The following is a 57841-nucleotide window of genomic DNA, read 5'->3' on the forward strand; positions in this document are numbered from 1 at the left end:
AAATATTACTTTTTATGTCAAATATATTAATTTTTATTGTAAATACGGACAGGAGTGATCCATCTCACGAATAAATATCCGTGAAACCGTCTTATGAAAGAGCTGATCTAAAAAAAATAGGAACCAAAGCGGAAATTTGTCACAATCAGAAAAATAAACAGTAACGAAATTGCAATTTGCCCAATAAAAAACTGTACCTAAGGCCACACTTCAATCTATCAAAAAATTATATAAAAAGTTTGAAAAAAAAAATCATTTGAAATATGCCGTACTACGGGCCAATAACATTAAATATTTAATTTCGTAAATTTAGTTTTCATTTGACTTTGAACAATGTGATGACATCATCAATATTTTTGGATAAGTTATTGAATAAGTTTATTTTTAAAAAACAGTTCAATGGTCGAACCGATATTTTTTTATATTATATAAAATAATAATATAATATAGTTGATACTCACGAAAAATTTATGGTCCGCTTTCTGCAAGTGTCATTAATCCAGACGCAGGCTTAAAAATTATCCAGTGCCTGAAATCACAAATAAGACAGTTAGAAGGAGGCCAAGAGGGTGTCCTGGCGTAGCCCCTCCGACGTTCAAGTCAGAGACTGAGGATATATGGGGAGAACAGCTAAAGGCGCTGCTAAAAACAATATCGTGAATGAATTATCATACGCTCAAACCTGATTTTATAGGAGAATATATGTGCCCTTGATGGGCTTGTCTTTCATTTGGACTAGGGATGTGCTAGGGGTAGTGGGCCCATCCATGGGGTATCACCAGTCTCCCCCTCTTGAGTCGAACTGAATCGTAGGTTCAAAGTTCGATTAATTGTGTTGTCCTCGGTTTACGGGGCGTGAGTTGTCCATTTTCTTCCTGTCGCTCGTCAGTCTCCAAAACTTTGAAAACAAATCAAATCGCAATCCTGATCTGCGAGGAAAGATTTGATCTGGGCTTCCTCCCTACTCTGGTCACCTCCTTACTTCATTCTCACTTCTTCCATACAGAATTTCCACTGCAATTCATTCACCAGCTCTCCATTGCCTGGTAACCGCACGCTCCCACAAACACTCGCCTCACCCTCGCCCAACCACCTAGCCCTCACGCCCTCGCTCAACCACTTAGCCATCTCGTATCTGCGCCACACCTTCGTCTCGCCCAACGCCCGCGCGCCTCCCCCTTCGAACGCTCGCCCCACGTCCCCGCCTCGCCCACAGCCTCTCGCCTAGCCGCCTCTCCCCCGCCGAGGGCTCGCCCAACGCGCATACCCCGTGCCTGCCAGCAGCTTCGCCCAGCGCCTGCCTCACCCTCGCCGACCGCGCCTTCGCCTAACGCGCAGGCTCGCCCATCTCATGCCAGCAGCATCGCTCTGCGCGCTGCTCGTCTCCAACCTTTGCCCTGCCTGCACGCTCGCACTCGTACCTCCTCGTCGCTCTCACCCTCGCCCGAGCGCCTACCCGCACGCTCGCTCTCGCCCCTCCTCGTTACTCTCTCCCTCGCTCGAGCGCCTGCCAGCGCGCTCGCCTAGCCTCGCCGCATCGCACACCCTCGCCCACGACAGCGCACGCTCGCCCCACCACCCTCGCCAATCTCGCCTTGCCCTCCGCCAGCTCGCCCCTCGCCCAGACGAGCGCCCCTGCCTCGCACACCTAGCCCGCACTCTCACCTAGCACAGCGCCTCGCACTGTCCCTTCGCCCGCATCCCCACGACCTGACCGGGCAGGTCGATTCCCGTAATTTTCGCAGCGGCAAACATCACTCGTTATCGACAAACCAAATAAATTTTTCTAACACGGTATGCCATTGTCGCCCCCATCCTCAAGGTCCTCTACTAAGCTTTTGAAGGAAAATAATTTACACTTCCCCGCGCCCTTGACTCCTCTGCTAAGCCGAGCCTTAGCAGAAAAAATAAAACTTCAACCTCCTCACCCTCTAACTCTTCTGCTATGCGATGCCTTAGAAGGAAAATAAAAATCTCTCCTCATCATCTCGTAACTCTTCTGCTAAGCCGGGCCTTAGCAGGAAAATAAAACTTCCATCTCCTCACCCTGTGACTCCTCAGTTAGGTGATGGCTTAGCAGAAAAAATTTTAATTTCCAACTCCTCACCCTCTGTCTCCTCTGCTGGGCGATGCCCAAGTAGGTAAAATTTAATTTAGCTTCATCAACTCTTCTCCTCTACTAGGTGATGCCTTAGCAGGAAAATTTAATTGTTCTCAACCCCAACTCTGCTCCTCTGCTAGGCGATGGCTTAGCAGGAAAATTTAATTTTTCTCCAGCACTTTGCTCCTCTACTAGGCGATGCCTTAGTAGAAAAATAAAAATTCTCCACCCTCACACTCTAACTCCTCTGCTAGGCGACACCTTAGCAGGAAAATAAAAATTATCCACCTTCACCCTCTAAATCCTCTGCTAGGCGTTGCCTTAGCAGGAAAATAAAAATTCTCTACCCTCAACATCTAACTCCTCTGTTATGCGACGCCATAGCAGGAAAATAAAATTTTTCACCTTCACCTTCTAAATCCTCTGCTAGGCGACGCCATAGCAAGAAAATAAAATGTTTCTCCTCCAAAACTCTGCTCCTCTGCTAGGCGATGCCTTAGCAGGAAAATGAAATTCTTCTCCTCCCCAACTCGGCTCCTCTGCTAGGCGGTGCCTTAGCAGGAAAATAAAATTTTTCTCCTCCCCACCTCTGCTCCTCTGTTAGGTGGTGCCTTAGAAGGAAAATAAATTTTTCTCCTCCCTAACTCTGCTCCTCTACTAGGCGATGCCTTAGCAGGAAAATAAAATTTTTCTCCTCGCCACCTCTGCTTCTCTGCTAGGCGATGGCTTAACAGGAAAATAAAATTTTTCTCATCCCCACCTCGGCTCCTCTGTTAGGCGATGCCTTAGCAGGAAAATAAAATTTTTCTCCTCCCCACTTCTGCTCCTCTGCTAGGCGATGCCTTAGTAAGAAAATAAATTTTTTCTCCTCGCCGCCTCTGCTCCTTTGCTAGGCGATGTCTTAGCAGGAAAATAAAATTTTTCTCTTCCCTAACTCTGCTCCTCTGCTAGGCTGTGCGTTAGAAGGAAAATAAAAGTTTTCTCCTCCCCATCTCTGCTCCTCTGGTAGATGGTGCCTTAGCAGGAAAATAAAATTTTCTCACTTTCATAATATACCAACATTCAAGAACTGAAAAAAAAGAACTTGATTTTATTGAATTCCAACTGATTACATGGGAAAATGCAAAGATGAAATACATCAACGATAAAATCTAGAATAATACTCCCTAAGGTGGTAAGCATTCCAGGGCCTCTTCAAAGCCTTTCCTCGAGCATTCTCCAAGTAATGAGCTCCAGAATTAAATTTCTCAATCACTCTGAAAAACCCTCCCCACGCTGGGCCAACTTTCTCCATTGCTCTTCTTGTACGTTCACCAGGAGCAAGTCACTCACTTCTTCCTTTCCTAATCATGTTAACCTCCACACGCGCTCTTTTTCCTTCCTTCCTCACTACCCCTTCATAACACCAACGCGCGACTTTTTGGTCGCCGCACAAGACTCCAACTTCTTTTCCCACAGGAAACTTAAGCTTCTGATGATAAGTGGAAGCTACGGCTCTCAAATCCTTCAGGGCTGGCTGTCCTAGAATTCCATTTTACGCTGACGAGATATCCACCACAGTTAAGGCTATCAATTTTGTTACCCGCCGAGGATAAGCCCCCAAGGATAGTGGAAGAACAATCTGACCTAAAGTTGGGATGGCGTGTCCTGCAAACCCATACAGCGGGGTGGAGACCGGCTCAAACTCAAATCATTTCACCTTCATTTGATCCAACGTGCTCTTGAACAAGACGTTTATGGAGCTTCCATTATCAATAAATATCCTCGCCACATCATAATTGACAATGGTGGTCGTCACCACCAAGGCATCGTTATGTGGAGTCACAACGTCTCGGAGATCTTCCGGCCCAAAGCTGATGATTAGGTCTTGTGGTAAGTTTGTACCCCTAGATATGTCAAAGTTCTCCAACCTTCTCCCATGTGCCTTCCGAGCTCGCACAGATTCTCCATCAGTAGCACCCCCCGAGATCATATGAATCATTCCTCTCGTAGGGTGGTTGTCCTCATTCATTCCCCTCCTCGGCTCGACGGGCTCCTGAGGGACATCTTGACCTCGACATTCCCCTCTCTGCTCCCCATCCCTCTCATTTATCCATGTAGGGCCTTGACCACGCCTAGGGGACGGGCGAGACCTCGGTCGACTCCCGGATGCAGATCCTTCTCGTATGTCCCCCGAAGTCAATCTAGCACTGCTCTCAACCCTTTGCGACTTCTCCCACCTCTCCTCAGGCTCCCTCACCTTGTCACGACTCCTATCCAGAGGAACATGGGACGAGAATTGTCCTCTGCCTCTAGTTTTATCATTTTCCCTCTCGCCCGCACCTCTCTTCCTACCTCCTCTTTCCGCTCCCTCAACTCTACTTCCCCCAGACCGCTGCTCCATCCTCTTATGCCGCTGGGCATCTTCTAGATTTACATATTTTTCCGCCCGAGATAACAGATCATCATAACTTGATGGAGGCTTCTTGACCAACGATTTAAAGAACTCCCCTCCCCTCAGTCCCTGGGTAAAGGCACTTATTATGATGTCAGGGGAAGCATCTGGTATATCCAGCGCTGCATCATTGAAACGCCGGATAAATTCTCGCAGAGTTTCAGTTTCTTGCTGCTTCATCACAAACAGACTCAAATAATTTCTTTGGTGCCTCTTGCTGCTAGCGAATCTGTGTAATAAAGCAGCGGAAAAATCCTCGAAAGATCGTAGAGAGTTGGGCTGCAAGGTGTTAAACCATTGTTGGGCTGACCTCACCAACGTGTCCAAAAACACCTTACACTTAACTTCATCTGAATACTGATGCAACAGAGCTGTGTTATCAAACCTTTCCAAATGTTCTTCTGGGTCAGTGCATTCATCGTATTCTCCCACATTTGATTTTCGGAAACTTTGAGGAAGCCCTTCTTCCAAAATTGCAAGTGAAAAGGACTTCTTCTCTTGGGTGCCCGTGCTCTCCTTCCCAACTGCTGCCTCAACATCCGTATTTTCTTCCACATCTCTCCCATCTCCATATTCCCCTCGTTTGGGAGGGGCTGTGTCTCTTCAATCCTGCTCTGGTGGCCCTCAGCATTTTCCTCTCGCTACTGGCGAGTGGCCTGTTTCTCAGCAAACATAGATTTTTGGTTCCTATTTATGGTCTCGTTCACTGTCTGGGTAATAAATTTGCCCAACTGTTCCAAGGTCAAGTTCCCCACATTCTCACTGGGACGAGGTTGCTCGACCCTTGTCTCGTGACGGGGCTGCCCAGCTCTAGTCTCCTGACGAGGTTGTTCCTGCCTCGTCCCAACATGCGATTGCTCAGGTCCCATCTGAGGACGCGACGATGCTGAGTTAGCTCTTCTGCTCCCTCTCCTACCGGTCATCTCTACGTCTCAGCTCAAATTTCCCACAGACGGCGCCAAGTGATACTCACGGAAAATTTAGGGTCCGATTTCAGCAAGTGTCACTAGTCCAGACGCAGGTTTCGAAATTGCCCTGAGTCTAAAATCACGAATAAGACCGTTAGAAGGGGGCCGAGAGATTGTCCCGACGTAACCCCTCCGACGCTCAAGTTAGAGACTGAGGATATATGGGGGAGCAGCTAAGGGTACTGCCGAAAATGATATAGCGAATATATGAGTTAGAAACCTGAATCTGGTATTTATAGGAGAATACATGGGCTTGTCATGGGCCTGTCTTCCATTTGGGCTAAAGATGTGCAAAGGGTAGTGGGCCCATCATGGGGTATCAAAATACATTTTTATTTAATCTACTATACTAATAAAACAATATATAAACTAATATTTCTTTCTTATCACATTCATAACACCAAACGGTACATAAACAAAACAATGGTATCATTATTTTTATTTGGTTCGACCACATGTGGCTGAGATTCATTAACCAAAAATGTTGCACCCGTTGACGCTACATTGAATCATGGGTGCCTTGGTGCCACCTCGAGGATAAACGGCGTATGATTTGATTGGAGAGACATGTATTGTGATAAAGTAAGGAGAAATGGTGAGTCGAACACATTATTAAATGAGGCTAATGAAGATTAGCATGACATAAAAGAGGCAACGATTATGCTATACACGGAGTTTTACTTGGGTTTTTTTCTCACTATCACAACACTATTTAGTGTGGTTTAACACAAGAAAAACACGACCGACAAATCAGTCTATACTTGTTCTCTACCGTAAAATAGAGACCAATTAGCGATCGATTTGGTTGGTATCAATAACCCTGGTCGCTAATTATGAGAGACTGGTACCATTAATCGGTCTCTAAATTAGCGACCACATTTAGGTCATCGGTCTCTAAAATAGAGACCAACATTTTATATGTGGTTTCTACTTTCGATACCAAATGATTAAAATCAGTCTCTAATGTTGAGATCGATTCATAATTCGGTCGCTATATGAGAGACTGATGTCATACAATCAATCACTAAGTTAGAGACCGAATTTATGAAATCAGTCTCTAAATTAGATATTGTTTATCCAACTTCAGTCTCTGTTATTTATACTAATCCAATCAATCACAAGACAAAATACATAATCAATCAATATAACAATCCAAAAAACACAACACAGTATTAACATCAATACCACTGCTCCAAGCCACAACTTATCACACCAAAATCAATATAAATATTTATACCAACTATTCAAATGTGAAATATCCCAAAACAAATATCAATTCATTCTACAAAATGTTCAACAACTTCCAAACATTTCCAAGTCAATCGAAATCGAAACTCAAACTTTAACTACTGGGATGGTGTCTAAGGGGCTTGAGTCTCATAAGAATATATAATGAGTGAAGAAAAGTCTGGAAAAGCAGAAGGACAGTCTAGTGTTTGAGAAAACACCATACGAGCCATAAATTCACGCATTTTTTCCTTCAATTCAGTAACTCGAGTCTTCAAATACGCGTTCTCTGCCCTCAACTCTTGTATCTCAACACATGAGCTACTTGGAAGAACCCTTCCTGTAGAATCAAACATCGCATGAAGAAAGGCAACTCTTGCTTGGAGCCAAGTCCATATATGCATCTTTTCTTCATCCCTCCAACAACCTCGTAATATATGTCGTTTATGACATCTTGTGATCACTACAAGAAAAATGATTTTCCGCAGCACGTTGTTATGCACGCTGTGAATATTACTTTTAACGTTGTGCACCCATATATGCTCTATTAATATTGTTGCACTTGACAGAAATAACGACGTGCATTGAAAGCACGCTGCGGATATCCGCAGCATGCATTTATGTGTACTGTTAATAAATTATATAAACAACAACGTGCAGTTATAAGTGAGCTGTTAATAACCTATGCAATTTTTGCAGCGCACAATAAAAGCACGCAGTTAATAGTATTATTAACAGCGTGCATGTTTATGTGCGCTGTTAATAGTAAAAAAAATGTTTGAAAAAAATCGTGTCTATACTAATAACGACGTACATTAATCGCACGCCGTCAATATAATAATTTACGGCATGAAAATTGGCACGCTTCAAAATAAATTAGTGACGGTTTTGTGTAAACTGTCGCTAAATAGCGTTTAAATAAAACCGTCGCTGATCTAGATTTAGCGACAGTTTTAAATTACAGTCGCTAATAGCAACGGTTAAAAACTAACCGTCGCTAATTGCGATGGAATTTTATAATCGTCGCTAATAGTAACGGTTATACCAAAAAATCGTCGTCAAATGTCTATAAATATCCAGTTTTTCGATCTATTCTTCCACACCATTTCACAATACTTATACTTTTTCTCTCGTTTTTGTTTCTATTTAGAGTACGTTTTTTTTTTGTTTCAATTTTTTGTTAATCTTTAAGTGTTAGTTAAAATCATTTAGCATAGTTAGTAAGTTTTTTTTATAAATTTATTAAATTGTAAAAGTAATTTTTTTTTAATTTTAACGCAAAAATTAGCGACGGATTATGTACAATGTCGCTAATTTTTTAGCGACGGTTCCGCAGCGCACATTGTACGCTGCACAATTGCAAGCGTTTGAAAGTTCAAGATTATGCGCGGTATACATGTGCACGTTGTTAATACTATTATATGCGGCGTGCATATGTACGTCGTTAATACAATTATCCGCGGCGAAAAGCCGTTTTTGTTGTAGTGGATGGAGTATGTTGCTCCTCCCCCTCTGTAGTAGCTTGAGATATATCGGAAATTCTTGTGGTCATATTATGCTATGTAAAAGAAAAATATTTTAGCATGTAAAATTAAATCCAACAGAAAGGATGAGTTTTTAGCACTCAAGCATTGAAAATAGTGGAACTATATTATTTAATAATAACTTTTTAATACTTACATCTATAACCTGAGATTGAGCATCGACAAATGTTCCATCTTTGTGACGATGTGTAATTCGAAACACCTCCCAACAATCTGTTTTTCGCTTTAAATCCGCTTCCTGCACAAACAAATTCAAATATGGTAGGTTTGTAATATTAACGAATGAAATATATTACTTGAAACTCACCAATTTCAAAGTATGCTCAATTATAGAACGTGATCCAGTCGTGTGTTTAGTAACTCCAGTGCCTGTGCCAGCCACTTCACTATTTCTATTATTTTTAGCTATCTCTGATTTTTTTTTTCATTTTACCCCGTTACAAACAATCTGCCATGCAACCCATACATTAATAAGAACTTGTGTTGACGGTATGAATCTTTTTCTCCATTTGTGCAACAATTTTTTTGTATAGTTCTTGACAATACAAATTTCACATTGACTTAAATTGTTCCTCTTTCCCAGGTTGCCATGTATATATCTTCTACAATATTTAAACCATCAGAAACAAAAAAATTATTATTGTTTCTACTATTATTAGTATTTAACTTCTAACAAAAAACTCTTTGTAGTAAAAATTTTTTCCGTCTGCATCTAAATGTCCCCATTGTGGATCCACATGAAATAATGTGAAGTTTAGTATTACAACCCTGGTTGAGGAGAGTTATAGATCAACGCGATTGAAATTAAATATATTGGAATTAGCAATCGAGCGAAAGTAATTGATTTGATTGTTTATTTTCCAAAATGAGGTATTATTTTTAAAAGTTTAATTTAATTTTATTTATTTTTTACGAATTGAAAAAAGTTTGTCTTTATGTTTTCCATTCGATTATTTTATGTTATTTATTTTTAAATCGATTGATTCAATTTTATGTATACTTCATTTATTATCTAAAGTTTTGATTTATATTAGCTTAAGTTCTTAACTTTAACACGGCATAGTTTTTTCTTTTAAAAATGTAAAACAATTTAACTAAGACATAGTTGTCACTTGAAATTAAGTATATACTTTGGGTTTATGCTTTAAATTGCAGAATTTTTAAAATTTAATATTAATATATAAATCTCTTTAATTAAACAATTATTTTTATATGGATTTTCCAAAAGAAAAATGAAAGATCTATCCTATAAAGTGTAAACTTTTATTTGGCACATGAACTATTGATTAAATGTCAAATTGATACATAAATTTTTGTAAATGACTTAATTGATAAATGAAATATTTATAAATTGTTAAATTGGTACATGATCAAACTTTAACGTCAATTTTAACTTTAGCCTAAATTACATTTTAAGTTCAATTACCATTAATAAATTCAATTAAGGACACATTTTTATTTTCAAGATTATTTAATTTTTTTTTATTTCTTTTTTTTTAAAAAAAACTATATTTATTTTTAAAAATTATATTATGATTATCAACTCGAATATACACTTAAATTTTTTTTTATCATATTATTAAAAATATAATAAATATTTATCATCACTATAGCCTTTTTCGGATAGCAAAATAAAAATAAACATATCTTTAGTTTTGTCAAATTCCGGTATTGCTCTGTTGAAATTCGAAAAAATGTTCAACTCATTAAAATACAAATCTTTTTGGGAAAAAATGATGTGTGACGACCGAAACATCGATACGAGAGCGAATGAAAATATCACTCATTTCCGATTTTCGTAACCTTAATGACCAAAACTTTCTGCACTTATCCGAAATGTCTAAATCAAGTGCGGAAAATTTGTCCTTTTTAATTACGTAAATTGGGTACCAGATTTTGACAAAACTAAAATTGTGATTATTTTTATTTCGTTCGTTCGAAAACAATTCCTACATTTTCTGGTGACGATATTTATTTATTTTACTTTTTATCAATATGACAAAAAACAAATTAGTTGTGTATTTGATTTGGGTAAAATTAACTTTAAAATTTGATCATGTGCTATTTTGACAATTTATAAATATTTTATATATTAATTATATTATTTATAATAATTCATGTGTCAATTTAATAGTTGGTGTACAAAATTAAATTTTACTCATTTTATAAATGATGAAAAGATAAAGAAGGTTGGCTTCCCAAGGCACCTTATCTTGCAATGAAAGTACTGCACGTTAGCATAGGTTTTCTTCACCCCCCACTTTGATAAATTTAAAGATGGGTCGGGTCAATCGCATACCTTATTTATGTGAAATATTGAGTACATTTCTTTATATGTGTTTTTAAAAATATGTGTACTTAATTTAAAAATACGATAATTTAATGGATATTTTTTTCACCAGAGTTTTCAGTAATTCCATCATTTCATAGAATTTTATGACCTAAACTAAAATGAAGAAACTATTACTAAACATTTTATATATTATAAAGAAATGAATATAAATTAAATAATATTGATTGTTATAAAAAATTATTATTATTTTCCTTCTTCAAAATAGTTTTAGAAGTTATAAGAATGAAGTTTATTTAGCGTAAGAGCGCAGAGGCACTTTTTTTTTAATTTTTTTAATTGGCGCAGAGGCATTTTTTTTTAATTTTTTTTGTTTTATTTATTATTAATATATATTAATTTTATTATTTATTTTTAAATATAAATATTTTTTAAATAATAATAAAATATTTATTTTATTATTTTAATAATGAGATATCTAAACATAAAAATTTAAAATAATAATTATTGATTTTTGAATATTTATTTATTTATGTTAATTATTAATAATTAGAGAATATAATTTGATTTAATGATTTATAAATAATATAATTTAATATAAAGATGTTCACTTCGCATTACGAAATATTTTAATTGATCATTTGTGAGATGAACATAGTCATTCATATTATATAATTAAATTATAAACTTAAATATTATTATTTAAATTTATTAATAATATAATATTGATTATATAATATACACATTAGTCATAATTAAAAATATATTAAATAAAAGATAATAATTAATATATGTAAAATAAAAGGAATATTTCGAGAATATTCTTTTTGGTGTGAGATTTGAAGTAAATAGGTTGGAGATGAATGTTGTATTTGAAGCAGAAATCACATTATTTTAGCGTGAAATTTGCACTAAAATAGATTTTGCGGTTGGAGATGACCTAATGGTATGTTTTGTTTTTCCTTTTTGGGTGGTACTTAGTACCGATACAGAAATGCTATAATTATTTTATCTTTATTTAGAATTTTTTTATTTTTCCTCGACATATTTTAAAATTTTCTTTTGCAAATAATTGAAATACTATTATAATTCGTCTATTTGAATTTTATCTCCAAATAATTAAAATTTGAATTAGTAGATGTTAATATCAAATTTTTATCATAAAAAAAAAATTAGAATTGTCTTACTCTTTCTTTATTTTCGACCTTGTTTTTATCAGATAGGATACTACTCGTTAAATTTTATGTCACTCTTTTACTGTTCATCTAACCAACCATATCAAGTGACGCAACGTCATCAACATAACACATTAGTACTAACGGGTCGGACTGTTAGGCTCATGAGTCCGGAGAGATGCGTGCTTATTTGACGATGATGTCTTTTCAGAGATCAGTTTTACCTTGTCCATACCGAGTATCATTTCTTCAATTGAAACAATATCATCTGATAATATCTAACATCACTTTTATAGGCAGACATAACCAACTAGATCAAGCGGCACAACGTCAACAGTTTGACGTACGAGAATTTCACAAGATGTCATTCATCTCATTACCCCTCTCACTCATACACGCTTAACCCAACAATATAATAAATAAATTTTTTTTAAACACTTCAAAGATGCGTTTGGATTGCAAGATTTGGATTTGAGATGATGATTCTATGTTAATGAAAAAATAAATATTTGATATTTAAAATATTTAATTATGTGAATTTTTCCAAACAAAATAATAAATTAAATATGAAATCACTGTCTTAGAATACATCAATCCAAATTCAGCTATAATTATTTCTCGATCAAGTGATTTAAATGATACCGGATATTAACCAAGTAAACATTCTATTTTGGTTAATTCTTCCCCCCTTTCCAATAAATTTTAAAATTGACCAAGTGATTATGATACTTTTTTAAATTTATTATTTTATTTCGAAAAGAAAATGAAAATTTTATTTATTTTTTGATTGGATGATAATTTTATTTTTTAAAGTTATAAAAATTTTATATTATTTAAAAATTATATTTAATAATTAATAATATTTAAAGGGTGGTGCACGTCACCAATAATTGGGGAACAAACTTATAGGCAGCTTACTTCAAGAGCACCTGTACACCTTCAATCCCACACATAAAAGCATAGATAAACCCTGGAAGCAAAGCCACTTTTATCAATTTTTTGTGCAATAAAGTGACGCACTTTGATTGAAATCCGAGCTAAATCAACTCAATAAATTATGAGAAATGTGAACGGTGACGTGTGTTTTCCTGTGTGTGGGGCGGGTAAGTGAGCTCTTCACGGGATTGATCACTAGCCATCGCCGTCGATTTGTGACCGATTTCTTGCCACGTGAAACTCGGAATTTTTGTGGGTTTTTTTGATTTTTTCTTGTGGGGGTGGATTTTGGGTTCTTCGGGGGAGGGTTGATAGCTGGGAATGGATCGACCGACGGCGGCGATGGGCCATGGTTTGGACATGCCGATAATGCATGACAGCGATCGCTATGAGCTGGTTAAGGAAATCGGGTCGGGTAATTTTGGGGTGGCTCGGCTTATGAGGGATCGGCAAACCAACGAGCTTGTTGCTGTTAAGTACATCGAGAGGGGCGAGAAGGTGAGGTCTTTCTTACGGCTTGGCTTTACCATTTCTTTTTATGATCTGAATCATTTTTTATAGAATTATGGGGTAAATATTGAAGTTATTTGAGTTTTAAAAAAAAATCGAATTTCACCATCGAAACACCACTAGATTCTCCTCGGTTGGATTCCTGATCACTCGGAATTGGCATGACTTAACTGTGAACCTAGATGGTTGTGTTTTTCTTTAGAGTTTTTTTTCCCACCATTTTATATCAACTTCTTTTTACCTTATTCTTCTTCTTGTTTGTGATAGATTGATGAGAATGTGCAGCGGGAAATCATTAACCACAGGTCTCTAAGGCATCCCAATATTGTTAGATTTAAGGAGGTAAATATGTATCTAATCAGTCCCGTACCGGAGATTTTGAAGTTTTGCTAGTCAGTGTTTATTATAGCAAAACTTTTCCAGGTCATATTGACGCCAACCCATTTGGCTATTGTGATGGAATATGCCTCCGGGGGAGAGCTATTCGAAAGGATATGCAATGCTGGTCGATTCGGTGAGGATGAGGTACGGCCTTTCGCAAAATTTATTTCTTGGTCTCAGTTTATATTTAGCATTAAAATTATAACTTTTTGCTGCAGGCAAGGTTTTTCTTCCAGCAACTTGTATCAGGAGTCAGCTATTGTCATGCTATGGTACTTGGTCGAACTCCCTTTTCCAATTGTGCGTTTTTAAACTAGACACACAAATTTTTTGTTCATTTAATTGAGATATTCATAATCTGTATGAAGCAAATATGCCATCGTGATTTGAAGTTGGAAAATACATTACTGGATGGAAGTCCAGTTCCTCGGCTGAAAATTTGTGATTTTGGGTATTCAAAGGTACATTGTAATGTCTCTGCATCCCATTTAAGCTCTCTAGATGATAAACAAATCATACTTTGATATAGCTCAATTTTCCCAGACCATGATTATATTTAGTAGTCTAAATAAATTTATCGTTGCCCCGGCAATGCTATATGATGGCAAAGCGAATTACTCGGACTGTACGTCGTTGATTCTTCTCTTAACTTGCCCTTTCTTCAAGCATTCTCATAACAGCTATGTTTGCCTTATTTCAGTCCTCAGTGCTGCATTCACAACCAAAATCAACAGTTGGTACCCCTGCTTATATTGCTCCTGAAGTGTTACTTAAAAAAGAATATGATGGAAAGGTGAGTACGTTGTAGTATTTTCATTGGATACTACTGTGTTGGTTGTCTGTTTTGCGAGTTGTCATGTTGAACTGGTGCCTTAATTTTTTATATATTACTTATTAATTATATTCTTTTGAAGTCTATTTGCTTGTGTTTGGTGTCATATCAAAATATACAATTTTTCGAAAGGTTTATATGATAGATTCCTCGAGTTCTTCAAGAGCGGAGTTGAAGCGAGAAGAGTCGGCAGTGAGTAAAAACATTGTGCTCTACGAATGGAGTATCCCAAGAAAATGACATTTAAGTTATGCGAGATAAAATGCACCGCCACCTTTCCCATATGGTGCAATGGCATAAATACCGTAAATATCTTATAATTATGGGAGAGATATAAGTTAAAATATCCCCTTTCCAATTGTACTAAATTAATAAGAAAAAATAAATAATTAAAATACACCAAAAGTGGCTGAATGGAGCCAGTGCACCTTGGATATGCTTTAGGTTAACCATAATTAACTTTAATTTATTACTCAATTCTTACCCAGCCAGAGGAAGGGTGCTCGATCAGCTCAGGATTTGAGCTAAACTTATAGATGCTTTAAGCTGGCCATGCTGAACTTGAGTTTGTTGGTGTGAAATCTTAGCCAAGCCAGAGCTTTACCATCTAGATGAGAATTGGGCAACTTTAAAAGTCTATTGAAGGTTCTTAAAGAGTTCGGCATTAGCTTGACCTAGCAGACACGCATGCTTGTGGATGATCCGGAAATATTATCTGATAACATGGTACCTAGGAGATAAGCCTACGCGTCTACACAGTAATTTTTAAGTTCTTCCACTGTTGAACCATCGGTTTCCATTGGCAGAGACCCATCGGTTACCTTTTACTATCTTCTCACGTTAAAATGTTTTTTTCCATCCCATTTAGTTAAATGAAATGAACTTTATATCTGCAGTACCGTACATGCTAACTATATATCTACTACTGCTTATCCAGATTGCAGATGTTTGGTCTTGTGGAGTGACTTTATACGTCATGTTGGTTGGCGCATACCCATTCGAGGATCCTGATGAACCCAAAAACTTTAGAAAAACCATACAGGTACTATTCTCTTCACAATATAATTTCATTTATCATTACTTTTGTTATATGTTACTTATTCAAGGATTGGTACATTGGCAGCGAATTTTGAATGTCCGGTATTCAATTCCTGATTATGTTCATATATCTCCAGAATGCCATCATTTGATCTCAAGGATATTTGTGGCAGACCCTGCCAAGGTAAGTTACCGCCGGTGTTTATCTCATTTTCATCATGCTCGATCTGCAACGATCATTTGCTACTTGTTTAATTTCCAACGGTTTCAAAGATGTGTTATCTCTAAATGTGTGGAGATTATATTGATAACGTGGTGCATTATTGCCTATTTGGTTTCAATCTCCGAATAATATATGTGTGTGTGTGTGTGTGTGTACATATTTATTATGGACGTAGTATCGTTTAAAGATATGTTAATGTTGGTGCATCAAAAACAATGATTCAATATTCTGTAGGGTGATGAAAAGTTGAACCGAAAGTAACGATTATAATGATAGATGTAAAAACGAGATGAACTAAGTTTCTGGGATATTTTAAGTCATTTTTGGGATGCAAAGTATTGTTTTCAGAAAATGAAAACAAATATCTTCTGTATTTTTTTTCAGTCGGAGAAGCGTTTCATTTGGCTAGAAGCCATCGGCAACATCTTCTGTGTTCTAACTCCTTTAACACTGACAGAGAATTACGATGCCCGAGATAACAACCCACGAATGGTTTCTCAAGAACCTTCCTAACGATCTCATGGACGACAACATGAACCGTCAATTCGAGGAGCCAGACCAGCCTATACAAAGTGACGATGAAATAATGCAAATAATAACCGAGGCGACCATTCCAGCTGCTGGAACTAACAGCCTGAATCACTATCTTACAGGAAGTCTAGACATCGAAGATGACATGGACGAAGATCTGGAGAGTGACCCTGATCTCGACATCGATAGCAGTGGAGAGATCATCTATGCACTTTGATTCATACCTAGGTTCCTTTGAAGCTTGCAGTAGATTAAAAATATTGTCTTCTATGATATAAACATGGTGTAACTTCATCACATCTGAATCACTGTTGTTTGTTTTTCTTTGTTTAGTTGTAATATTAGTTACCATATATAAACCAATATTTACCCTTTACAGGGGTTATGCAGTGTTACTTAGTACTCTTAACTAACATGACATTTTGTTTCTATGTACCCCGAATATATACTAAGATACCGTTTAGTGCGAAATATAAAATATCAAATGATTGTGCATATTAGTTTATTCAACATTTGGCTCATAGTTGTCAAAGGCGGCGCCTCTCGCCTTGAGGTGAGAGGCACAACCAGGCGTGGGCTCAGGCGCAACGATTCACAAAAGCGAGCTCAGGCGCGCGCCTGGGCTCGCCTTGGAAAGGCTCTCGGGCGCGCCTTAGGCGTGCCTGAGATTGTTTTTTTTAAAAAAAAAATTCAGTAAAAATGCAACTTCTCTATTTTTTTTAATAGTAACTTAAAATATAAAAGGCCCAACCCCAAACCCAAACCCTAGCAGCCCAGTTCACAAATTAAATAACATAATTACAGAAGGCGACAAGAGCAGAAATGTGCAAACTGCAACAGAAAGTTCTAGGGACTCTGATAATTTGGTGGAAGAAGATGAACTTGATTTAGATGATTGAAGAATTTTAATCGTGTTACTTATTATTATGAACTTATTAATTATTTGTTGTTTTGTGTGACATTGTGACTTAATTATTTCATATTTTAATATATTATTCTAAGATAAATATATTTTTTAAAAAAATTAAAAATGTGCGCCTTGCTTCGGTAAGGCGCGCGCCTCGCCTTGCGCCTAGCGCCTCAAGCTCCAGAGCCCTTGTGCGCCTTGCGCCCTTGACAACTATGGTTTGGCTCTATAAATATTTGAAGTCGTATATTGTTTTGTTATTTATATATATTGATTTATCATTCATGTATCATACATTTTTTGTCATCATGTCCGATGAACCAAACGATCCATATGTATATATAGGTGGAATTATGTTATTTTTGTTTATCTGCTTCTTTCAAAAATAGAATTAAATTTTTTTTCAAAAAAAAAAAAAATGGGTTGCGTTCTTATTCATCAACAGTTTACTTGTTTATACCTATTTTATCCCTTTCGTTTCGTTTTCTTTTCTCATTATTAGTTTAATAATTTTTACTTCATAAAATTTGTAGGGTATTGTTAAAATTATTAACTTTATTTTAACTATACTTTGATTAAAATTTGAAATTAATGTAAATTACGACACTTGAATTATTGAATGTACTATTATTATTATTTAATTTTATAGATAGAATATAAAAATAAAATAAAAAATATTTTTGATCAGTACTCTCAAAACATAATTGTATTTTAATTACACAAAAACTCTTGTGAGACGGTTTCACGGATTAATTTCGTGGTCAAATCTCTTATTTGGGTTATCCATGAAAAAGTATTAGCTTTTATGCTAAGAGTATTACTTTTTATTGTGAATATTGATAGGGTTAACCCGTCTCACAGATTAAAATTCGTGAGACCGTCTCACAAGAGACATACTTCTAATTTTAATATGTCCAGTACATTTGTATCATTATTTCAATGAGTGAATTTTAAATTTTAATGATAATAAAACATTAACTCATAAATATGAATTTTATTTTATAAAAAGAATCAAAATCGGAATCTTAATTTTAAAAAAAATAAAGTATAGGGTCAAAGCTTTTTTTTTTTGGTCTCGAAAAATATATATAACTAAGTCCAAAATGCTATTTTCATAGTTATTAATAAAATATTTCCTTTTTCTTTTTTAAGTATACAATATAATAGTATATTATATATTATCTGTTTAAATATTTTTAACAAGGATTTTGAACAAAGTTCATCGATATTATTTCATTTTTTGGAAAAAATATTGTTTCACTTTTGTCTTTATATTTGGGCCACACGACCCGCTATGTAAAATGGGCCATTGGGCCCCCGGAAATCAAATAATGGGTTCAGCCACCAGCAACCGTTACACCGCCACCAATCAAATTTCCGCCGCCGTAAACTGGCGCCTCTCTTCATTCTTCCGTGTTCCCCTTCAAATTATTCTTTAATTCGCCATTAGCTTGAGCTGAATTTTCTACTTTGTCACCTAATTTTGAAAATTAACACCAAATTGAAGAATCGGAGAATCGTTATATTAAGTTTTCGATGTGTAATTTTGGATAAGCCCTGATTGAGTCATGAGCAACGGGACTGCAGAATCAAAATCTACACCTCTTTCTGGTAATATGTATTTTTTTTGCAGAAAATCTCAAAGACCGTCTTTGTTGAACTGTATCTTTAGTTCAATCTTGATTACTTTATGTTAATTGTCGTATCTCTGTTATCTGGAATCAAGAAAAATTTATCGTTGTTTCCCAATTTCGCCGTCAAATGGAGTAAATTTTATACTTTATTGAACTTAATTGCCGAAATAACTCAAAGCTAGAAGAATGGGGGTAGTTGTTGTATTAAAGGTGATATTCACGGAAAATTTGGAGTCTGATTCGAGCAAGTGTCACTAGTCCAGACGCAGGTTTCAAAATTGCCCTGAGCCTGAAATCACGAATAAGACCGTTAGAAGGGGGCCGTGAGGTTGTCCCGGCGTAGCCCTTCCGACGCTCAAGTCAGAGACTGAGGATATGAGGGTAGAGCAGCTAAGGGTGCTGCTGAAAACAATATAGTGAACGAATGCATTAAACACTCAAGCTTGGTATTTATAGGAGAATACCTGGGCCCTTGATGTGTCTGTCTTTCATTTGGGCTAGGGATGTACCAGGGGTAGTGGGCTCATCTATCTATGGGTATCACCAGTCTCCCCGAACTGAATCGTAGGTTCAAAGTTCGATTAATTGTGTTGTCCAAGTTTACATGGCACGAGTTATGCATTTTCTTCCTGTCGCTCGTCAGTTTCCAAAAATTTGGAAACAAATCAAATCGTAATCTTGCTCTGAAAGGAAAGATTTGGTCTGAGGTTTCTTTATAAATAGAGGTTCCCTCCTCACTTCATTCTCATTTTTCACATACAGAATTTCCTCTGTCGTTCATTTACTAGCTCTCCATTGCCTGGCAACCGCACGCTCCCACATACACTCGCTTCACCACCCAGCCCTCTCACACCCGCGCCATCACCCTTCGAACGCTCGCCCTATGTCCCCGCCTCGCCCACCGCCCCTTCTCGCATCGCTTACACGCCCGCGCGCCCTTGCGCAGGTCCTCGCCGAGCCTCGTGCCTCGCCACACCCTGCTCGCCGAGCCTCATGCCTAGCCACACCCTGCCACCCTCTCATCCTCGCCTAACCCCTGCCATCTCGCCCTAGCCCTCTCAAGCTCTCGCCAACCTCGCCGCCAGCGCATCCTTCGCCGCAAACCCTCGCCCTGCACTCCTGCCCTCGCCCGCACACGCTCGCCCAGCCTTTTCGCCTACGCTCACACCACATACTGCCCAGCCTCGCCGCACGCACGCTTGCCCCGCCTTCTTCGCCTGCTCACCTCGCCGAGCGCACGCTCGCCCAACACGCCTGCCGTGCGCTCGTCCCTGCCGAGCTCTCGCCCTAGCCGAGCGCACGCTCTCCCAGCACACCTGTCGCGCGCTCGCCCCTGCAGAGCTCTCGCCCTCGCTGAGCGCACGATCGCCTAGCACACCTGCCGCGCGCTCGCCCCTGCCGAGTTCTCTCCCTCGCCGAGCGCACGCTCGCCCAGTACACCTGCCCGCTCGCCCCTCGCCCTCACCCAGCGCCCGAGCATCTCGCCCCTGCCCTCTCGTGCCCGCACTCGCACGCACGCCCTAGCGCACCTCGCTCGGACATCCTTGTGCTCGTCATCGGCTCATCCTTGCGGACCTATTTCTTGACTATTTTTTTCACGTCTCATCCGGGTCAGTTCTCTCCTTTTCTTGTTTGATTATCCTTAATAGTTATGTCTTCTTCCACGTTCGAGTCTAGTTCTTCAAGTGATTCTGATAGATCTAGCTGGTCTAGCGAGAGTAGGACTTCCGTAGAAGATCCTGAATTTACCCTTGATTCCATGAGGAGGAAGTCACCATCCATAGCCGTCCTGGTAAAGAAGTTCGTCATGTGACCCAACAGATGAACATATCTAACGTAGATAACTTATGGTACGATCACTTGTCATCCCACATTCCCCTAGTAGCGAGTCAAAACTTAGGACTTTGTGTCATATTCCTTCCTCCCACCAGATCATCATTCCTACCTCCGAGGACCGACCCTATCTAGCTCCCAAGGGCTGCTATACTTTCTTTCAGCACCACCTCGATGCCGGTCTTCGTTTTCCCTTATGTGACTTCTTCCAGGAGTTGAGCAATTATTACCATGTGCATCTAGGTTTACTCACTCCTAATGCATTCCGCTCGATATGCTGTTTCTTCGTGCTATTCCGGGCCTTAGATCTTCCTTTAAATTGCATCACGTTCTCCTATTTCCCAGTCTTGTCCAAGTCGAAAGAAGGACTTTTCTATGTGACCTCCCGGTCTAGCCATAAACTTTTTGACGGGTCCCCCAGTCATGTGAAAGACTGGAAAAAATATTTCTTCTTTATTCAGCCCCCAAAAAATTGACTTGTTTCACGGATTGGTACTCTACGTTCACCAAACCTAAGCTTTCCAAAGGGTACAAGAAAGATAAAGAGTATCTGCGTATAATGAGAGTGTTAAGAAATCAATGTTTTAGTATTCCCCAACTCCTATCTGAAGATCTCTTGTGCCATGCGGGGTTGAGTCCAGCCAAAATTAAGCTGAAGGAGAATGCTGGTAGATATTCTCATTTTTTCATGTTCCTTGTTTTTCTTTTGCTTATTACGCTCCTTGATAATATTATCATCTAGTTCAATGTCTCTGCTTGCAGGTATTAGAGTTATGAATGCCCTATTTCTCCGTGAGATTGCAAAGAAGAAGACTGAGAGTTCATTATCAGTACCCCAGAAGTCAGTTGCATCAGCAGTCAAGACAGGGATGAAGGGAACGTGCTCTATCACTGCAACGAAACCTGCTAGCTTGCCTACCCCTGCAAAGAAGAAGAAGAAGGCAGGCTCATCCTCCTCTACCCAGGAGCGAGCCTCCTCCCCACCTCCTCAGGCTGAATCCCATCCTCCACCTCCTCAGGCTGAATCACATCCTCCATCTGGCCAAGGGAAGGCGTCTACTGATCCCGGCCCATCAGTCTAACAGGCAGGGAAGCGCAAGATCTCCGAGATCTCAATCACCTCGTCCCCAGAGGTGTCTGGATCAGACGATGAGCATCCTTCTGGGCCGACGATACATCCTTTGTATACCCCGGAGTCAGCTATCGTGGGCCGAGGCCCTACTCACATAGCTCAGAAGCTGTTATTTCAACTTACCTCCTCTACGGACGCAACTTTCTTGGGTTCACTGGGATGGTCCGATTTATCCCGTCGGACGTGCATCAGCTTTACTGAGGTATATTTCTCCCTTCAATTTTTTAACTTGGTATTCGATATATGATTGCTATTTCTCTTGTTCTCTTACTTTTGTCTTCTTGATTCAGGGCATGCTGTATCTCGGGTAGTTGGCTGAGCGCGCCGACATTATCAGGTCCAGTGCCCGTCGCGATTTACGTGAAGGTGAGGTTCTTCGCAACCAACTCCAGACGACCCTAGACGAGGCGAAATCGACACATGTTGGGGAGCTTTCAGAGTTACAGACCCGATACGACGAGCTCCTAAAGAAGAACAAAGAAGCAGAGTAGGAGAAGGGGGAGCTCCAGTGAGTGATAGGTGACCAGGCGAAGGAAATCCAGAAACTGAAGAAGGAGTCGAAGATTTCCCAAGCTGAAGTAGCTCAAGTGCGTGGTGAGCTTAAAGATACCAAAGTGCAGCATGCGAAAGAAGCCTCTTCATTTAAGGAAGAATTTGTCAAATCTGAAGAATTCGTCGAGATCTGTGGCCCGAGAGCTTTTCCCTACTTGGAGGTGGGTTTTGAGGGTGCAGTCGACCTCTTCAAGGATCACGGCTACCCTCTGGCCGGCGCTCCCACTGACTTCATCAGCCTTGAGGACTTTGTAGTGAGTCTCCCTCCTTATCTCTAGACCATGCTCTTTTACTTATGCTATTTTCTCATTTATGCAGACGATGTATGTCCTCGAGCTATATTTGTCACACATTGCATTGCTTTACTTTCTGCACTATCATGTGACTGTGGATTTTATGACGCTTATATTTGGTTATCTTTTTCTGTGCACTTTTGGCATGTATGAAACTCGCTTTATGCAACATTGAGTATTTTGCATTTAAATTTACTGCTTCTTCCTAGTTTATCTCTGATATTATTAAACCACTAGGGCAAATAAAATCTCCACCTCTCCTTCTTTTCTACTAGGCATACCTTAAGCAGGTAATATATGATTTTTGATTTCTTCACCACTTCTCCATTATTAGCTGCAGCTCCGATAATAAAAACTCCACATCTCCACCCCATGACTCTCAGCAAGAAGGCTATAAAAACTCCATCTCCACTCCTAACTCCTCTGCTCGGCAATATCTTAGCAAGAAAATAAAAAATTTCGATTATCTCACCTACAAACTACTCTGCTAGGCGGTGACTTAGCAGGAAAATTTTTATTTTTCTCCTGCACGCTGCTCCTCTACTAGGCGATGCCTTAGTAGGAAAATTTAATTTTCCTCCTTCACTCTGCTCCTCTAGTAGGCGATGCCTTAGTAGGAAAATTTAATTTTCCTCCTTCACTTTGCTCCTCTACTAGGCGATGCCTTAGTAAGAAATCTTAGAAGGAAAATTTAATTTTCTCTTTCACTCTGTTCCTCTACTAGGCGATGCCATAATAGGAAAATTTAATTTTTCTCCTGCACTCTGCTCCTCTACTAGGCGATGTCTTAGTAGGAAAATTTAATTTTTATCATCCTCACAATACAACAACATTAATGAATTGAAAAGAAGAACTTGATTTTATTGAATTCCAACTGATTACATGGGAAAATTCAAAAAATGAAATACATCAACGATAGAATCAAGAATGATACTTCCTAAGGTGATAAACATTCCAGGGCCTCTTCAAAGCCTTGCCTTGCGCATTCTCCAAGTAATAGGCTCCAGAGCTCAGCCTCTCGATTACTTTGAAGGGACCCTCCCACTTTGGGTCCAACTTTCCTCTCTGTTTTTCTTGCACCTTTCTCAGGACCAAGTCGCCTACCTGGAAGCTTCTGTGAATGACCCTCCGATTATAAGACTGTGCAATGCGGTTTTTATAAGCTTCCATGTGAATGCTTGCAGCCTCCCTCTTCTTTTCCAAAAGATCAAGGTCAGTTGCCTGTCTCGCACCATTATCTTCATCATAAAACATTACCCTTGCCGATTCCAATCCAATCTCAGCCGGGAGTACTGCCTCATTACAATAGACCAAACTGAAAGGAGTTTATTTGGTTCCTTCTCTCGGAGTGGTTCAGTATGCCCATAAGACACTTGGTAGTTCATCGACCCAATTACCCTTAGCTTTGCCAAGTCGAACCTTCAGACCCTGCACCAGCGTCCGATTAGTCACCTCCACTTGCCCATTACTCTGCGGGTAAGATACAGAGGTAAAGACTTGTTGGATCCTCATCTCTCTACACCAAGCTTGGATCTTGGCTCTTTGGAACTGTCTCCCATTATCGGATATCAGTCTCCTAGGTACCTCGTATCTGCATACTATACTCTTCCACAAGAACTTCTGGACATCATTCTCAGTGATTCTGGCCAAAAGCTCTGCTTCCACCAATTTCGAAAAATAGTCAACTGGTACCAATAAGAACTTCTTCTGAGCATGAGCTATAGGAAAAAGCCCGACAATATCCATTCCCCACTGGTCAAAAGGACAGGCGGCCGTGAGGGCCTTCATCATCGCGGCCGGCCGATGATGCAACCGGGCATGACGTTGACAACTATCACAAGACATCACTAGCTCTTGAGCATCATGCAGCAGTAAGGGCCAACAGTAACCGGCGAGCAACACCTTCCTTGCCAACGCATTAGCCCCCAAATGATTTCCACAACACCCATCGTGAACTTCTCGGAGCACATAATCAGCCTCTTGATAACTCAAGCATCGAAAAAGCGGTCCTGCAAAAGACGTTCTATACAACACTTCTCTGACTATCACATAACGCGAACACTTTGTCTTCAACTTACGAGCTTCGCGAGGGTTATCAGGAAGCTTTCCCTCTCTCAAATAATCAATTATGCCAGTCCTCCAATCATCCTCCTCTTGTTTGACTGCAGGCGAACTCGCGTGAGGCGCGAGTTCGACTTGAAATACCACATCCCTAGTCTTCCAACTTCCCATCGTTCCAGCCATTTTGGCTAGAGTGTCTGCTTTTTCATTTTTTTTCCTGGGAATCTGTTCAAATGTAATCTCTGTGAATTTCTCTCTGACTCTGTCTACTTCTTGAGCGTACTCAATAAGTTTTTCATCTTTCACATCATATATTCCCTTCATCTGCTGTGCTACTAGTTGTGAGTCAGAAAAAATAAGTACCCGTGTAGCTCCCACGTTTCTGGCTGCTCGAAGTCCTGCCAACACAGCCTCATACTCTGCCTCATTGTTGGATGCTCGAAAGTCCAACCTTACCGCTAACTTCACCTTCTCCCCAGCTGGCGAAATTAGTATTACTCCCACTCTACTTTCCATCCTTTGACGAGGAACCATCCACATACACTTTCCAAGGGTCCTCATCTTCTTGATGCATGGTCTCAACTAGAAAATTGGCTAAGGCTTGCGCTTTAATAGCTTTTCTCGGCTCATACTGGATGTCATACTCTCCCAGCTCAGTAGTCCACTTAACCAGACAGCCAGACATATCTGAATGAGTTAAGTTCCTCCCCAATGGACTGTTGGTGAGCACCAAAATTGGATGAGATAGGACGTAGGGTCTCAAACGTCTCGCTGTCATCACTAAGGCCAAAGCCAATTTTTCGAACCCTGAGTATCTTATCTCTGCCCCCTTGAGTGTATGTGAGACATAATAGACTGGCTGTTGAGTTGATCCCTCTAGCTTGACAACGACCGAACTCACAGCTCCCTCGGTGGCAGGCAAATATACCCACAAAGGCTCGCCTGCTGTCGGTTTGGCCAGGACAGAGAGCTCAGCAAAGTACTTCTTCAATTCTCCAAAAGCCTACTCGCAGTCCGGATCCCATTCAAATTTTTTCGCCTTACGCAAAGTCCGGAAGAATGGTAAGCTTCTGTGAGCGGAACTCGAGATAAACCTTGCCAGCACATCAATCCTCCCTGTTAACTTTTGCACATCGCTGGGTCCTCGAGGAGAAACCATGTCTTGAATAGTTCGAACCTTCTCGGGGTTAGCCTCAATCCCCCTCTCTGTCACCATATAACCCAGAAACTTCCCACTCCTTACCCCAAAAGATACACTTCTGAGGGTTCAACTTCAGCCCATAGGACCTGAAGGTGGAAAAGGTCTCCACTAAATCAGGTATGGGCTGGGTTGAATCCTTTGACTTTACCATGATGTCGTCCACGTACACTTCGACATTCCTTCCCACCTGCTCAGAAAAGACTCTATCCATTAATCGTTGATACGTGGCTCCGGCATTTTTGAGTCCGAAGGGCATGACTACGTAACAAAAAGTCCCATCAAAAGTGATAAAACTCACTTTGTCTTGGTCCTCCATAGCCAAGGGGATTTGGTGGTACCCCTGATAAGCATCCAACATACACAGATATTGATGTCCAGCTGTAGAGTCCACCAACTGATTTATTCGGGGCAAAGGATAACAATCTTTAGGGCAGGCTTTATTGAGATCTCTGAAGTCCATACACATCCTTCACTTCCCTGAACTCTTTGGGACTAGGACGACATTCGATAGCCAAGTAGGAAATTGCACTTCTCGAATGTGCCCAGCCTCAAGCAATTCGCCGACCTCTTTCCATATACTTTATCTTTCTCTGGCCCGAAGTGTCTTTTTTTCTGTTTTACCGGGCGGGCATTCGGCAAGATGTTCAACCGATGCTCTGCCACATCCGGGATTGTCCCGGTGAGCTCTTGAGCTGACCAAGCGAACACGCTGAGATTGACCTGTAAGCAAGTAATGAGTTCCTCCCTAACCCTTGGGTCAAGGTCAGGGGCTATTCCGACCATCTTTTTTTCGGGTCCCAGCGTTACGACCTCCGGTTCTTCATCCATCACCTCTCGAACCTCTTTCCTTACCACGGGCAACCCGCTCCTCCCCTTCTAATCATATTCACCTCCACCCGTGCCCTCTTTCCCTCTTCATTCACTATTATTTCATAACACCGACGTGCAACTTTCTGGTCCCCGCACAAGATTCCAACCCCCTTCCCCACAAGAAACTTCAGCTTCTGATGATATGTGGACGCTACAGCTCTGAAATATTTTAGGACTGGTCGCCCCAGAATTCCATGTATGCTGATGGGGTGTCCACCACGGTAAATGTTGTCATCTTTGTTACCCGCCGAGGCTCATGTCCCAAAGATAGAGGAAGGACAATCTGACCCAGCGGCGGGATGACATGTCCTGCAAACCCATATAGAGGAGTAGAGATTGGCTCAAACTCAAATCCCTCCACCTTCATCTGATCCAGAGTGCTCTTAAACAAGATATTCACGGAGCTTCCATTATCAATAAATATCCTTGTCACATCATAATTGGCAACTGTGGCCGTCACCACCGAGGCATCGTTATGTGGAGCCACAATGTCTCAGAGGTCATCCGGCCCAAAACTGATGACATGATCCTGGGGTAAGTCTGCACCCCTAGATATTTCAAAGCTCTCCCACCTTCTCCCATGTGCTTTCCGAGCTCGCCCGGAGACCCCATCGTAGCACCCCCCGAGATCATATGAATCATTCCTCTCGTAGGGTGGTTGTCCTCATTCCTTCCCCTCCTCGGCTCGACGGGCTCCCGAGGGACATCCTGATCTCAACCTTCCCTCCTCGGCTCCCCGACCCTCTGATTTATCCAGGGAGGGCCTCGACCTCGCCTAGATGACGAACGAGATCTCGGTTCACCCCCGGATGAGGATCCTTCTTGCCTGCCCAGCGGCGGAAGCCTAGCATTGCTCTCCACCCTCTGCGACTTCTCCCCCCTCTCCCCTGATTCCCTCACCTCCATCACTTTATACCGATTACTATTCAGAGGAACATGCGAGGAGAATTGTCCTCTACCTATAGTTTTGTCCTCCTCTCTTTCACTTGCACCCCTCTTCCTTCTTCCTTTCTCCGCTCTCTCAACTCTTCCTCCCCCAGGCCGCTGTTCAATCCTCTTGTGCCGCTGGGCATCCTCTAGATTCACATATTTTTCTGCCCGAGCTAACAAATCATCATAGCTCGACGGAGGTTTCTTGATCAGTGACTTGAAAATTTCTCCTCCCCTCAGCCCTTGGGTAAAAGCACTTATCATGATGTCGGGGGTAGCCGCTGGTATCTCCAGCGCTGCGCTGGAGAAATTCTCGCAAAGTTTCAGCCTCTTGCTGTTTCATCACGAACAGGCTCAAATAGCTTTCCTGGTGCCTCTTGCTGCTAGCGAATTGGTGCAAGAAAGCCGTAGAAAAATCCTCGAAAGACTGTATGAAATTGGGCTACAGGGTGTTAAACCATTGCTGGGCTGACCTCACCAACGTGCTCAGAAACACCCTGCACCTGACTCCATCTGAGTATTGATGCAACAGAAACGCATTTTCAAATCTCCCTAAGTGTTCTTCGGGGTAAGTATGTCCGTCATATTCTCCCATGTTTGACCGTCGGAAATTCGGAGGAAGCCCTTCTTCTAAGATGGCGAATGAAAAAGAACTTCCTCTCTTGGGTGCCGGCGCTCTGCCACCCAACTGCTGCCTGAACATTTGTATCTCCTTTCACATCTATCCCATCCCAACACTCTCCCCACTTGGGAGAGGCTGTGTCTCTTCAACCCTACTTTGGTGGCCCTCAGCATTTTCTTCTCGTTCCTGGCAAGTGGTCTGTTCTTCCGCAAACAAAGACTCTTGGTTCTTTTTCATGGCCTCGTCTACTGTCCGGGTGATAAATTGGCCCAATTGTTCCATGGTCAAGTTCCCCACATTCTCACTGGGAAGTGATTGCTCGACCCTTGTCTCGGGAAGGGGTTGTTCATCTCCTGCCTCATGACGAGTTTGTTCTTGTCCCGTCTCAAGACGAGGTTGTTAGGGTCCTCCCTGACGACGCGATGATGCTGAGTTAGTTCTTCTACTCCCTCTCCTGCCTGCCATATCTACGTCTCAACTCAAGATTTCCTACAGACGGCGCCAAGTGATACTCATGGAAAATTTAGAGTCCGATTCCAGCAAGTGTCACTAGTCCAGACGCAGGTTTCAAAATTGCTCTGAGACTGAAATCAAGAATAAGACTGTTAGAAGGGGCCGGGAGGATGTCCCGGCGTAGCCCCTCCGACGTTCAAGTCAGAGACTGAAGATATGAGGGGAGAGCAGCTAAGGGTGCTGCTGAAAACAATATAGTGAATGAATGCATTAAACACTCAAACCTGATATTTATAGGAGAATACCTGGACCCTTGATGGGCCTGTCTTTCATTTGGGCTAGGGATGGGCCATGGGTAGTGGGCTCATCTATCTATGGGGTATCAAAGGGTTCTCCAGTGTGATTCTTGGTACACCTCAATTGGGTGTTGAGGCTCATGACCAACGGGACTGTGGTATCAAATTTTATTTCCATTTCTTGTAAGTTTTGTGTTAGCGGAATCTTGAAGACCATCCTTGTTCAAACTGTCTTTAATGGACCTTCATTAAATTGGAGTTTCTCGTTCTCAAAAAATAAATAAATTGGAATGTTTCGATTGATGGGATTCAGGAAAAATTTTTTGCCACTTCCTGATTAGCCATTACATGTTGTAAAATTTTAACCATTTGTTTTTTCGTCAAAATGACCTCAAGTTTAGAAGAATTGGGGTTGTGATTCTTCATAAACCCTAATCTGGTTGAGACAAGCTAGACTGTGGATCATGTACCTATTTCTGGTACTTGTATACTGAATCTTCAGGACCGTTCCTTTTGTTTCGATTATTTACTTCATACTTGTGTAGTTCTTTAAACTGGAAACTTTTATTTACTGGACTCAACAAAAATTTGATAATTGTTTCTTGATCTTACAAGGCTGGAAGTCTAAGGATAACGAGACACAAGACAACACTATGTATGATAAGTACAATGTTGAAGCCGCTGAAGCTCTTGCAAATGAGGCATTGGTAAGATTGTTTGGTTTTTTGTTCTGCGGGTGAATGCATTTTTTTTAAAGATATATGGTGCGTGACATATTGTTTTGATAATTTTTCTTTAGCATCTACCAATCTCAGAAGCGGTGCTTATATATGAGCAACTTTTGACCACATTCCCCACAGCGGTAACCCCTTTCTCCATAATCTCATCCTCAAAGTTGTGTAATATCAATTGCATGGTGAATGTTATAAATGATACCAGCATTGTAAAGTAAAATAAGTTTTATATGTGGTCTATGTTATGTATCGTGTTGAATGTGGAGGTAAGTGTCAATAGGAACCTGATTCGGAAAAGATAAAATGTGGATATGTGCATGCCTGATGTTTTCAGAAGAAGTTTTTTGCTGAATATATAATCAAAGTCTATTCCATGAATTGCTAGATGAAACACTAAATAGATGAAAGTACTAAAGAGGCTCCAACATTAATACAGGACCTACTATATTTGGTTTGCATGGCCGTTTAACGCTTGACATCTTAGTTTTCTTTTTTCAATTCTCTATTGATTTACAACCTGTATTCCCCCTCTTTAGACTTTGATTCTGTGACTATCGTCTATCTGTTTCTCTATTTAGAAACAACTATCACATATCTGTAAGTTTAAATGCTTTTGACCTTGTCAATATACTTTCTTCGGGTTGTATTGTTTATTTCAAATTATCGAGATTCTTCTTGGCATACATTTGTTTTTGCCAGATAACACATTGAGTGAACAAGTTTCCTAAACTTACTTGCAGGCAAAATTTTGGAAGCAGTTTGTAGAAGCACACATGGCTGTGAATAATGATGAAGCAACCAGACAAGTATTTAGTCGTTGCCTTCTGAATTGTTTACAAGTTCCTCTTTGGTATAGATATGTTCTACTTCTCTCTAGTTGATTGATCTGTGTGGCTTTGGGAGGGATCGGTCAATAATAATTTTTGAGTATCTTCCTGTGATTTCACTGATTTTGTACTCATTATAGTTGTACTATTGTACGGTGACATCTTCTTACTACTGTCTCCTAACTTGCTGCTGCGCTTTTATTAACTTGTTTTTAAATTGACTTGATGATGATTAATATGGTTTCACAATGTCAATTTCAGGCGCTGCTATATCCGCTTCATTAAGAAAGTTAACGACAAGAGGGGAATAGATGGTCAAGAAGAGACAAAAAAAGCATTTGATTTCATGCTTAATTATGTTGGTATGTTAAATTCCCAAAATCTTCCTGTGGTAATATTACTAGTGACCTTTTACAAAGACTTCTAATTTTATCTATAAATATAGTAATCCATAAAGTAAAGTTTATCTATCTTCTCTAGCTCTAAGTCAGTTTTGTTGTAGTGAGAATTGAAAGATAAAAATGGCCTGACGTATCAGCCAGTTTGTTTGATATGACCTTGATGAATTGATCTTGTAAAACTTAAGCTGCACTTCTTTGTGCTATTATTTGATTGCAATTACATATGGAATATTTTGGTTAAAAAACTGTAAAAAATGATTTTTTTTTTTTTATATTATTGATTACAAAATTTTGTTGGTCCTCAACCTGTTGAAAATGTTCTGTATTCCTCTGTTTATTCAATGATTTTAAACTCAATTTGTTACATTCACCATTCAACCTAGTAATTTGGCTTCCGAATTTATGCTCATTCTATTTGGTTCAGGAGCTGACATTGCATCTGGTCCCATGTGGTTGGAATATCTTTCATATTTAAAATCCTTGCCGGTATGATTATTATATCTCCATGACTTCGTTTGCTGCTTTCTTCATGCAATAAATTCACTATTTTGTGTGCTTATTTCTATGATAATGGAGCAGGCACAAACAACTCTAGAGGAGTCACAAAGGATGACTTTGATACGCAAGACGTACCAAAGGGCTATTGTTTTGCCTACTCATCATGTTGAACAGCTCTGGAGGGACTATGAGAGTTTTGAAAATTCAGTTATCCGTGCCCTGGTAGATTTTAGCTTCTGATTCAGTTGGTAGACTGACATGTGATATTTTTTTTTTGTAAAAGCTCCGATCAGAAGTCAGCAACATGAAATAAGTTGTTTGCTACCCTTTTGGAACTATGCTTGTTAAAAGGCTTACATATCATGCTATGACAATTTATTGCATGTTGAACTTATTTGATCATTCTAATATTATGTAATCATGTTGAGTGTTGACAGTGACCAAATGTACACTTTGAGTAAATTTAATATATTTGATGTGTTAATATGTTTAAAAATCTAAATTTAATGTGTTAGTCTGGCTTAGGCTTGTATTTTAGATATAATATACATGTACTGCCCTTAATAATTATTTGAGGGTGATATTTTCAAAAATACTAAGACACGTTAGTTGTCTTTAATCCAAAGTCTTTACTATTTGAGATGATAAGGCTACCATTATGATCACCACATATATTTAGTTATCATCATTAAAAAGGAGTGCTCTGCCAAGAGATCAAGACAGTTATTATGACACCCTCTCCCTCAATATTGTATTATACGTATCTTCTGGATGAGATTTCTTAGCAAGATAAAATTTTAATTTTAGCAAACTCTAGACATAATTATTGAAGAATAAAGACAAGGGATGTATGTTAAAACGGAGTTTCACACACGAGTATTAGGCAAACCTCTTACTTTCAGAATCAGAAAATATCGTTAAGATTTTCATCATTTTTCAATGGAACGATAATCTGTTTAATTTTTTAACTTGAGTAATGGTATATTGGTATGCCATGCTTTTGCAAGTAATTGTAAAGGTAAGTTATTGCATCTCATGGTTAAAAAATCTTGTAGGCAAAAGGGTTGTCGTCTGAATATCAACCAAAATATAACAGTGCAAAGGCTGTTTACAGGGAGCGGAAGAAGTATGTCGATGAAATTGATTGGAATATGCTTGCTGTTCCTCCTTCAGGTTATCCTAAGGTATTATTTATAGCATGGATGGTTTTCCACCTTTCTTTCTTCTGATCAGAGAGATGGTCTTAGTTACTTAAGTGGTCCTTGGTCAGCGGGCTGAGAAAACTGTCATCAAAAGGTTCAAACACTACAATGTGTTGGGAATAGTCATGCATGTATTTATAAACTATGTATTTGTGCATGAACCGTCTGATTACATATGTATATGTTGAATTTGGTAATGTGTTTGGATTGTGGTGGTCAGATTTTCATTCTCGCTCTTTTATTGTTTATAAGTTAATATTTGGTGAAACTATACACTTTTCAGGAGGAAATGCAATGGATAGCATGGAGTAAATTATTAAGCTTTGAGAAGTAAGCCGATACCTCTATTGTTATGTTTGTCTCCATAAAGTGGAATTATTAGGAATTATATTGCAGTGTAAATGTGAGGGATTCAAATCTATATGCATTCACCCATTAAATTTTGAAGGTTTTAGATGCATGCAGGGTGCTCAGATTTCATGTTTCTAATTGTTTATTTATTGGGCATTGGCAATTGGTTAGTTGGTATTATTCCTTCCATGGAGGATCATCCCTGGATTTCTTGAACTTAGTATTTTTAAGCTGATAATTCCGAACTCTGGATACACCAATGGTGTGAATCCTACTAAAGACTTTACCCGATTGCAGAATCATTCATACTTGGTGACATTTGGCCCTTGGTATTTGGATGGGTAGCTTCCTGATATCTTGGTCAGGCAAAATGCATACTTAATGGCTTGATTCTTTTGTCCTTGAGCATTTTAGCATGGAAGAGGTTCAACTCTTTGATATTTATGATTTATTATTGCCGAATCTTCTGTATATTTAGACACCTAAAGCATGAAGTTGAATATTTTTCAGACTTTTATCATTGATTTCATGTTGCACAAGAATGTGCTTTTTGAATCTTTCATCGTTTCCAATCGTCCTTTTCATTGTTATTAGTGCTTTGTCTTTACAGAAATTAACTTTTGCTGGTTATATGTCATTTACTGCCTTTTGTTGCTTGGCATCATTATATTTCTGGACAACTCAGGGTGTTGACATCATGAAAGTTAAGTTTAGTTAAAACTTGTTTTATTTTGTTTACAGAGGAAACCCCCAGAGGATTGATAATGCTTCTGCAAATAAAAGAATCACATTTGCTTTTGAGCAGGTAATCGCGGTTAACCTCATTAAAGGAGGTTCTCATGCCTTCTAACATTTTCTTTCTTTGTTAGAAATTTCACTTGCTCTATACTAAAAAAAAACAAAAAAAAAAATTTCACATGCTCTGTGGTCAAGATAAATCTCACACTGAAGCCTGCTAAATGTTTAGACTTTCTCACTTTTATTTGTCTACTACACAATGACAAGTATGTGTTCTACTATGTGCTTTGCTAGAACATCTCCGTTGCTCAAATTTTCTATCAGACTACCAATCTCCTGAAATAATGCATGTTGATAAATGAAGAGTGTTTTTGGCTTCTGATTATTTTCATATTTGAATTCATATGGTGATTCATGAACTATTTCATAATTTTGTATTTATCACCTTCAAGAATGTTACATAGCATGACTATTCTTAATGTTTCAATCTTTTTCTTGATTTACCTTTTACCTGCCACTTAAGTGGGCTGTGCTTTACACTATCTGTGTTGAGATCCAGTGATTAGTGTGCTTTCTGATTATGGTTTCTTAATTTCAATTTCTGTGTGCTGTTAAAATAATTTATAAGTTTTTTTTTTAAATGTAAGTTATAGGCACAGAGAAAAGGGGAGACTATTAATTCGTTTGATTTCCAGTGCCTCATGTATTTATATGATTACCCTGATATATGGTACGACTATGCGCAATGGCATGCAAAAAGTGGTTCCACAGACTCTGCGGTTAAAGTTTTCCAGCGAGCACTGAAGGCTCTTCCTGGTATTTCTCTCACTTTTTTGAAAAAATGACATTTGTAATTTTATATTTTAATTATACACGAGTATAAGATTTTTTTTTAGTTTGGCGTACGTATCTTGCAAAAATTTTTACACTTAATCTTTAGCTTGTCTCTCTTTCTTATCAACACCACTTTCTGCTATATACGGTATTTTTATTAGTTCATGTTTCAATGGCCAGATTCAGAAATGCTAAAGTATGCTTATGCTGAGCTAGAGGAATCTCATGGAGCAATTCAGGTTTGATTATGAGACATGCATTCGCTCATTTGAAGACATTCAACTACATAATAATTGGCATTAATTCCATTTACTTCTTACCATAGTGCTACTGCTTTTGCAGGCTGCAAAGAAGGTTTATGAGCTCCTCCTTGGAGATGGTTTGAATGCAACAGCTTTATCACATATCCAGGCATGAGCTTATCTTATTTCTTTTACTTTCCATTCAAAAAGATGTGAAAATGGTGGAGGTCAAACAATCTTCCCCAACCTGTATGTCTCTGAGACATGGACTGATAACAATTCCAGACTCAAAAAGAAAATGACATTTCTTTCTTTATATATTTGATTTGGAATCATTGATCAGGTGATGTATTGTCCGGTTGACTTCAATATAAGCTAGATAGACGTGTGGATTTAAAAGTTTCTGTTATATTTTAGAATATAGTTATAGATTTTATGTTTTCTTTCATTTCTATCGAAAGCCTTGATGTGAGCAGTGTTAGGCCATTACATTTCAAACACCTCCTTGGTTGCCAACTAATTTTATTTTCATAACTGACCCCAAAGAAAAAAGTCAGATTCCATGTAATTGATTAGTTTGTCCATTATTTTAGCTTTCCTTGCGGTGAACGAGCTATCATTTTACTGTTACTGATTGTTTACGCTCCTAAGTACCCGAGTAAGGCCAATCATCTATAAGTGTTTTGTATTTAGTAGCTATGCTAAAATGTCAACCGATCTACTTCCTGAATTGGTTACAACTGACAATGTTTTGTTTTGCAGTTCATACGAGTTCTTAGAAGAACTGAAGGAGTGGAGGCAGCTCGCAAATACTTTCTGGAGGCTCGGAAATCTCCAAGTTGCAGTTACCATGTGTATGTTGCATATGCCATGATGGCCTTTTGTCTTGACAAGGACTCCAAGGTATAATTGATTTAGTTTTTACATTTCTATGATGTTAAAATTAATATTTTACCTTTGTATCTTTATTAATTCCTTCGCCTGCATATGATAGCGGATATCTTTCCTGTGAACATCTCATTTCAAAGCTGGAGAAAATATGATCACTGGACACTGAATAAGTTGCAATATATGCTTCAAATTGACTTCTAGTTCTAGTCATTTTTCTACATTTTTTTTCAGGTTGCACACAATATTTTTGAAGCAGGTCTAAAACGGTTTATGCATGAGCCTGGCTATATTCTTGAGTGAGTTCTTTTACAAAATTTACTCAGGAAGAAGTTAGTTTAATGGAAAACATGCTCTGTTTCAAAGAATCTCTGATGTTTCTCTCTGAGTTTATGAACATTATACCCCTTTTCAAGCTCAAGGAACACTATATCCCTGCTACATTTAAGAAAGCAAGCAGATAATTTTTATCAGCTCTTTTCACGGGCTGGTCTTGGTAATCTTTGTCTTTGTTTTAAATACCGTTTGTTACTCATGTTATGATTTTGAAGGCACACTTGTCAATGCATCAAGTTGAGGTCATTTAGTTGTATATTAATAGATGCAGCAGATTCAACTCTATTAGAGCATCGAAAAAACTTAAAAGGAATCTGAATTTGTCATACAGAATAAGAAAAAAGAAATATATTTTGTATGTGACTCTTTTCTTACCCCCTTTATGCTTTCACGTTATATGTCATAAATCGTGATCAGGGCTTTTATTTTGATGGCTTTATGTTGCAGATATGCGGATTTCTTGTGCCATTTGAGCGATGATAGAAATATCCGTGCTTTGTTTGAAAGAGCGTTGAGCTCGCTCCCGCCAGATGAATCTGTTGAGGTTCTGATGTTAATCATAAAGTCATTATATAACTCTAACGCAGCGTTTGGTTGGGCGGATTAGGTGTGATAGATTATTTTATCACATCTAATCCTGCGTTTGGTACGATTTTTATTTAACCAGCCCAATCTTTCCTATGAGTGATTAGGTGGTATTACGTGTGATAAAATAATACCTCCTGATGTTAAAATTAATATTTTACCTTTGTATCTTTATTAATTCCTTCGCCTGCATATGATAGCGGATATCTTTCCTGTGAACATCTCATTTCAAAGCTGGAGAAAATATGATCACTAGACACTGAATAAGTTGCAATATATGCATTCAAATTGACTTCTAGCTCTAGTCATTTTTCTACATTTTTTTTCAGCTTGCACACAATATTTTTGAAGCAGGTCTAAAACGGTTTATGCATGAGCCTGGCTATATTCTTGAGTGAGTTCTTTTACAAAATTTACTCAGGAAGAAGTTAGTTTAACGGAAAACATGCTCTGTTTCAAAGAATCTCTGATGTTTCTCTCTGAGTTTATGAACATTATACCCCTTTTCAAGCTCAAGGAACACTATATCCCTGCTACATTTAAGAAAGCAAGCAGATAATTTTTATCAGCTCTTTTCACGGGCTGGTCTTGGTAATCTTTGTCTTTGTTTTAAATACCGTTTGTTACTCATGTTATGATTTTGAAGGCACACTTGTCAATGCATCAAGTTGAGGTCATTTAGTTGTATATTAATAGATGCAGCAGATTCAACACTATTAGAGCATCGAAAAAACTTAAAAGGAATCTGAATTTGTCATACAGAATAAGAAAAAAGAAATATATTTTGTATGTGACTCTTTTCTTACCCCCTTTATGCTTTCACGTTATATGTCATAAATCGTGATCAGGGCTTTTATTTTGATGGCTTTATGTTGCAGATATGCGGATTTCTTGTGCCATTTGAGCGATGATAGAAATATCCGTGCTTTGTTTGAAAGAGCGTTGAGCTCGCTCCTTCCAGATGAATCTGTTGAGGTTCTGACGTTAATCATAAAGTCATTATATAACTCTAACGCAGCGTTTGGTTGGGCGGATTAGGTGTGATAGATTATTTTATCACATCTAATCCTGCGTTTGGTACGATTTTTATTTAACCAGCCCAATCTTTCCTATGAGTGATTAGGTGGTATTACGTGTGATAAAATAATACCTCCTGATGTTAAAATTAATATTTTACCTTTGTATCTTTATTAATTCCTTCGCCTGCATATGATAGCGGATATCTTTCCTGTGAACATCTCATTTCAAAGCTGGAGAAAATATGATCACTAGACACTGAATAAGTTGCAATATATGCATTCAAATTGACTTCTAGCTCTAGTCATTTTTCTACATTTTTTTTCAGCTTGCACACAATATTTTTGAAGCAGGTCTAAAACGGTTTATGCATGAGCCTGGCTATATTCTTGAGTGAGTTCTTTTACAAAATTTACTCAGGAAGAAGTTAGTTTAACGGAAAACATGCTCTGTTTCAAAGAATCTCTGATGTTTCTCTCTGAGTTTATGAACATTATACCCCTTTTCAAGCTCAAGGAACACTATATCCCTGCTACATTTAAGAAAGCAAGCAGATAATTTTTATCAGCTCTTTTCACGGGCTGGTCTTGGTAATCTTTGTCTTGGTTTTAAATACCGTTTGTTACTCATGTTATGATTTTGAAGGCACGCTTGTCAATGCATCAAGTTGAGGTCATTTAGTTGTATATTAATAGATGCAGCAGATTCAACACTATTAGAGCATCGAAAAAACTTAAAAGGAATCTGAATTTGTCATACAGAATAAGAAAAAAGAAATATATTTTGTATGTGACTCTTTTCTTACCCCCTTTATGCTTTCACGTTATATGTCATAAATCGTGATCAGGGCTTTTATTTTGATGGCTTTATGTTGCAGATATGCGGATTTCTTGTGCCATTTGAGCGATGATAGAAATATCCGTGCTTTGTTTGAAAGAGCGACCTCCTTCCTCCGTAGGATTATTAATCCCTCCTCTATCCCTACTCTCTTTCCAATTTTACCCTTCTTCCTTCACCGCTATTGAACCACCTCGGCTGCCGGACCGCCGTCGCCGGACCTTCGCCACCGTCGTCGTTGCCGGACCGCACCGCCGGACCTTCGCCGGAACGCCATCGCCGCCCTCGCCGGACCTCCGTCACCGTCGCCGCCGCCGCCGGACATACGCCGGACCGCACCGCCGGACCTTCGCCGGAACGCCATCGCCGCCATCGGACCGCCGACTTACCGCCGTCGCCGCCACGTCGGCTGGCGGATCCGTCGCCGGACCACCGCCGGAGTGCCGGACCGCCGCCGCCGGAGTGGAAGAAGAAAAAAAAGAGGAAGGGCAATTTTGTCCTTTCATCAAAAATTTCAAAATTATCCTACACTTAAAAATCTTACCAAACATACTACCATATATTACATATCTATGACAATCATTTTCTTTATCATTTACATACTAATCATTAGTTTATTTTATCCTGCAACCAAACGCAGCCTAACATTATACTTCGGCAACATGATTTTGTTCTTCTTTTTTGCTGTTTTATACCACATGCCTTCAAAATGGATCACCATTGAGGCATAGATGGAAAGAAATAGTTGATGAAATTGTGTCAATAAAAGGATGTTATTTTGTTTTAGGTTTGGAAACGATTTAGCCAATTTGAGCAGACATATGGAGATCTTGCCATCATGTTAAAGGTTATTTTATTCTTGTGCATCTCTACATGTGAAGTTCTGGGTTCATCATTTCATGTCTTTATTTTTGTTTATTGGTGGGATCATGTAGTTTTGCATTTTCTCAGTGCCTTGTTTTGATTCACAAAATATAATCATGGTTTTTGAGAATAAAGCAAAAAAAGATCATTGACTGCTTTTACTGGACTGAAAAAAAATATGAGGTATCATGTAGCCACATTGATGTGTATCTGATTCGTGCTTTCATCTAAACTGTTGTAGGTTGAACAAAGGAGGAAAAAAGCATTGTCTCGTATGGGAGCGGATGGAGAATCAGTTTTGGAGAGTTCTCTGCAAGATGTTTTATCACGTTGTAGTTTTATGGATCTGTGGCCATGCTCAGCCAGAGACTTGGATCATTTAACTCGGTAAGAGGTACTTGAATATTTGCCCTCCCTCCTGTCTCAAAAATACAGTGGAACAAGTGTCAAATGAATTGTGATATTCACTTGCATTGGTTGAGAAAATAAGCCTATCAGCTTTTTTGTTTACATGTAAAGAATGATGAGATTTGCATTCCTTTTCTTTTAGTGGCTCTCTAAGAATATCAACAAGAAGATTGAAAATCATGTTCTTCCTAACGGAGCTAGTTCTTCAGGTGATGTAATTATTATACTTGTCTCGCCATTCATGCACTATCATTGCACACCTGATCTTGCTACTGCAAATGCAGATAGGAGCATTTCGAGAATTTTGAATGTTTCAAATTACTTTGGGAAGATTGTGTATCCAGATACATCAAGAATGGTGATTTATGGTTCAACTCAAAGGCCGGGTAGATTTCTTATAATTTTTTAGGTCAACCATTTGTAGATCTGTTTAATACAAAAGCTAGAAGCTTTAAGTGGCAATTTCCTATTTCTAGGATTCGAATGATTCTGTCGAATCCTTTTTACTTTTCTGTAATAAATATTACGTTCAGAGAAGTGATACTTCCTGGTACCGAGTCTGTATTCTTTTTCCTCCCTTACAATAATTTTAGGTAATCTTCCTTTTGCTTTAAAATTGTATTAAAAAATATGTATAATGCACATGTAAGATTCATCTTCTCTTAAATTTGGTTCGATTCCGAAATGAGAGCACTTTTGTGCTCATTTTTTGGAAGAATGACCTGTAAACTGAGGAAAACTGTACTTTTGTGGATGTCTAAGTGGGTATACTTACCGTTTCAGATTTGAATTTTGATTGTAATCTTGTTTCATTTTTCAAAAGTTAATACTGGATTTCTTAGGCCCTGCTGCCCCTATGCTTCCTGGAGTTCCAAGCACGTTATCCTTTGGTAATACATTGAGTAATGAAGGAGCATTAAATACATCAAATGGCATTATGAAAGATTTGCCACCGGCATTATTAAACTTTGCTGCAAATTTGCCAGTTGTTGATGGTATCTATCTGAACTTATCCCTTGCAACCAATGTCGCCGAAGTTTATTATCTCTTGTTCGATTGATCATGAATTGTTGGTGCTTCAATTCTAGGCCCATCGCCTGATGTTAACTTTGTGATATCCGTATGTTTGCAAAGCAATTTAACTTCAGCAACTGCGATATCTGTGGCGCGTCCACAGTTGCAAGTTGGATCTGCTCCAAGTACGAGCAACATATCTGGTTCGAACAATTATAAGCAGGGGGACATACTTTCTGGAAAAAGAAAAGCTTCTGAGAGTACGCTATGATTTACATCATTTGCTTTCATTCTTGAGAAGAAAAATTGCCCAAAAGAATTGACCACAAATATTTATTATGTTCACTGGGCAAGAAGATGATGACACTTCCACCACACAAAGCCAACCGTTACCTAGAGATGCTTTCAAGATTCGGCAATTGCAGAAAGCTCGCGTAACCAGTTCACGAGGAGGTGGTAGATCTGTATCATATGGCGGTTCTACGTCGTATGGGAGCGGTTTTTTTGGTGACGTTTCTGCAAGCTCTGGTTAATGGATGCTGTATTTTGTTTCTCGAAATTGTTGTTGTCTGTAATTTATAGTTTGCAACATTGCATATCTCCTTTGTGTCTGCGTATTCATGTAAACATCTTTGGGTCACTCAATAAAATTAGATATTTGTTCCTTAATTACATGTCGTTTAATGTGGAGGGATTTTTGTAATATATATGTTTCTCGATGATCTTTGGAACAGAGAACAGTACGAGTTGAGGCAAGGAAAATCTTTTTTCCGCAAGACGAATTTGCTCGTAATCACGTGCTATACGAAACGGCAATCGTCCCCAAGATACAACTCTAATCCAGAAACTGCAGCACTACAAGTTCTGGATGCCAGCAAACAAAGATATGCCGAAGCTTTCAAGTTGGAAGAAAAGAATGCAACGAGAATGTATGCAGGAAAAAAGAAGACTGATGAATGCATGTAGAGGGACTATTTAAAGAGTGAGCCTCATAAGCCAAGGGACATATCCAGAGGACACACCTTTCTGCGATAAGTCATGGGACGCACCCTTCAAGGCAGTTTTATGCAAAAGGACGCGGTGCAACGTCAAAGGACAGTCACACGAGACGCGCTGTTCGAACTGAAGCACCACACTGGTTCAGACTAAGCATTGACTAAAGTGTGCAAACATCGGACTGTTTCGAAAATATTATTCCAAATAAACTTTGTCCAAAAAGATTAATATGGTCAAGACACCACACCGCACCGAACCGGGCCGGGCTGGGCGCGCGCGCGTGTTTTTCTGAGATCCAGCTTGTCAGCGTTCTCTCCCTTTTCAAAAACTCCTGGTGTCCCTTGGGGCCCAAACCCATAGCTCAAACATAGAGCTAATAAAGAAGTCTTTTCTTGGCACACTTCCCAATGTTCATTCACTCATACTTATCTAACAATCCTCCACATGAATGAAATTAATGCATGTATGCAGATTCACTTGAAAACTATTGTGAATTATTATTGCATCAAGATAGGTAGTTTTTGACTTTGAACCTTCCTTAGTAATATACTATTGGATTTACTAGTTGTGTAGTGACGTGATATCTTGAACTAGCCAACTGTTTATGTAAACCAAGTCAATAGTATTTACACAACAATGATTCTAACATATTCTTGTTTTCATGTTGTGTCCATTTCGGTCCTGGTCTATATCTTAGATTCATAAGTGTTTTTCTTCATTGAAGCGGCCATTACTTCTCACTTATAAAGGTGATCTCTTACATAGAGTATCATGCCCATACCCTACCTCTTAGTTGTAGGAATCATTAAAAAATAACTTAACCTCACCACATGTTGCAGGTCTTTTTCTACTTGGATTCGTATAGGAATGAGCCTTAACTAATTCCAAGTATTCAAACTAATATTTATAACTTAGTTTTAACATTGAACCAAGGTCTTGGGACATCCAATTCACAAGGTTGGGTTACCGCCATAAATATTTTATTTTGTGGGTTTTAAGCTCATTCCTCTTAATAATTTGTACATTTGATCTCTGTTTATTCTTTTAGTAAATGGATTCGTCACGTTTTCTTTTGATTCCACATATTCAACAGAAATAACCCCGTTTGAGATCAATTGTCTTATGATATTATGTCTCCGGCAAATGTGTCGAGACTCACCATTGTATATACTACTCTGTGCTCTTCCTATTGTCGATTGACTATCACAATGAATAATAATAGAAGGCACTGGCTTATCCCAACAAGGAATATCTTCTAGGAAATTTTTCAGCTATTCGGCTTCTTCCCCAGCTTTATCTAAAGTAATGAACTCGGATTCCATAGTGGATCGAGCTATACATGTTTGCTTAGAAGATTTCCATGACACCGCTCCTCCACCTATTGTGAATACATATCCGCTAGTGAATTTGGAGTCTTTTGTGTCAGATATTTATTTTGTATATATTAAACCATAGTTCAGTGTATATTTTAAATATCCAAGCACTCTTGTTAAGACTTTTCAACGATCCTTATTTGGATTACTTGTGAACCTACTTAATTTGTTTACTGTATATGCAAGATCTGGACGAGTACAGTTAATCAAGAACATTAGACTACCTATTATCCTTGCATATTCAAGTTGTGAGATGGGTTCTCCTCGATTCTTTACTAAATGAACGCCTAAATCTATAGGAGTTCTAGCAGGACGACTATTTAAGGTACTGAATCTTTCAAATACTTTTTCAATATAGTGAGTTTGTGATAAAATAATTCCATCAGGTATTCTAGAGATTTTAATCCCTAATATAATATCACATAACCCCAAGTCTTTCATATCAAAATGATTTTTCAACATTTTTTTGGTATTTATAATCAACTCATGATTACTTCCCATAATCAACATGTCGTCTACATAAAGACAGACAATTACATAAGCATTTGCATTACCTTTAATATAAACGCATTTATCACATTCGTTGATTTTGAAACCATTTGACTTCATTGTAGTGTCAAATTTTTCATGCCATTTCTTAGGTGTTTGTTTGAGTCCGTATAATTACTTGACAAGTTTACACACCTTCTTTTCTTGTCCAGGTACGACAAACCCCTCGGGTTGTTCCATGTATATTTCCTATTCCAGTTCTCCATTCAAGAAGGCTTTTTTTACATCCATTGGTGAATATCAAGGTTATGCAATGCAACGGTAACTATGAGAACACGAATGGATGTAATCCTAGTAACCAGAGATTATGTGTCAAAAAAGTCATATCCTTCTTTTTGTTTGAACCCTTTAGCTACTAATCGGGCCTTGTATTTATCTATAGATCCATCTTCTTTGTATTTTCTTTTAAGGGTCCACTTGCATCCTAAAGGCTTACAAACCGGAGGGAGATCAGTCAACTCCCAACTATGATTATGCATGATTGAATCTATTTAATCATTTATTGCTTCTTTCTAGAAAGGAGCTTCTGGATTGGATAGAGCTTCTTGAATAGTTCTTGGTTCATCATCTAACATATAAGTCAGAAAATCAGGATCAAAGGACTTTTCAACTCTTGTTCTCTTACCACGTCTTGGTTCTTCATTGATTTCTATGGGTTCAACAGTAGATTCATAAGATCGTTTGTTAGAACCTTCTTTTCTTTCCTTACAAGGAAATTTGGTTTCAAATAATATTGCATTCCTTGATTCCATAATTGTTCCTTCATTAATATCAGGAATTGCTGAATTATGCACAAAAAACCTATATGCATTACTATTATATGCATATCCAATAAAAATGCAGTCAACAGTTTTGGGTCCAATTTTAACTTGTTTTGGCTTAGGTACTTCTACGTTAGCCAAACACCTCCACACTTTTAAGTATTTGTAAGATGGTTTTCGACCCTTCTATAATTCATATGGAGTTTCATCTTTCCCTTTGTGTGGTATTTTATTAAGAATGTGGTTTGCAGATAAGATTGCTTCCCCCCCCCCCCCCCCCCACAGGTTTTGAGGTAAGCCAGAATTTATCAATAACGCATTCATCATCTCCTTAAGAGTACGATTTTTGTGTTCTGCAACTCCATTGGATTGAGGTGAATGTGGTGCTGTATTTGATGAATTATGCCAGAGTTAGTGCAAAATTCTTCAAATGGAGATTCTTCAAATGGAGCGACATACTCTCCACCTCGATCACTTCGAATCATTTTGATTTTTGAACTCAATTGATTCTCGACCTTATTCTTATAATTTTTAAAGCTTCTAAAGCTTCATCCTTACTTTTCAATAGATAGACATAGCAAAACCTTGTGCAATCGTCAATGAATGTTATGAAGTACTTTTTCCTACCTCGAGTTTGCACAAGTTTTAAATCACATATGTCAGTGTGAATCAATTCAAGTGCTTTAGTACTTCTTGTCACAGAATGGAATGGAGTTTTGGCCATCTTTGCTTCAACACAAATCTCATACTTATCTCGTGGATTTCTTTTAAATGTAGGTAGTACATTTAAATTTGCAAGTCTTTGTAGAGTGTTGAAGTTAACATGTCCTAATCTTTCATGCCATAAATTAGAACTTTCAAACAAGTAAACAGAATCATCAACTTTATTCTTCGCCTCGTGGCGGATAACATTCATTACATTCATTTTAAAGAGACAATTGTCTTGGTCCCCTTTGCCTACAAATATACCGTTTTTAGTTAGGACAAACTTGTCCGATTCAAACATAAGCTTAAAACCGGCCTTACTCAACAAAGATCCAGAAACTAAGTTCTTTCTAATGTCTGGCACATGCAGCACATTCCTTAGCGATATCTCTATCACAGAGGTCATCTTCAATACCACTTTGCCAATCCCTATGATCTCAGACGTCGTAGAGTTTCCCATAAACAATTTTCTATTACTTACAGAAGTGTAGGATGAAAACATTTCTTTGTCAGCACATATGTGACTAGTGTATCCGATATCTACCCACCATTCCCTTGGATTATCCACCAAATTGGTTTCAAACACAACTGCAGATAGATCAAGTTCTGATAGGTCTATTGGCACATGCCTTTCCTCGATGACGTTTGCTTGCTTTAGTTTTTGATTTTTGTTGTATTTCTTCGAAAGACAACAGCCCTTGGCCATATAATTCGGCTTGCCACAGTTGTAACATGTTCCTTTGAAATGTTTGGCCTGCTCTCGCTTCTTTTCAATCAGATGGTGCTTTCTCTTGTGACTGGTGCTTGATTCTGTCAGATTGGCCTCGGCCGTCCTTTTGTATGTTTTGGCTTCAGAGTTTTGACTATCTTCCTCAATTCAAAGCCTGACAATCATATCTTCGAGTTTTAACTCCTTGCGTTTGTGCTTAAGATAGTTCTTGAAGTCTTTCCACATTGATGACTACTTCTCAATAATAGCCGCCACTTGGAATGGTTCATTGATTTCCATCCCCTCTGCTAATAAGTCATGAATAACAATTTGAATTTCTTGTACCTGGTTTATTACAGATTTGGTGTCCACCATTTTGAAGTCCAAAAATCTACCAACTACGAACTTCTTGACTACTGCATCTGCTGTCTTGTACTTTTTCTCCAATGAGTCCCACAACTCTTTGGCTGTCTTGACAGAGCAGTAGACACTGTAAAGCATGTCGTCAAATCCGTTTAAAATATAGTTGCGGCAGAGGAAGTCAGTGTGGTTCCATGCATCAACAACATTCCTTCGTTGCGAGTCTGTATCGCCTTCGGATATGACAGGAGGGGACTCTGTCAGAAACCGAGACATGCTCAATGTGGTCAGATAGAATAGCATTTTATGCTGCCAACGTTTGAAGTCGGCACCAGAAAACTTCGGAGGTTTTTCACCGTGAGCAAGGGCAGTAGGCATGGGAGTGAATGATGCAGTCTACATATCGGCAGAATGAAGATCAGTAAGAAACAAAGATTCGTCTTGCGATTGTAATATATATGTTTCCCGATGATCTTTGGAACAGAGAATAATACGAGTTGAGGCAAGGAAAATCTTTTTTCCGCAAGACGAATTTGCCTGTAATCACGTGCTATACGAAACGACAATCATCCCCATGATACAACAACTCTGATTCAGAAACTGCAGCACTACAAGTTCCGGATGCCAGCGAACAAAGATATGTCGAAGCTTTCAAGTTTGGAAGAAAAGAATGCAACGAGAATGTATGCAGGAAAAAAGAAGACTGATGCATGCATGTAGAGGGACTATTTAAAGAGTGAGCCTCATGTGCCAAGGGACATATCCAAAGGACACACCTTACAGATCTATATTCACGGGACGAGTCGACTCGGTATATTCTTGAGTGAAAAATAATAATTTTGACATAAAACAAAAATATTTAACAAGTCGTGTCGCGTAGAAGATTCATCTCACAAATAACTCATGAGACGGTCTCATAAGAATTTATGTTAATTATTTTTAATATTTATTATATTTAGTAAAAGAAAAATGTATAAAAGACAATGTATGTTTATATCATTATTTTAAAAAAAACATTTGAGAACATATGAGACATTTTAGAGTAAAAAAAGAAATATGAATTATATTTTAAAAAATGGAGAGTAAATAATAATATCTCAAATGTTTGAATTGATCATACCATATCATTTAATTTCAGTTATAGTTTTGAGTTTTGTGTAACTATTATATATTTAGTTCTACATATTATCTAAAATATTAAATAAACTATAAAAAAATTTATATAATATTATGTTTTTCAACTTTTTAGTGAATAATATCATCGTGAATTTTTTGTATATTGACTGTTCATATATTGATATTATTATTTAATTAGAGTTTTAGTATAAATATCTTTAAAATTTTCAAAAAATATTCACAATTTTATTCAATTTTCATCTAATAAATTATTATTTATGAAAAATATTTATTTATTCTTTTTAATTTTTATAGACAAATTATATATGATTTTTAATTTCTTTTTTTTTTCAGTTTCACTTCATCAATATATTGAATGTAATGATAAATAATTTAATTTAACAGCAAGAGTGTCATCTTTATTTGAATATGATATTAAATGGTATAAAAATTTTATACAATAATTAAATATATTTATTATATCAATATCTTAGTATTTTTAATATTACGTGTGTCGCACGAGTGAAATACTAGTTTATTACAAACAGAAAAATAGTGGAGTAAAGAGGATCAAAATGGATAGAGTAATCTTTTTTTCATAGTAGAAACGAACTGAGATGGTGTAAAGGGTAAAGAAAGAACATCTTAAGATTTTAAACTATACAAGATTATTTTTAAAAAAGTTTAGAGAAGAAGGTTATTTTAAAAATTCATGGGTTAATATAATTAAATTTTCTTAAAATGTCCATTTCATAACGAAAGAGCAAATATCGGTAAACGACACATCAAAGATGAACAAAAAAATATAGGACAACTGAAGATAATCAATTTTCAGCTATTCTTGTGGTTTCTGAGATAGCATTGAAAACTCGACAAAATAAGTGAAAGGATTAAAGGCGAGCAGAAAGGAGACCCTACTGTCTTAGATTTCGCAGAAGACTTTCCATCTTTTTAGGATATTGCCAAAGAATCCATTTTCGAACGCAATGAATTGAGCTTGAATCCAAACTTAAATGTGAGTCTTGTTGGTCTCACGTTTGGTAATTTGATAAAATAAACCCGAAAATAAAGAATAAACTGTACACCAAAATTTACGGGGAAAACCCCTAAAAATTATTAGGATAAAAACCACAGGCAAGATGAAAAAAATTCAACTATAATATTTTGTGGTGTACAACTCACTCATTGTGTTTGCAAATAGAACACACACTCTTTTAATACAGGAGAACAAACACCTCACAAATATTATAGAATTAAGCACTCAAATGCTATAGAATGAGAGAAAACTCGAAGAATGGATAATTTCAGAATGAAGGGGGAGCTCTATTTATAGAGCCCATAAAACGGGTCTTCCGCCTTCTATCTGAAATTTCCGCAAAATTTCCGCTGCATAGCCAACCTCTAAAACACGTCTTCTCATTTAATGCAATGTTGTCTGAAGCTTTTGATTTTGCCAACATTTCTCCCACTTGGAGATTTGATTGAGAATCAAACACATCTCCACACATCTTTTCAATCTTGTCATTCCCTACTGCTTACGTTTCTGCTAGGCCACTTGAGGATCTACACCACTCAAACTTATCAGTGTTCCCTGGCTTGGTCAGAAATTCAGCTATATTATCTTTTGTATGGATCTTCTCCATATCCACATTTCCTTCTTCTACTACTTCCTGCACAAAGTGAAATTGGACCCCAATGTGTTTCGTCCTGGAATGAAATGCTGGATTCCTTGCCATGTGCAAGGAACTCTGACTGTCACAAAACAAAAGAACATTTTCTTGTTTGTGCCCAATCTCCTCCAATAACATTTTAATCCACATTGCCTCCTTACAAGCTTGAGTAGCTGCCATGTATTATGCCTCCGTTGTAGATAATGCCACAACTATTTGCAGTTTTGAAACCCAGCTTACTGCTCCCCCTGCAAGTGTAAACACATAACCAGTAGTAGATTTCCTCTTATCAAGATCACCTGCATAATCTGAATCAACATAGCCAATGATTGTAAAATCCAATCTTTCGTAACATAATGCAGCATTTGAGGTATCCTAAATGTATCTAAGGATCCTCTTGACAATGCTCCAATACTCTCGTCCAGGATTTGCCATATACCGACTAACTGCTCCCACTGCTTGAGCGATGTCCGGTCTTGTACAGATCATGGCGAACATCAAACTTTCCACTGCTGATGAATATGGTACTCGAGACATCTCCATCCTCTCTGCTTCACTGCTACGACACATCTCGGAGGATAACTTGAAGTTAGCAGGAAGTGGGGTCGATATTGGCTTGCTATCTTGTATGTTGAAGCGTTACAAGACTTTCTTCAAATAATTTTTCTGGGAAAGCCAAATCTTTATGTTACTTCTGTCTCGATGAACTTTCATCCCTAAAATCTTGTTTGCTGGTCCCAATTCTTTCATATCAAATTCTCTAGCCAACTGTGCCTTCAATCCTTGAACCTGATCTTTGTTGGGGCCTGCTACACACATGTCGTCCACATACAACAGCAAAATGATATAATCATCACCAGACCTCTTGAAATACATACAAGGGTCTGCACTCAATTTGTTATATCCAAGGCTCATGATATAGGAATCAAATCTCTAGTACCAACACCTCGGCGCCTGTTTGAGACCGTACGGAGATTTGTTCAACCTGCAAACCAAGTTCTCTTTACCTTTTTCCGCAAAACCTTCTGGCTGCAACATATAGATTTCTTCTTCAAGATCTCCATGAAAAAATGTCGTTTTCACGTCTAGCTGTTTTAGATGTAGGTCAAACATTGCACACAATGACAACACTACTCTGACTGTTTTAAGCCGAACCACAGGTGAAAATATCTCATTGAAGTCAATGCATTCTTTCTGAGCATACCGTTTTACCACCGATCTAGCACGATACCGCTCCACTTGGTTATTTTCATCACGCTTGATCTTATAGACCCATCTGTTTCCAATGGCTTTCTTCCCTCATGGTAGTGTAACAAGTTCCCAAGTTTTATTTCTGTCTAATGCCTCCAACTCTTCTTGCATTGCTATCATCCACAAGGATACATCCTAGCTTTGAGCAGCCTCGTGAAAACTCGATGGCTCACCATCCTCTGATAATATACAATATGCAATATTGCTTTCAGTGACATAATCTGAAAGCCAACCCGGTGGTCTTCTGTCTCGAGTTGACTGCCTCACATTGGAAACCTTAGACTCAACTTATTCTTGTTCTTCGTGCTCTGGTACTTCTTCACAAGAAATTTGACATTCATCTGTCTTATTCTCTATCTGAAATATAATAGTTTCTGTATTCAGTGTGCTTTTGTCTCTCTTTACTTTATCTTGCTCGAAGATAACATCTCTGCTGATGACAAGCTTGTGAACTGTAGGATCCCACAAGCAAAACCCCTTTACTCCTTCAGCATAACCCAAGAAGATACATTTTCTGGATTTCGAATCCAACTTCGATCTTTCTTGCTCATTGTACAGAACGTACACAGGACTTCCAAATGTATGCAAATGAGAATAATCTGTCAGCTTCCCGGTCCACATCTCCATTGGAGTCTTCAGATCAATCGCCACTGAGGGAGAATGGTTGATAATATAACAAGCGGTTTTGACTGCTTCTGCCCAAAATGACTTTTCTAGACCTGCAATCCTCAACATAGCTCTTGTTCTGTCCAACAAGGTCATGTTCATCCGCTCTGTCACTCCATTCTGTTGAGGTGTGTAAGCCGTCGTAAACTGTCTTTAGATGTCTTCATGTTGACAATATGCATCAAATTCATCACTGGTATATTCTTCTCCATTGTCAGTCCTCAAACACTTGATTTTCTTTTCTGAATCAAGTTCAACTGGCGCTTTGAAATCTTTGAAGATCTGGAAATCGTCTTATTTCTTCTTAATTGGATACACCCAACATTTCATAGAGAAATCATCAATGAACGAGACAAAGTATCTCGCTCCTCCTAGGAATACAACTGGTGCTTGACAAACATCCAAATGAATTAGCTCCAATATACTTTTGCTCCTGGAAGTAGAAGTGCCAAACTTTAATCTGTGTTGTTTACTGGTAACACAATGCTCACAAAAGGGTAGTGACACTTTTGTAAGTCCCGGCAGCAGCTTCCGTTCTGAGAGAATTTTAAACCCTCGTTCTAACATATGCCCAAACTTTCTATGCCATAACACTGTTAATTCTTCTTCTGAACCAACTGATGCAACAGCTAGTTCTGCCTCTTTTTGTGTGTTTCTCCCAAAAGTGCATACAGATTTGCATCAAATTTTTCCGTCTTCATAACCACAAGCGCACCCTTCACAATTTTCATGATCCCGTTCTCGATACGGGTTTTGCACCGCACCCGATATCATTCAATTGCCCCAAGGACAAAAGATTCTTCGTCAGTCCCTTCACATGTCGTACCTTCTGTATGGAGCGAATGGTGCAATCAAACATTTTAATTTTGATAGTACCGATCCTAACGATTTTCAAGGCATGATCATTTCTCATTAATACAGATCCTCCTGAGACTGGTTCATAATGATCAAACCATTCTCTCCGAGACTTCATGGCCACGTCGCTTCTGAATCCATAATCCATGTGTCACAAAATTTGTGTCTGCCTTCTGCAGCAGTTGCTGCTTTGCTGAATAATATTTCACCACTGCTAGAAGTACTGGCCACATTTCTTTGAGAACTCTTCTCGATACTCGTACACTCTTTTTTGAAGTGCGTTTTACCGCCACATTTAAAGCAGTAAATATTTTTTTTTATTTCTCGACTTTGATCTACCTCGTCTTTAACTCCTACCGGAGTCACGATCCATAAATCTTCCTCTTATCATCGGTAAAGCTTCTGCCTGGTTCGATGTTACCAACCTATCTTTCTTATTTTTGCACCGGCTTTCTTCACCAAGAACCGCAGTTAAGACATCGTCGAATTTTAGAAAGCCCATAAGAATATTGTTGGTTATGTTTATGATAAGTTGATCATATGAATCTGGTAGACTTTGAAGTAGAAGCTCCGCACGTTCATTTTCCCCTATTTTATGCCTCTTGGAAGTGAGTTGGACAAATATAGTATTTATTGTGTTGATATGGTCGGTCATCGATGAGCATTCCGCCATCCGAAGAGTATAAAGCCTTCTCTTTAGGAAAATCATGTTGTGCAGGGACTTGACCTCGTATATCTTTGTCAGAGTATCCCAGATAACTTTTGCTTTTTTTTTAATCTCAGATATACTTGACAATACTTCGTCTGATATAGCTAAGTGTAAATTGACAACAACATTATCATTCATCTCATTCAACTTTCCATCGTCCGTAATTTCCACTGGTCTATCTTCAATAGCCGCCAAGCAATTATCTTTTCTTAAAACTGCTTGTATCTTTATTTTCCACAGCATAAAATTGCTTCCGTTGAACTTTTCTATCTCGTACCTTCCCGCCATTATGTCTACAACAATTTAGTAGACTGAACAAAAATAATCCCGCCTTAACAAAAAGAATCTCAAAAATCTTTTCTGATGTGGAAGATCAGTCTAGTTTGCAACCACAGAGCATACTCAGAATTTTAAGAAATTTTAAACCAAGGCTTTAATACCACTTGTTGGTCCCACGTGCGGTAATTTGAGATAATAAACCCGAAAATAAAGAATAAACTGGACACCGAGATTTACGTGGAAAACCTATAAAAATTATTAAGGTAAAAATCACGGGCAATATGAAAAGAATTCCACGATAATATTTTGTGGTGTATAACTCACTCACTGTGTTTTCAAAGAGAACAAACACCTCACAAATATTATAGAAATCAACACTTAAATGCTATAGAATGAGAGAAAACTCGAAGAAGAGATGATTTCAAAATGAAGGGGAAGCTCTATTTATAGAGCCCCTTGTCCGTACGCGTCTTCCGTCTTCTATCTGAAATTTCCACGAAATTTCCGCTGCGTAGCCAACCACTAAAACACATCTTCTCATTTAATGCAATGTTTTCTGATGCTTTTGACTTTGCCGACAAGTCTCATTTGCATAGTTTGGTCTATCATCTTCTATTCTATATCAATGGCTTAAAAGAATGGTTTTATCGTCAAATTATTACTCAAGATTGTGGCGCACTGCATGGTTAATGGAAATACCATTTTAAAGAAACAAAAGAACAGAAAGGAGCGGCCAATGTTCTCTTGAATTCCTATCATCAAGTTAAGATTTTTCAAGACCTGACCAAATGCTCCTTTCACAAGATTATCAATCTTCAAATGATATCGCACAGTTTAGCCAAAAGAAAGATTCATTTCATTCCACAAATGGCTGTAAACATATATAGATACCTACCTGAATACAAAACATGGGCAAGAAAGAGAGCTAAAAGTGCAACCATATTTAGAAATCAGAACATATCAATACCAAAATCTAAGGACATCGTGTTAAATACTTAAATCTGTTGGTTCCACGTGCGGTAATTTGATATAATAAATATGAAAATAAAGAATAAACTGGACATCTAGATTTACGTGAAAAACCCCTAAAAATTATTATGGTAAAAACCACGGGCAAGATGAAAAGAATTCCACTATAATATTTTGTGGTGTACAGCTCACTCACTGTGTTTTCAAAGAGAACACACTCTCTTAATACCGGATAACAAAACACCTCACAAATATTATAGAACTAAGAACTCAAATGCTATAAGATGAGAGAAAACTCGAAGAAGTGATGATTTTCAGAATCAAATGGGAGCTCTATTTATAGAGCCCCTTGTCCGTGTGAATACGTGTTAAAACGCGTTATTTCCGTCTGAACGTTTCTCGTCAAATATGCCAACCCACGTTTTTTTTTCGTCGTAAAATTATGCTGCCGCTTATACTATTCCCATTGAATTATTTGCCTGACATGCAATAAATGTGGCTAACATTTCTCCCACTTGGAGATTTGATTGAGAATCAAACACATCTCCACACATCCTTTCAATCTTGTCATTCCCTGCTGCTTACGTTTCTGATAGGCCACTTGAAGATCTACACCACTCAAACTTATCTGTGTTCACTGGCTTGGTCAGAAAATCAGCTATGTTATCTTTTGTATGGATCTTCTGCATATCCACACTTCTTTCTTCTACTACTTCCCGTACAAAGTGAAATTGAACTCTAATGTGTTTTGTCCTGGAATGAAAAGTTGGATTCCTTGCGATATACAAAACACTCTGACTATCACAAAACAAAGAAACATTCTCTTGTTTATGTCCGATCTCCTCCAATAACTTTTTAATCCATATTGCCTCCTTACAATCTTGAGTAGCTGCCATGTATTCTGCCTCTGTTTTAGATAACGCCACAACTATATGTAGTTTTGAAACCCAGCTTACTGCTCCCCCCTGCAAGTGTAAACACATAACCAGTAGTATATTTCCTCTTATCTGGATTACCTGTATAATCTGAATCGACATAGCCTCTGAGTGTAAAATCTAATCCTCCATAACATAATGCAGCATTTGAGGTACTCTTAATGTATCTAAGGATCCTATTAACTGTACTCCAATGCCCTCGTCCAGGATTCACCATATACCGACTAACTGCTCCCACTGCTTGAGTAATGTTCGATCTTGTACATATCATGGCGAACATCAAACTCCCCACTGCTGATGCATATGTTACTCGAGACATCTCCATCCTCTCTGTTTCACTGCTAGGATACATCTCAGAGGATAACTTGAAGTTAACAGGAAGAGGGTCGAAATTGGCTTACTATCTTGCATGTTGATGCGTTGCAAGAATTTATTCAAATAATTTTTCTGGGAAAGCCAAATCTTTCTGTTACTTCTGTCTCGGTGAACTTGCATCCCTAGAATCTTGTTTACTGGTCTCATGTCCTTCATATCAAATTCTCTAGCCAACTGTGTCTTCAAGCCTTGGACCTGATCTTTGTTGGGGCCTGCTACCAACATGTCGTCCACATACAACAGCAAAATGATATAATCATCACCAGACCTCTTGAAATATGTACAAGGGTCTGCAATCAGTCTTTTGTATCCAAGGCTCATGATATAGGAATCAAGTCTCTTGTACCAATACCTCGACGTTTGTTTGAGACCGTACGGAGATTTGTTCAACCTGCAAACCAAGTTCTCTTTGCATTTTTCCACAAAACCTTCTGGCTGGAGCATATAGATTTCTTCTTCAATATCTCCATGAAGAAACACCGATTTTACATCTAGCTGTTCTAGATGTAGGTCAAACACCGCACACAATGCCAGCACCACTCTGACTGTTGTAAGTCAAACCACAGGAGAAAATATCTCATTGAAGTCAATGCATTCTTTCTGAGCATACCGTTTTACCACCAATCTAGCACGATACCGCTCCAATTGGTTATTGCCATCACGCTTGATCTTATAGACTCATCTGTTTCCAATGGCTTTCTTTCCTCGTGGTAATGTAACAAGATCTCAAGTTTTATTCCTGTCTAATGCCTCCAACTCTTCTTGCATTGCTATCATCCACAAGGATACATCCTAGCTTTGTGTAGCCTCGTGAAAACTCGATGGCTCACCATCCTCTGATAATATATAATATGCAATATTGCTTTTAGTGACATAATCTAAAAGCCAACATGGTGGTCTTCTGTCTCGAGTTGACTGCCTCACATTGAAAACCTTAGACTCAACTTGTTCTTGTTCTTCGTGCTCTGGTACTGCTTTACAAGAAATTTGACCTTCGTCTGTCTTATTTTCCACATGAAATATAGTAGTTTATGTATTCATCGTGCCTTTGTCTCCCTTAACTTTATCTTCCTCGAAGATAACATCCCTGCTGATAACAAGCATGTGAGAAGTAGGATCCCACAAGCGAAACACATTTACTCCATCAGTATAACCCAAGAAGATACATATTCTGGATTTCGAATCTAACTTCGATCTTTCTTGTTCATTATACAGAATGTACACAGGACTTCCAAATGTATGTAAATTAGAATAATCTGTCGGCTTCCCAGTCCACATCTCTATCGGAGTCTTCAGATCAATCGCCATTGAAGGAGAACGATTGATAATATAACAAGCGGTCTTGACTGCTTCTTCCCAAAATGACTATTCTAGACCTGCAGTCCTCAACATAGCTCTTGTTCTGTCCAACAAGGTCCTGTTCATCCGCTCCGCCACTCCATTCTGTTGAGGTGTGTAAGCCGTCGTAAACCGTCTTTTGATACCCTCATGTTGACAATATGCATCAAATTCGTCACTGGTATATTCTTCTCCATTGTCAGTATCAAACACTTGATTTTCTTTTATGAATCAAGTTCAACCCGCGTTTTGAAATCTTTGAAGATCTGGAAAGCGTCTGATTTTTTCTTGGTTGGGTGCACCCAACATCTCCTAGAGAAATCATCAATGAACGAGACAAAGTATCTCGCTCTTCCTAGGGATACAACTAGTGCTTGCCAAACATCCGAATGAATAAGCTTCAGTATGCTTTTGCTCCTGGCAGTAGAAGTGTCAAACTTTAATTTGTGTTGTTTACTGGTAACACAATGCTCACAAAAGGGTAATGACACTTTTGCAAGTCCCGGCAGCATCTTCCAATTTGAGAGAACTTTCAACCCTCGTTCTGACATATGACCGAGCTTTCTATGTCATAACATTGTTAATTCTTCTTCTGAACCAATTGATGCAATAGCTAGTTCCGCCTCTTTGTGTGTTTCTCCCAAAAATACATACAGATTTGTAGCAACTTTTTCCGCCTTCATAACCATAAGCGCACCCTTCACAATTTTCATGATCCCATTCTCGATACGGGTTTTGCACCTGATGTCATCCAATTGTCCCAAGGACAAAAGATTATTCGTAAGTCTTTTCACATGTCGTGCCTCATGTATGGTGCGAATGGTGCCATCAACCATTTTAATTTTGATAGTACCGACCCCAGCGATTTCTAAGGCATGATAATTTCCCATTAATACAGATCCTCCTGAGACTGGTTCATAATGATCAAACCACTCTCTCCGAGACGTCATGTGCCACGTCGCTCCTGAATCCATAATCCATGTGTCACAAAATTTGTGTCTGCCTTCTGCAAATGTTGACGCTTCGCTGAATAATATTTCACCACTACCTGAAGTACTGGCCACATTTCCTTGAGAGCTTTTATCAATACTCGTACACTCTTTCTTGAAGTGCCATTTACCGCCACATTTACAGCAGTAAATATTTTTCTTCTTACTTCTCGAATTTGATCTACCTTGTCTTTGGCTCCCACTGGAGTCACGGTCCATAAATCTTCCTCTTATCATCGGTAAAGCCTCTGCCTGCTTCGAGGTTACCAACCTATCTTCCTTATTCTTGCGCCGGCTTTCTACTCCGAGAACTGCGGTTAAGACATCGTCGAATTTTTGAAAGTCCATAAGAATATTGTTGGTTATGTTGATAGTAAGTTGATCATATGAATCTGGTAGACTTTGAAGTAGAAGCTCCGCACGTTCCTTTTCCCCTATTTTATGCCCATGGAAGTGAGTTCGGCAAATAGAATATTTAATGTGTTG

At 38.5% G+C, this 57841-nt stretch overlaps 3 protein-coding genes and 1 pseudogene across 3 annotated transcripts; 3 read left to right on the top strand and 1 right to left on the bottom strand.

Annotated features, from left to right (window-relative positions):
* Nucleotides 1–3791: 3791 nt before the first annotated feature.
* LOC140972546 (uncharacterized) lies at nt 3792–5458 on the bottom strand. The gene is made up of 3 exons (XM_073434959.1): nt 5263–5458; nt 4846–5128; nt 3792–4764 (listed from the first exon to the last, which is right to left on the bottom strand). The coding sequence occupies exons 1-3, from the start codon at nt 5456–5458 to the stop codon at nt 3792–3794; spliced, it is 1452 nt and encodes a 483-aa protein (XP_073291060.1).
* A 7177-nt stretch (nt 5459–12635) lies between these two features.
* Nucleotides 12636–16700, top strand: LOC140973638 (serine/threonine-protein kinase SRK2E-like). The gene is made up of 9 exons (XM_073436614.1): nt 12636–13173; nt 13453–13527; nt 13609–13710; nt 13785–13838; nt 13935–14027; nt 14267–14359; nt 15336–15440; nt 15522–15620; nt 16117–16700. The coding sequence occupies exons 1-9, from the start codon at nt 12997–12999 to the stop codon at nt 16405–16407; spliced, it is 1089 nt and encodes a 362-aa protein (XP_073292715.1). The 5' UTR covers nt 12636–12996; the 3' UTR covers nt 16408–16700.
* A 1712-nt stretch (nt 16701–18412) lies between these two features.
* LOC140973639 (cleavage stimulation factor subunit 77-like) lies at nt 18413–41417 on the top strand (annotated as a pseudogene).
* Nucleotides 36944–38652, top strand: LOC140973640 (uncharacterized). Its single transcript, XM_073436615.1, has 4 exons — nt 36944–37004; nt 37489–37585; nt 37956–38020; nt 38505–38652. Exons 1-4 carry the CDS (start codon nt 36979–36981, stop codon nt 38650–38652), a joined length of 336 nt encoding a protein of 111 aa, XP_073292716.1. The 5' UTR covers nt 36944–36978.
* Nucleotides 41418–57841: the final 16424 nt, after the last annotated feature.

Source organism: Primulina huaijiensis, chromosome 3 (genome assembly GCF_012295235.1).
Source record: "Primulina huaijiensis isolate GDHJ02 chromosome 3, ASM1229523v2, whole genome shotgun sequence".
Taxonomy (NCBI): Eukaryota; Viridiplantae; Streptophyta; class Magnoliopsida; order Lamiales; family Gesneriaceae; genus Primulina; species Primulina huaijiensis.

Bases quoted from the DNA above. Each gene is read 5' to 3' on its own strand.
- LOC140972546 (XM_073434959.1), bottom strand. From the start codon at position 5,458: ATGACCGGTAGGAGAGGGAGCAGAAGAGCTAACTCAGCATCGTCGCGT. The intron at 5,129-5,262 runs GCAAATTTATTA...GAAGAGACACAG, and splicing joins CTTGACCTTGGAACAGTTGG to CCCCTCCCAAACGAGGGGAA. The intron at 4,765-4,845 runs GTCAGCCCAACA...TTTATTACACAG, and splicing joins TTTTTGGACACGTTGGTGAG to ATTCGCTAGCAGCAAGAGGC.
- LOC140973638 (XM_073436614.1), top strand. From the start codon at position 12,997: ATGGATCGACCGACGGCGGCGATGGGCCATGGTTTGGACATGCCGATA. The intron at 14,028-14,266 runs GTACATTGTAAT...GCCTTATTTCAG, and splicing joins GTGATTTTGGGTATTCAAAG to TCCTCAGTGCTGCATTCACA. The intron at 15,621-16,116 runs GTAAGTTACCGC...TAACACTGACAG, and splicing joins TTGTGGCAGACCCTGCCAAG to AGAATTACGATGCCCGAGAT.
- LOC140973640 (XM_073436615.1), top strand. From the start codon at position 36,979: ATGCATGAGCCTGGCTATATTCTTGA. The intron at 37,005-37,488 runs GTGAGTTCTTTT...TTTATGTTGCAG, and splicing joins GAGCCTGGCTATATTCTTGA to ATATGCGGATTTCTTGTGCC. The intron at 37,586-37,955 runs GTTCTGACGTTA...ATTTTTTTTCAG, and splicing joins TTCCAGATGAATCTGTTGAG to CTTGCACACAATATTTTTGA.